The 72089-nt window shown below is 32.5% G+C and overlaps 4 protein-coding genes and 1 long non-coding RNA gene across 6 annotated transcripts; 2 read left to right on the top strand and 3 right to left on the bottom strand.

The window, feature by feature from the left end:
• Positions 1-13346: 13346 nt before the first annotated feature.
• Positions 13347-16487, bottom strand: LOC7467921 (eukaryotic translation initiation factor 3 subunit K). The gene is made up of 8 exons (XM_002324687.4): positions 16190-16487; positions 16055-16111; positions 15904-15954; positions 15757-15819; positions 15437-15487; positions 15285-15351; positions 14207-14289; positions 13347-13757 (listed from the first exon to the last, which is right to left on the bottom strand). Exons 1-8 carry the CDS (start codon positions 16328-16330, stop codon positions 13554-13556), a joined length of 717 nt encoding a protein of 238 aa, XP_002324723.2. The 5' UTR covers positions 16331-16487; the 3' UTR covers positions 13347-13553.
• A 15145-nt stretch (positions 16488-31632) lies between these two features.
• Positions 31633-33779, bottom strand: LOC112325050 (uncharacterized). The gene is made up of 4 exons (XM_052449083.1): positions 33259-33779; positions 32907-33007; positions 32439-32843; positions 31633-31775 (listed from the first exon to the last, which is right to left on the bottom strand). The coding sequence occupies exons 1-4, from the start codon at positions 33777-33779 to the stop codon at positions 31633-31635; spliced, it is 1170 nt and encodes a 389-aa protein (XP_052305043.1).
• A 4310-nt stretch (positions 33780-38089) lies between these two features.
• Positions 38090-44187, top strand: LOC7490531 (sucrose synthase). The gene is made up of 14 exons (XM_002324100.4): positions 38090-38296; positions 40190-40292; positions 40406-40532; positions 40623-40774; positions 40901-41093; positions 41343-41678; positions 41767-41862; positions 41961-42134; positions 42225-42341; positions 42452-42618; positions 42704-42928; positions 43040-43603; positions 43689-43827; positions 43932-44187. The coding sequence occupies exons 2-14, from the start codon at positions 40195-40197 to the stop codon at positions 43959-43961; spliced, it is 2418 nt and encodes an 805-aa protein (XP_002324136.3). The 5' UTR covers positions 38090-38296; positions 40190-40194; the 3' UTR covers positions 43962-44187.
• Positions 44188-53021: 8834 nt separating this feature from the next.
• Positions 53022-56079, bottom strand: LOC7467922 (uncharacterized). Of its 2 annotated transcripts, none has more exons than XM_002324688.3 (3): positions 55669-56079; positions 53437-53992; positions 53022-53326 (listed from the first exon to the last, which is right to left on the bottom strand). In XM_002324688.3, the coding sequence occupies exons 2-3, from the start codon at positions 53897-53899 to the stop codon at positions 53286-53288; spliced, it is 504 nt and encodes a 167-aa protein (XP_002324724.1). In that variant the 5' UTR covers positions 53900-53992; positions 55669-56079; the 3' UTR covers positions 53022-53285. The 2 variants fall into 2 exon arrangements, with proteins under 2 accessions (XP_002324724.1, XP_024445792.1); XM_024590024.2 differs by having other exon boundaries at positions 53022-53314; positions 55669-56073.
• A 161-nt stretch (positions 56080-56240) lies between these two features.
• Positions 56241-64897, top strand: LOC127904697 (uncharacterized). The gene is made up of 2 exons (XR_008058007.1): positions 56241-56486; positions 64180-64897. It is a non-coding gene; the product is annotated as an uncharacterized LOC127904697 (long non-coding RNA).
• The last annotated feature ends 7192 nt before the right edge of the window (positions 64898-72089 follow it).

The following is a 72089-nucleotide window of genomic DNA, read 5'->3' as shown; positions in this document are numbered from 1 at the left end:
AAATCTATTTTATTATATCATGCAAAACTAAGAAGACAAATAATCATATCAATAGGCTGACCATACTTCAAGCGAAAGGAATGGTCATCTTGATAGATGACGCCTAGAAAACAAAAGGAAGAAGAAATAATCTTCTTACCATTTTGACCAATTGAACCTATTGTTTTCACTGCTCAAAAAGGTTCCTTTGTGTTCATAGACGTGTTAATAAAAAAAAATGTTAGGTTTTTCTTAATTTTCAGTTAAGAAAAAACTGAGCGCTACTTTTATGAACTATCTTCTCAATAAGTGCAATGATTTTAATAATCTTTTAAATTTAGTGTGAGAGAATATTTAATTTTAGCCAAAGTGTATTTTTTTATTATTATTAATATGGGTGTTCGGGTCAGCTTGTGCGTATCTCGACTAATCTCACGGGCTCAGAAGTTAACAACCATGTAAGCCTCCAGTAACCATCATATTAGCAATTATAGAGCTTGAATTTGAGATCACATGGGGAGAATTTTAAACTCTTTTCTCAATTAATTAAAGTAAAATTACACATGAAATCGATAACTTCAATTAGTTTATTAAAATAATCACTAATAAATCTATTTTATTATATTATGCAAAACTATTTTATCATATCAATAAGTTGACCATACTTCAAACGAAAGGAATGGTCATCTTGATTGATGACGCCTATAAAACAAAATAAATAAATAAATAAAAAGAGGGAGGAAATAATCATCTTAACATTGTTTTCACTGCTTAAAAAGGTTCCTTTGTGTTCATAGACATGTAAATCATTTTTTAAATCTTATTTAAATTCATAATAACCCGTCGATGTGAGACTTGAGGTCACATTCTTTCTCTTTAAATACGACACATCATTATCACAATCAAGGAGCGAGCCTTGGACGACGAAAGATTCTAAAGATGGTTTCGATGGGTTCAAGAGGCGGTTCTCACTCCTTTCCGGCGAGGGTCCATTTTGAAATCGTAATAAAATTGAATATAAAAGTTGTTTGGGCTTGTGCATTCATTCTGTGCAAGAATCAATAATAAAAGAAATAAAAAATTCGATCCAATGGATCATCCTAAATATTTAACTTTATGAAATCTAACCCTAGAATCTCTCTAATCAAACCTCATAAATCAATATTCTAATCAAAATTACATGGATCGATCGAATCTTACTATTCCATAACACAATAATATCATATGGATAATCTTACTATATCATAACACAACAATCTGACAATTATTTCAATAGTAATTGCCGGCAAAACTCGAAAAAAAAATAAAAGGGTCATCTCTCACTATGGTGAACAACTGCTAAACTAAGGAAATGAATGGTCTCATGATAGGGTCACCACCAAAAAAAGAAAGAAAAAAGAAATAGCCATTACCACTCGGGAAATGCCAACAAAAATCAACCAAAGAAATGGCCATCTCCACATGTAAACTACTTGCGAAACTAATGTCATCTCAACTCTGCAAAGTTGAATTAAGATGAAGAATATATGATCATCTAAATAGTATGATTGCCTGTAAGACCGTCAGCTTCATAGGGTGATTGATTATCTATGATACTGAAGGAAAGGAGTCGTTATCTCGACAAAGAGACTATATGTAGAGTATTTTAAAAAGAAAATTATCATCTTGACAGGGCAATCTCTTATAGGATATTCTGAAAATTAAATAAGTTTATTAAGTTATTAACATATGCCCTTAGTTGTAACAATCATACATAAATTAGAAGCTTGATGAAAGCTTCTTTGGCTCCATTTAAATTTCTTGAGATTTTGAAAGATACATCTACTACTAGAATTTCGCATTTTATCGACGGAATAATATGTCGGTATTTAGATATTGATTCTGCACATAAGATTATTGTTTGTCGAAAAACTTATCGTCGGTGATTTCTATTATGTCAGTCATTCCATTGGTAATATTATCAATAATGAAATTACAGTTGTTGGCATCGTTCTGTCCGTAATACCATCGGTGAGCATGTCATAACACCGATGGAAAATATTATTTTTAATTTCATCGTTGAGTACATGTTGTCAATGGTATTTACTATAATTTTTTTCCAACTATTTGGAATTCTCCGAGGGATTTATTTCATTGGTGATTTTGTCTATCATATTGAGTGGCATTCCATGTAACGTTTTTTCAACTCTCTGGAACTTTTCGACAGAATTAGTTAATCGGTAAGTCCATCAATAATCTGTTTAAATTTCTTTAAAAAAATATAATAAACAAAGTAGAAAAAATTAAAATAAAATAAAAAACCAAATATTTATTAGAGATCTTAAAATCCATCATTTTAAATACAATTCAACTAAAAAAGAGGGGTTGAAAGAGGAGGAGGTGGTGGGTCTTTATCTAGATTGGAGGGGGCAATGACAATATTTATTAGAGATTTTTAAATCCATCATTTTAAATACAATTCGACTAAAAGAGGTGGGTTGAAAGAGGAGGAGGCAGCGGGTCTTTATCGAGATCGAAGGGTGCAATGAGGTGGACCACATATACCACCCATGTATGATTTCAGTTCCATGTACAATTGCTAGAGTTCGGTTGTCACAACACTAAGTCATTTTGTCTCAACATCAAGATGGGTCGTCTGAAACTTATTGGTTAAAAATCGCCTAGAACCAATTGCGAGCATCCAACGATTGAAACACTATGAGTTATCTGCAAATCCTCGGTTGTAGTGTTTGAGATACTGTAAACTCGATTTCTATTAGGTCCGCCAGATGATCTTGCCTCTAACCACAAATCTGAATTGAGTTTTAGATGAGTCAATGGATCGTCCCCATATCTCTTCTACAACCGAGTGTTTTATGTTTCCTGGAAAAAAAAAAGAAAAAAAACAAGTCAACAAATTTAAAAAAAAATAATAACTTAAGAAAAAAATTGTTAAAATCCAACTTACCACAAACTTCTGAGCTTAGTTATCCACAAGTTTCACACATGAGTTTCTACAAAAAAAAAAAAAACTTCATCAGCCTTGGTTCGCGTTCAAGAGTTGTAGCCTGCAAAAGAAAACTGCTATTAGTTAAATATTTTCATATAAAACAACAATATAAAAAAATAGATATAATAAAAAAAGAGTCTTACCATCCGCTTCGCATGTAAAATGAATAGAATGGATCCGCTGGTGTGCGTGGTAATTAAACCGTGAATGTCCATGTTTTGGTTATCCGCACCGAAATGCAACCGCTACACAAAACACTTGGACATCACGTACTAGATGTAATTTGCCTATATAGCCTCCAAGACATGCAATGGTCTGAAATCTCTCCAAACTGCCAAGTCTCTCTAGCAGGAAAGACACTTTAGCTTATTTTTTTGCTTTTTTTTTCATTTCATACAAAAAAAATCACGTAACTTATATGGTAGAAATGAATTATCAGTCAAGATAATTAAAAATAAAATTTTAGTATTTAATAAAAAAATTTAAAAATTAAATTCAATCTTACGTAATTGCATTATGATTCTCTCAAACCCTCCTAGCAACAGCGTTGTCAACCCTATCCTTGCAAAAACTTTCCTTGCACATCAAATTTGTAAAAGAATTAGTTCGTTAAAATTAATAAACTAACTGAATTAACATAATAATAATAAAAAACATTTAAGTACATACTAACCTTGAACTTTCCGAACCTTGCATCAATCATAGGTTTTCATTCAAGGTTTTTGGGAACCTAACTCCATTGAAACAATGACACTTTCATCAATGATTTCATCATCGATGTTATCGTACAGGCACCCTCGACATTTGTAAACCTAAAATTCAATTTGTTAATTGAAATTAATTTTTCAAAAATTATTAATTGTTCTTTATTTGTTAATCGTGTAGGAAAGGAAAATAAACTTACATTGAGTGGCCGGGCTTCCATTGGGCAATGTACTTCCTAATGTATACATCTCACTCTGAACAGACCCCCTCGATAAAGCGCATCGCACTCGATGAGCCTACATCGAGAGAGGCTATTTGTGCCTTAGAAGCCTACTCATGGTCAGCACCTAACGACTCATAGTCATTAGAATAGTTGTTATAAGAACTAGTAATGCTCTTATCCGTATGATGCATAAATAACTTTTTCCTTGGCATCTACACAAATTAAAGGATTAAAAAAAAAGTAATAACATTCCTATACGATAGACTACCTACAATTTAACAACCTGCAAATACGCCTCAATAATATATAGTCACAAATCAGTTGATTTTATTTAAAACAAGTCCTTGTTCTAATCGATTTCTAAATAAAAAATAAAAAAGAGCCGCATAAAAATATAAGGAATCAACCAAGGTATTCTTTTTTCTAACAATTTGGCTAATTTCTAAAATTTCCTAAAATTATATAACCTAACAATTTAGCCAATTTTTAACAAAATTTAAAAAAAAATCATATCTCCATCACAAAAATTATATTTGTATATTAATATTTTCCACACACATGTTGCATTACAAGCAACCTACGATAATTTATATTGAATTCCATTACAATTTTAAAATAAAATTAATTTTATATGAGTAATTTTAAATTACTTTTAAAATTAACATGTTTTCTACCAACAAGTTATTTGAATAATTAATTAATTTCACAACAATATAACATTTTAACCAAAAATAAATTACACAACTAACTTAAATACAATTTACAAAATAACATATCTAATTAAAAATTTACATTAATGAAACAAAATTAACCTAAATTACTCACTATAACAAATAATATATATATATATATAACCTCAAATAAAATTTTACATAATTTAAAATCAATTTATCTTTTACCCAAAAATGCGTTTCCCTCCCGTAATGACAATTTATTTTTCATAAAAACACAATGACAACTTTTTTAAAAAAATAAAAGGAAGAAGAAGGAGTTTGACCTAGAACTTTTCTCCTTGCTAGTGTGGAGAACCTTGATGGAGTGAGAGAGGAAGAGATTGAGAGTGAAAAAATAATAATTAATTAACCCATAAACCTTGGCAAACAAAAAAAAAAGAAGAAGAAAATTTACCTGGTATGGAGTGTTCTCGTGTGAGGATGGAGTGAGAAAAGAACAGAATGAGAGGGAATAAGGAGAGGATGAGAATTCTGACAGAGAGAGAAGAAACGGAGAGGTTATAGAGAGAGTTTGAGAGGAAGAGAGAAGATGGGTTGGTGTTCTAAAGTAAGGGATTCTGGTTTTTTAATTGGAGCTTTCAATGGATTTATCGATAAACATTAAAAAAATATTATTTTTTAATTTCCATCGATAATTCTATTTGTAATTAAGAATTAAACTTTCAATTTAACTTGAAATTTTCCTAACCACCCCCCCCCCAAAAAAAAAAAAAACAAAAAAACAAATTCACCGCTTCATTTTCAGTCCGTCAGTGGTTCGTTCAGTAATTGTCAGTGGCATAGGGGTGTAATTTTTTTTCTTACTCTCTGGAACTTTCTAACATAGTTAATCCATCGGTGATTCCATCTGTAATGGTTAATGGCATGGGGTGTAATTTTTTTCCAACTCTCTAGAACTTTTCGATGGAGTTAATTCTTCAGTAATTCCATTTGTAATGAAAATCATTGATGATTCCATCGATACAAAACAATGTATTCCATATCTAGCCATTCTACAAATGCAATAAAATCACAACATAGTAACACCATTTATGTTTATAATAATAAAATCACAAAAATAAATATTTTATTATTATGTAATAATAAATTCACGCTATTGTAAAGGAACAACCAAGAAATATTACATTAAAGTCTGTTTATAAGGCATTGATGTCTTACAAATTTATCCGATTTGCTTTCCTTTTCTTCAATTTTGTCATCGTCATGTCCATCATAATCTTTTACATTGAGTTGTTGCTCGTCGATATCATCATATTCATCAATTTTGTAAATCCACTAATTGTCAATAAATCATTCAACTCATCAACATCAACATCAATAAAAGTATTTTCAGCAAATTTGAATTTTCTTTGAAGTAGGTAGATGAAGCAACTCAGTATGGATTAACTAAATCATCAAGTTGAAAAATATCATCTCTCGCATTGACTTCATCATTATCATCCTGAACAACTTGAACATGATCCCTAGGTTTGGTTTTAATTACAAACAATCAATCAACCCTAGAATGATGCTTTCTAAAAGAAGGAGTGTTTATGTAATAAACTTGTTGGCATTGCTTGGTGAAAACAAAAACAACATCGATATTATGAAGTCTAGCATTTGTATTAATTTTAACCAAACCATGATGGAGATCTACTATGATTCTTTTATCGGTGGTATCAAACCAATAACATTTGAATAAAAAGACTATTTTGCTTGTTATGATATTGCAATTTAATCACCTCTTCTAACTTTTCATAATAATCAACTTCAAACTCATTTGAAATCGATCCCTTAACGCAAACTCCATGGTTATATGTCTTTCTACCCTGATCATACTCTTCAGTATGAAAGATTTGTCCATTGATAAAATACTCATTATAGCATTTCACTTTTCTTTCAGGACCCAAACATAGTAAATTCAAAATACCAATAGCAGTCCCTCTCAATTGATAAATGTGATACAAAATTACAATTGTTAATATTTAAATAGAAAGGTATAATGAAATTAAGTTTTATGATATAAGAATAATTAAGCATCAATATCAATAAATTGTTCATCTTGTAATTAAAAAATATGAGATTCAATCAAGTGTGAGTTTTGAAATAGTAAAAATTGACGATGTTGCCTACAAGGAATTATTCAATATATCATTTTATGAGAGTATAAGAGAAAAATTATTAAAAAATAATGACATGTTAATTATTGTACTTACTGAATAAAAAGTCTAAATAGCACATAATTGTGTGCATATTTAAATTTGATTTCTGTCAAGTATCTTCTTCTCACTGTATTTTTTGGTATAAGTCATCCAAAATGGGAAAATATTGATAAATTTACACTCGAAGACATTTCCCCACTGTTATCATGTCTTGAAACGCATTTGATTCTTGTTCTCAAGTGAAGCTCGAAGTAGTACGAGATAAATATTGAGATCTCTTCAATAATATAAGCCTCGTATATCGAAGCCTCAACATGCACCTTGATTTTTACTTCTCTTTTAAAGTTAAACAAGTATCTGCATGGAATTAAATGAATGTTTTAAATTTTTTAAAAAAAACAATATAAATTTATTTAGGATGCATGTGTAATCCCTAACCTCTTGAATGGATACATCCATCTATATTGGACAGGACCTCCAACTTTTTTCTCAATGATAAATGTATGGGTAGATGCTATATTGAATTGAAGAAAGATGGAGGGAATATCATCTCAAGTTTGCAGATTGTCTGGATGATATTCATTTCAAGCCTCTTCATGTGTTGGGTATGCAATTTGTTGGAGCATATATATCTCTAAAAAAGATGACTGGTCTTCGTGAGTGCATCTCATATCCCTTTTAGCAATAAATCTCAATAAGCAAGTGAAATGAGTGCTTGCATAAACACTTGGCAGTCATGACTCTTTATTCTATACAATCTGCAATCCTCTAAATTCATCAATCTAGATATATTTGAAGCATGTCCATCAGGAAAACATAAACTCTTAAGTCATTGGTAAACAAAGTAATTATGCATTCTTGTCAAAGGCAAAGCGGGCTTAATTTGGACATTGCGACCTGTGACCCATCATAAATCAACTTCATATTCTTACGGTAACAAAACAAAGGTATATCCATTATAGCCTTCATATTGTCATTTGTCTTCCCTTTCATGTTCATAATCGTGTTAAAAATATTTTCAAAGATGTTCTTTTTAATATGCATGACATTAAAATTATGGCAAAAGAGATAATCTTCCAATAAAGAAGCTCCCAAAAAATACTTTACTTTACTTAATTATGGGTCACTCCAAAGCTAAGAAACTTCTGTCTATCGGATTGAAAACCAAATACAATGTCATTGTATTGCGACACCATGCCATACAATTCTTCACTCGACGGTACTAGCAGTGCAACATCCCTTTCAACTTTACCAACAAAGAAGTTATTTTTGTTCTTTTTATACTTGTGATTGGTTGGAAAGAATAGCCAGTAGCAATAAAAAAAAAAAGCTTTTAACACTATTTGTTAAGGTGAAGGCTTTGTTTTTTTTCCAAACAGTATGGACATGCTAACTTTCCATGCATGCTCCAACCAGAAACCATTCCATACGCAGAAAAATCATTGATAGTCCACATCAAAGCTGCTTTCATCTAAGAATTTTGTTTCCTCGAGATATCATAAGTCAAAGTCATGGATGACCATAACTGCTTCAAATCGTCAATCAATGGTCGAAGACAAACATCTATATTCTAACATAGACTATTAGGATCGATTATAACCACAGATAAAAATATGAACACCGGCCTCATACACATCCCTGGTGGTAAGTTGTAAATTGTGAGTATCATCTCCCAACAAGAATAAAGAGCAGCAAATGGCCCGAATGGATTGAATCTGACTATACATAAACCAAGACACGTGTTCCTTAATTCCACTAAAAACTGAGAATTCACACTATTAAAATGTTTCCAGGCTTCACACTTGGAAGGGTGCGTCGTCACTCTATCCACAATATCATGTAAATAATGTCATGTCATGTACTCAGCGATCTTTGGTGACATAAATAACATTTGCAGTCTAGGTGTGGTTGGAAAGGAAAGTATTTAAGTTTTCTATGTGCGACAAAAGTCCTTCCCCTACTAGTTCTAAGTTTATAATGAGCATGGCCACAAGTTTTGCACTCGGTTAAATCTGTATTTTCAAGGTAGCACAATATGCAAAAGTTTGGACACATGTTAATTTTTTGTTTTCTTAGGCCAAGAGGTTTTATCATAGATTTAGCAGCATAAAAGTTCTAGCCTATTCCTTTCAGGTAAAATGTTTCTCACTCATTCGACAATTCTATCGTAACCGACCTCACTTAGCCTATGCTCTGACTTAATGGTGAACACATGTCTAATGACCAATAATTTACTGTGATTTATGCACCCATCCCATAATGGTTCGTCAAAGTCTTTCAAAAGATCAAAAAATCTGGTCACGTCTGCATTTGGTTTTTCATCTATGATTGAACATTCACTTACATAACCCTGATTCATTCACATCACATCAATAACAATATTCCTATAAGAACCACTATTGTCATCTACAACTCCATGCACATTGTTAGAACTAGAAGTTGACCCAACCATACTTTTTATCATGGTTTCGTAAGGAACATATGGTTCTCCATGTGTAAACCAACACAAGTATTTTTCCTAGAATTGTTTTTGTAAAAGATGCATCATTATAACATTGGATCGAGAAACTTTTTTATTTTTGCACCTCTTACACAAACATCTAATACTGCCTTCACTAATATTTCTTGAATTAGATAGTGCGTAATTAATAAAACCCTCAACTCCATCACAATAATCCATCATGCGTAACCCTTCGGGTGAAACTCGATACATCAAGAACCCATATAGAATATTGATAACAACATGTATTAATTATGTGATCTAAATAAACTAGCTAATATTGGTTTAACTCAAACTTCTTCAATCTATTTTAATAATACTCTTAAATCATTATCAATTTTCTACAAAAAATTAAATTCCTCCACATTTACCAATATTTTCAACTCAACAATAATTTATAAAATATGAAACATACTAATTAAAAAAGCCATTATTTATTTCATTAAAAAACATCTAAGTCATAAAGTCAAAATCAATTTCATCAAATTACAAACAAATACAACTTCTTAAATCTCAAACAAACTCTAACATGTACAAATCATGCATTTATATAGCAAATTTCTATGGGACAAAGTTATAAAACAAGTAAACACACAAAAAAATTACATATACTAAATCAAAATGCCATAAAAATTAGCATTTTCAAATTGAGTTCGAACAAAAAATGGATAGTTTTGCTTACTTTATGTGGGGAATCCTCAAAAAAATTAAACTAGAATAAGGATGCTGACATAATGAGTGTTGGGGTTACTGGATTTGTGGTGATAAGAGTTTGATTTGTGATAAAATGAGGGGTTTTGTTGTTATTTGCAGGGGAAATGAAGGGAGAAGAAGAAATGGGGAAGGGGAAGAGGGGAGTTCGCCCACCAAGTCATAACTTAAATATTACTGATAGATATTAGCAACAGGTTTATGTCATCGGCAATATCTTTTGTAAGCATGACACATCAATTTTATTTTATTTTTCATTTCTTCTTTTCCCACATTTTTCAATACAAATAACTTTTATCAAGGTAATCTTTCGAGTTTTATCCACGCGCTTTGCAAATTTAGACAATCAAAGAAGAACTTGAGATATAAATAACTTGGTATCGTGATTACTATTTTTTTGGAAGAGAACTGAATTTATTAAAGGAAAACTACCACTTTTATTATAGCATTTCAAATACACTTTTGTGTTGGTGTGAAAAGTGATCCAAGTCTTGGATTATAATAAATAAAGAAATAAAAAGGGTTTAAAACGGAACCGTGAGAGATATTATTTTTATTTGAAAATAAAAACAATAGCCGAAAATGACATTTTCTTACCTCAAAATCAATTTGCAGGAGTAGGAAATAAATTCTAGTCGTATTTAAGAATTATTTGATTTGGAAATCCCAAGGTTAATTGATGTGTTGCTCATCATTATTTAATAAATAAGAGACCATCGGATCCATTTCGAGTTTTTTTTTTCTTCTCACAATATTATTAATCTAGGCAAGAGCATCCTTTCACATCTTGGAGGAGCTTTATAATAAATAAATAAGAGACCATCGGATCCGAGCATTGCATTGAATGGGTACACAGACCACTAAAATAAGTAGTTTCTTTCTCCCAAGGGACAGTCTCTCAATTTCTTTTTGGCTGGTCTCTAGTTGAGTCGATCTCACTAAAAGTCACAGTTCTTAAATGTTAAAGGTGCTGATTCAAATCATTTGAACACGATCATGTAATAATTCAATGTTCGTCAACTGTCAACTAAACGCTTCACAATTTATTAAAATTAACTATTCATAATTTATAATTAAACACAATAAAAATTCACATAACATTTAATTAAATTTAAACTAAATTAATATTTTTTTATAAACCAAATACATCTAAAAATTACCCTAGCTCGTGGACGGGTCTACAAAACCTCAACTTGTTCAACTCGATGATAGACTTATAGCGCTTGTAGAGGGGGATGGGAATCGACAAGCACTATAAAATGATCCATCGGAGATGTTGACTGGGTCATTTACATGATCAAGGGCCAAGAGATAGTTTTGGGTTTGATTTTTCTTAATATATAGTTTTCTACTTATAAGTATAATTTTTATCCTATTGTTGAACTTGCCTATAATATGACCAAAAAATTCAATAGATTTTGTTTTATATAGGGTTAGAATTTTATAATAATAAGAGTGTGGAAAGGTCTTATGATAAAAAATTAGAAGTTATTATATGAGAATTGTATTATTTTTTTAATTAATTTAAAATTTTTTTTTTATTTATAAATTTTATATAATACAGCTTTCTTAATTTGCACGGATTCCTTGTGTGGAATGGACATATAGGCAGCAGCTTGAGGAATTATTTAGCAAGTGGTTTCTTTTTCTTGCAAGTCAAAGTTTCAATATTGATTAAGGATTCCAAGTCATCAGCTTTTCCATGTGTTTCTCGAGGAAATAAAATCCGCAATTCAAGGGGACCAAGTCAGCACATCACAAATCTATGCAAGGGAGGTTTGTTTCAGCAACTTGTTTTGGGTCATGTGTGGCAGCAGTGTTATTTATTATAGATTTGTATTTTTATTATTTATTTTATAAACTTTGGGTTATTTTATTTGAGTTTTAATGTCAGTTCATTGGTCCATTAGAGTTAAGTTTATTTTGATAATATAAAAAAAATTTGTAAGGATTATTATTTAAATTGAATTATTATTGATTTTGCCGCAACTTTTGAGTGCTTGTGTGAGGATTAGTCATATCTATTTGTTCTTTACTGAACAGTATTGAACTTATTAAAGATCACTTCGTTTTTCTAATGTTTTTTTGTTATACTTCTAGTTTACAATTCCTTATAATTGTTGGGTCGGAGTTTTCATTCCAATAACTTCGGTGTCTTGATTTAGGTAATCATTGTTTTAAGTTTTTAATATCTTTAAATATGATTTTTAAGTGTATTATTTGGCTACAACACATCCTATCTCATCAAGTCCTTCACGAGTAATGGTATGCTACTATTTGAGCCTCTCATAATAAATAATGCACATAATGAATGCATTAATTTGCACTTTTCATTGAGACTATTGTCATGGAGGAGGGGGAGAGGGTGGTGGTGTCGCATCTACTAGTTTGTGGATTTGCGGTGGGGTAGATAGAGAAGGGTGGGTTAATCAAGTTCAACCATTGAACCATTGTGCGCCATGTACACACGCCGAACCATTAGGAAGAGAAGGTTAAATTACTTTTGATTTTTAAATTATATTTTATATTTATTAAAATATCAAATTATTTCTTAATTAACTTGATTATAACTAAAAAACTATTATTAAAATATATATAAAAAAAAAAACATTGGACGCTAGTTTTTTTTTTTTTAAGAGTAATTTAATCATTGCATTATACTTAAAAAATGTTAAAAAATTGATCTACTCTCTGTCAATTCAACAATGACAACTAATGGGTCCTTAAAAAAAAACTAATTATATTGAAGTTCATTGATTTTATTAAAGATGACAAAAGCATTATTATACTATTAAAATTCATAATGTTTTTTCATGTGTTTATAGTTAACATTTAGCTCTTTTATGTTTTTGTTAATAATTAGTCTTTTTTTAAAATTAAAAAAAAATAAAAGAACAGTAACTTTAAAGTTATAGTTATGCAGCATAGGTGGAGTGTCATTGTATATTTTTCAAGTAGATGGAGTAGATGGATTTAGATAATATTGATAAAAGTTGTTTTTTAAAATATTTAAAATATATATATATATATATATATTAAGATAATATTTTTTATATTTTTTAAAATTTATTTTTAATATCAGTATATCAAAATAATTCAAAAATTTAAAAAAAAAACATGTTCAAGTCAGTTCAACCTAAACGGAATTTAAGTATCAAACAGATGTCGTTAGTAACCCTATCATAAAAATCTTGTGTAAACCAACCATGATTTTGAAAAGGCTATTCCTAACTAGCCTAATTGTCATCCCTGGCACACTCACTAGGGTGGGATTCAATCATTTTTTTACCTCATCATTGTCTTTAGACATTACAGGGATTCCAGAGTTTGAGTTACGCACTTGCTGTGTTGTTATCAACAGAAATTGGGTTCAAAATTGCAATGTATTGTTGGCATCGAAACCAAAGTTCAAAGGGAACTAGATCCCAGATACAAAAACAAACAAGCAATAAGGTTACAGTAGCACCAAAATCAAAAGCATCTAAGCATATTTACTGGGAACTAGAAGCAGCACCACGACTCAGAATCCCAGAGCTTTCGCCGAGGAACAAATTGAAAAATCCCAAGCCCCTCAACCAAGAATGGGGAAGATGCGGGTAACATGCTCTAAAGGAATGCTATCTGCAGTGTTCTTCTTTAGCTCAGGATGGTTAAATTCATTACTGGGTAGGACAATGAGCTGTACCTGCCCATGACCCTTCTCTAATGTCCAACCACAATTGGACACCTGTTGTTCCAGGAACTTGTCCAAGGATAGACCTTCAATGTTGATAGCCTGCCACATGCATGCCCAGTTAAGTAAGATTTTGGCATGGACGATATAACTAAAGTTGATATAGACAGATATACTTGAAACGTGTACGAATCTTTCTCATCACATCAAATGAAATGGATGCAGAAGATAAACGCAAAGTATATGGGAAAAAAAACCTTTCAGCTAAGCATCGAACGTTATACTTCATGTTTAAAAGAACTAATGACAAGCATGCTATTTTCAAAATCAAACACCATTTTACCTACAATCTACTATGTCTTTCTTGTCAGTACAGCAAAACTGTTACTAATTTAATGCAGGTCTGCGACATGTTTTCAGCTTTTCTAAATGATACAAGATTTCCACCACTGATTTCAATGTATCAAACAAACCACAGAACAGACAAAAATAAAGCAAAGTTCAACATATATATTACACAAGAATTTTCAATGCATGAAATGGAAGAATACCTCAGCCAGGATAGACCTAGGAACCTTTTGATAAGTCAAAGAAAGTAGGTGAATTGCATAGGTTTGGATTGCTTGCTCAAAACCTGCATTCAGACCACTTATAAACCAAAGGACACGCTATACAAACAAACAAAAGAAAGTACACGAAGGCATCACCAATAAAAGTGGGAACAATAAAATCACTAACTTGATAGCATAAGCAAGGGAAGTCAAACTCTCTTTATTTGTAGGGCAGAATGAAGAGCATGATTGTACGCTAATCAAAACTACCACAGCCTATAATTACCAACACAAGCAAATCCATGCATAAGCTCGCTTACATGACATATTTAACTCTAGCAATTTAGACCTCTTATATGCCAAAATACACAAACATACAAAAGAGATATAGAAGAAGGCATCACCGGCAACAGCAGGAGCCATATGATCACCGACTTGGTAACAAAAGCAAGGGAAAACAAACTCCCTTGACATGTGAAGAAGAAATGAGATGGGGAGAGAGATCACATGTGAAGAAGAAACAAAACGAAGAAAATAAATGAAGAAGAAACAAACAAAAAGATGTACTTGATTCTTTGGAAAAGAATGGCTTGCCAAATGTGCCTCCAGCTCTATTTTGATGATCCTTTTTAAATTTTAAAGCTCTATTTTGATGATCCTTTTTTATTTTTAAACCCTACTCTTTACTTTTACAAACTCTATGTCTGTACCCTTAAATTATTTTTGGTGGTGAATGGAAAGAATATGGACAAATAGGTCAAAACACATCAATTAAAAAAAAGGAAAAGAACATATATTTTGACCAGCACTCGCTTTAGCGCCTAGTGCTTGCACTCTAGGCAAGCGCCTAGTTAAATCATCTCGCTCGGAAAAATAAAAGGTGATGGGGTCTCGCGAGCGCAAAAGGCGCCTCTTGACAACACTGCATGTACTCTTGTTATTTGTAAAGATGATCTAAGACCTCTAAAATGTTAGTCCTTGAACGTTAATTACATGTCTATCTAGACAATTAGGCAACAGAGACAACAAAAGGGTATAGCTAAGGATAAGAAAGCAACCATCAGAAACTAACTCTTACCTGGGACGGCTTCAACTATGTGGCGATTCTTTGCAGCTTCATCCCAGAATTGACGGAACCTTCCTGTCTGCAAATGAAGACGTAGATGATTTATTATCCATTATTTCACACAAATGTACATGTCCAAGTCCAGTAACAGAGCAGAGATGTACCTCCAAATAATGTGAGAGAACAATCAGTGTCTTGAACTGTTCCTCCATTTGCTGAAAAGTATATAAAATGAATAAAGAATTAAATAGATAACCAGCATACCATCTATGTTTTTAAAGGACCACTTCAACTCAACTCAGGAAAAAAAAAGTTAAAAAACCAGACATTTGGATTTCATTTATTACATCACAGTTCCCAGAGAACAAACTGAATCCCGCGATAAAGCCTCCCCTTATCGTACTTATCGGACTTTGAATAATGTCAAAATGCATGATTTCACACAGTTTTACAGGAGCATGGGGCAAAAAAGGAGAGAACATACCACTCGTTCTGGAATCAAAAAGAGACAAAGGCCAAAATCAGGAGCTGGCATTGCCATGAGTGCCTGTTCCAAAAAGGAGTTAGCAAGCATTACAATCTAATAAAGCATTTAAAATCATTTAAGCTTAAGGGCTTTAACCGTCTAGACCTTAATGAGAATACGAGCCACAATCTGGGTGCTCATTCTCTCTGGCTCGAACTGCAATTGAGTAAAAAATAACAAAAGTAACAACAACAAAGCACAAACATTAATATTATCAAATCAAATTTAAGTAAGACAAGACTTAGTAAACAAATACCTGATAGAGGCGAAGAAGGCAAAGATTTGCATCCAGACTGTATGTTAGCGAAGAAACCTGTCAAATATTTTTTCTCCTTAAAAACAGTGAAAAACGAAGAAAAGAGAAACAAAATAGAGAGAGAGAGAGAGAGACCTGTTCGTTAACGTAGTTTTCGAGATCGGGGAGGATGTCAGGATTGTAGGGATTGACGGCAACCAGCTGCTCCACTGTGTATGAGACTACTTCTTCTTGTTGTTGTTGAGGTTTCTGAGGAGCCTCTCTTTCCCTACCCATTCTTTTACCTTTTTTTTAATTTCGAATTTAATTTTTTATGACTTATTATCTATCACTGATTCAATTTTTAATCTGTGAGATGGTTTTAAGAGAGCGAGAGGGATTGCGAACAGATGATGAAGAAGGTTTTCTTTAGGGTACAGAAAACATTAACAATAAATTTCTTTAAAATACCTCTATGCCCCCCCCTCCCCCTTTTTTTTTTTTTTTTTCCTTTTTTCCTTTTACGAGTCAGAATTATTTATTTATTTATTTATTATTATTATTATTGGATACAGGCGAGTACTTGTTTATTCTTTAGGGTGGGATCAAGCTAGGGCTGAGCATTTTCGATTCGGTCCGGTTTTGGATCAAAATAAACAACCAAATCGAATTTATATTTTTTTAGTTTTTGACCCGAACCGAACCGAAAACCGATTCAAACCGATTAATTTCAATTCGGTTCGGTTCGGTTTTTTTCCCTTCCAAACCGGTTCAAACCGAAATTATGATGCTCAAGCTAATTTCAGATTCAATCCACTCCTTCTCCAGGGAATGTTACAAGGCCTACCAATTGCAAACAAATAGAAAGCATTAAAGCAATTCTCAGCATCATGCATGCACCCAAATCTCATCATATTGAGGTCACCAAAGATTAGATCGAGTCCATGATTACTGGATTCAACCAGAAGCATTTTCAAAAGCAATTACCAAACATCGCCGCAGGGAAAGAATTAATCAGAAGCATGATCTGAGAGATAAACATAAAATTGTCAAGCACCACAAAACCACAATATTTGGGCCAAGAACATGCAGATCCGAGAGATGAGAGACAGAGATAAAGAGCATGGAAGAGAATAAAACAGATTTAACTCAAATCATTTGAGAGATGAGAGACAGAGAACAGGGAGAGGGGGCGGCTGAAGGAGATGGAGCTTAAGCAAAGGAGCATGGAGCAGGAGTTTAACAACTAATGAGTAACAATCGTGGAGCTGAGCATGAAGAAAAATAAAAGAGGAGAGATGAGGGGGAGATATAGAGAGCAAAGGAAGGGGGGAGATGCAGAGATGTAGAGAGCAAAGGAAGGGAGGGGGGAGATGTAGAGACAGAGAGCAAAGGAAGGGAGGGAGGGGGGGGCGGCTGAATGTAGGTTTAGGGTTAGGAAACTTTCTATTTATACTTGTTTTATTTTTAAGTGGTGGCCTGGTTGAACCGGTTCGGTTCGGTTCGGTTCAATCGGTTTTAGACTTTGAAAACCGAATCGAACCAGTTTTTTTGTAATTTTTTAATCGGTTAATTCGGTTTTTTTTCGGTTCGGTTTTTTCGGTTATTTTTTTTCCGGTTTTCTCGGTTTTCTTGGTTTTTTGGTTTTTTTGCTCACCCCTAGATCAAGCTCGGTCCATAATAAATATTAGTTAACTCACTCGCACTTATATATAGATAAAATAATTTTATTTTTTTAGCAAAAAAACAAATAAATATGTAGATTCTTTCAATATGTTTTTGGCTATAAAAATAATTTTAATGAAAAAATAAAAAACTTATATATGCATTTAATTAAATAAATCAAATATTATATATACTAATAAATGTAAGAAAAAAAAAGAGTTAATGATAAGTAAAGTCTAAACTAAAAAAACCAAAAGATAGATATAGATCAAGATATTTGATCTCGCAATACGGGGTATGTACCTAGTTGTGTATAATAATTTTGCTTCTTTGAAAAAAAATTATTTAATCAAACAATTATTCATTCCAAAAAAACGATGTTCACCTAATAAAAAATTATTTTCTTTTTCAAAATATCAAAAATGAGCATCTCATACTTATATTTAATTAATTAATTTAATCTAATTAAAAAATAAAATATCTTTAAAAACTAAATTTTAAAAAGAACAACAAATAAAAAGACCTGATATAACCGGAGTTATTTTCAAAATCAATGAAAAATCATATAGAAGAAAATTTTTAAAAACTAACAGAGTTCAATCTCCAAAAAAATAAATTTTGAAGGATGAAATAAATAAAAAATGAGCTTAGAAAAAAAATAAACTTGGGTTAATCTCTCAAACCCACAACCCATGCAATTCTAGACCCTAACTCAATTAAAAAGCTAAATTCTCAACCAATTTAATGTCGAAAGATGAAGCCAAAAAAATATCAATTTAAAAAATTTACCAAAGTTAAAAAAATAACAATAAAAAAATAAAGATCAAATTTAATAGGAAAAGAAATTGAAGAAGGATGAAATCGTTAAACAAAATCCAATCATAAAAAATAATTCAAACGAAACAAATATCAATAAAAAAAATAAGGACGAAATCTGACATAAAAAATTAAAGAATGATGAAATTAAAAACTCAATTTCATAAACTACTTCAAATAAAACAAATAGCAATCAAAAAAATAAAGACAAAATCTGAAGGAAAAATAAATTGAAGGGTTGTTTCGAAATTTTACAGGGTTAGAGCAAAAATCAAGGTGTAGAGAGAAAAAAAGAAAAGGTTATCAGTACCAAATCGGAGCTCCTTCCACCACACGTAACACCAGAATCGAGAGATCGCTGAGACGATTCGAACGTCGTCCTGAAAACTATCGTTTGGTCGTCTAACACCTTTCCACGCGTAGCTCGAATGGTGCGGGAGCAACCCACGCGGTGACGAGTGTAGTTGCGTCAACAATTTTTTTAATAATATTGTATTTTTCAAATTACTAAATTGCTCCTCCATCGACCTGATTATATCGAAAAAAAATCATAGTGAAATCACCAAAACACCCCTGACAACTAGTGAATGTGGTTTTACTTTTTAAGAGTAATTTAGTTATTTTACTATGCATAAAAATACAAAAAATCTCATGGGCATCAATTTTAGAAAATTTGATTCAAAGGGTAATGTAGTCATTTTACTATGAATAAAAAATAAAAAAAGGGATCAATATACCCCCTATCAATATAGTAATGATCAATAAACCCTTGTAAAAAAAATCCATAGTACCTCCGATAGCTAGTAATTTAGTTATTTTTCTTGTTTTGAGAAGAGCAAATGGACTTTTACTATCAATTGCTACAATGATTTTTCCAAAGTTTTTAGATTTTCATATAATTGTTTAGGATTTCAAAATCAAATCTAGTTCACATTTTTTTTTCTAAATAAAATAAAATCAAGCTTGAGTTTTATATTTATCTTCAAATTATTTCAAGTTTAATTCACTATTTTTTTAATCAACTCTATCTTCTTCATTAGTACACAAAATGAAATAAAAATAATAGTTTTAAGATAAATTTTAATTGAAAATTAACAATTTTTATTTCAATGTTATATATTAGGGTGTGTTTGTTTTCCGGAAAGTGGTTTCCGGGAAACCACTTTCCAAACTTTCCCGTGTTTATTTGCCATTAGAAAAGTTGGTCAATGAAAAATACTTTTCTATTAAAGAAAAATTTGGCTTGATTTTCAGGAAAATGTTTTCCTTTTATTTTGGACGGAAAACACTTTCCAGAAATTGTGAAAATTTTAAAAATATCATATTATTTGCTGATTATATCCAATTCGGTCCTCAAACTTTGATTGCTGTATGTTTTGTTTGAATTTTGTTTTTCAATTTAATCCCTTAAAATTTGATTTAATTTGATTTTTATATTAACTTTGGTTCTTATTTTTATTATTGTTATTTACTTTTCTCTTATTATTTTTTTTATTAAAATTTTTTATCTATCAAATTTGGTCCTCGGTCTTTTGATTGTTACTTATTTAATTTAAAATAATTTATGAAATTATAATTATTATTATTTTAGTTTCATCATCTTTTATTTTTTTTTATCTGTTATATTTGATTATTATTTATTTTATTTGAGATAATTTATGAACTTAGATTTTTTTCAATTCCATTCTCATTCAACTTCTTAATTTGTAAGATTTGTTCCTTATTATTTTAATAAACTTGAAAAAAAAACATTAATAAGCTATTTTCCAGCTCATTTTCTATAACATAACCAAACACTGGAAAGTGTTTTGCAACTTATTTTCCATAACACTACCAAACATCGAAAAATAATTTACTTTCCCGGAATTCACTTTCCAAGAAAACCACTTCCCAAAAAGAAACTACTTTCTTGCAAACAAATGGGGCCTTAGTCTCTTACTTCAATTTATATATATTTTATAATTATTTTGTATCCATGAAATAACATAATATTATTTTATAATAAGGTTTTTTTTAGAATAAACATACAAAAATATATTTTATATTCACAAACATTTCAAGTAAACTATTTAAGTTTGTTTATAATAATATTTAAGTTTGATTATAAAAATAATCAAACTTTAAATCTAAGTTTAAATGACTTTTTTTTATTATAGTTTAACTCAAGCATAGTGATTTATCTTACCATCTATTTTTCCGATAAGACTCCAAAATTAAATTATTTTAACTCGAGTCTTATATAAGGAGTTAACACTCTAATAAATATGTACATGAGAAGATACCACACTTCCTTATTTCTTTTCTTTTTTTTTTCATAAATAGGACCCTATAACCAATAATAGATGGTTAAGAACCTGTTTATTTTTTTTATTTTAAAAGTATTTTTTTTTAAAATGAAATTCTTTAATTTTCGTTCTTTGTTTCAAATTAATTTTTTTGATGTATTGATATCAAAAATATTTTAAAAAAATAAAAAAACATTATTTTAATGCATTTACAAGCAAAAAACACTTTGAAAAGTAACCGCTACCATACTCTCAAACACCTCCTAAATAGTCACAAAATTAGCGTTAGTAGTTAGCGGGGTAAAGGGATTACTACAACGAACTAAAATGGACATCAATATATAAATAAGGGGTTACTCTTGCCTTCTTTAGTACTTGGACATTTTCTAATCTCTAATACTCTAGAGAAAGGAGTTGAACTTACGACCTCTTGCAATTGTAAGGAACTCACCACCACTAGACTAGAGGCTTATTGGTCCTCGTTTCCTTATTTCAGGTATCCAGCTTTGGTATTCGATGTCATAATGGATTTTCAAAATTAAACTCATCTAAATGCACTAGGCTGATGTAAGGGTGCCCCCGTAAAATAGCTACATTAGAGAGATTTTGGTCTTGAGTAACATGTAAACTAGTTCAAAGACACCCCTTATTGAAAAACAAAGTTAGTAAGAGAAAATGTACAAATATGAAAAAAAAAACGACATTAAATTTCATGTTCAAATGAACGGTTTCACTTGGTTAAGTGCAAAACGACATTGTTTGGCTACTTTTGAGTAAAAAACAATGTTATTTTGTTAGAAAAAAATAAAATATTTTTTAAATGTTTATCCTAACTTACAAAACGATCCTTGATATTTTTTATAGGTTTCCACTTTTAAATGTAAAACAACATCGTTTTGATTCACCCATGAAGAATCTTGAATGTTCATTTAATGTAATCTCATTTATATGTTATAACCTATATTTGTTAGTGTATATTCTTTGGATTCAATCGGTTGGTTACACATGACACTGACTTTATTTATGTAAGAAATATATTTATTAATAATAAATATATTCTTTATCTTTGATATTCATTTATGTTTGATTAATGAGTTTAGAGTAAATATAAAGTTCTTGGAATAAAAATTCTTTGAAAAGGAAATTATAGAGTGATTATAATTATGAGATTCTTATTGTATCAAAGCATTATTCCTAAATGTTCCTAGTCGATGCTCTATTAAGATTTGACATTAATTAGAGTCATTGAGACTGTTACATATTATGTTATTTATGAAAGAAAGTAGTTGTTTTCATAAGTTAAGGTATGAGGGATACATGGAACTAATATGTGGGTTAGGGGTGAGCAAAAAAACCGATAAACCGATTAAACCAAGAAAACCGGAAAAAAAATAACCGAAGAAACCGAACCGAAAAAAAAAACCGAATTAACCGATTAAAAAATCACAAAAAAATTCCGGTTCGGTTCGGTTCGGTTTCGGTTTCTAAAGTCTGAAACCGATTGAACCGAACCGAACCGGTTCAATCAACCAGCATTTAAAAAAAAAACCACTATAAATACAAACATTTCCTAACCCTAGCCGCCCCCCCCTTCTCTCCCTCTCACTTCACCCCCCCGCATCTCACGTTACCCTCCCCCCCCACCCTCTCCCTTCTCTGTCTCTCACTTTACCCTCTCACTTCTCTGCCCCTCACGTTACCCTCCCCCCCCCCCCCACCCTCTCCCTTCTCTGCATCTTTCTCACTTTACCCTCTGCCTTTGATTTTCCTCCCCTCCCTTATAGATTTGGTTCCTTTGGGTTTTAATTTTCTTGTTGAGTCTGTGCCACAAATGGAATTGGAATAGTAGATCCATTCCTCCCTTCTCTGCATCTTTCTCACTTTACCCTCTGCCTTTGATTTTCCTCCCCTCCCTTATGGATTTGGTTCCTTTGGGTTTTAATTTTCTTGTTGAGTCTGTGCCACAAATGGAATTGGAATAGTAGATCCATTCCTTTTCTTTTGTTTTTCATATCCGTGGATTTCTACAAGCCCCTGCCATTTGATTAATTACAATGAAATGGATGAACTTTCCCTCGAACAATCAACGCTATGTGCAGTTGAACGTTGTTGCGGTCAAGGTTGTAGGAGAAGCAGAGAGGACCATTGGGTTTGAACCGGTTTGGAAGGGAAAAAAACTGAACCGAACCGAACCGAAATTAATCGGTTTGAACTGGTTTTCGGTTCGGTTCGGTTCAAAAAATTAAAAAAAAATAAATTCGGTTTGGTTGTTTATTTTGGTTTAAAACCGGACCGAACCGGAAATGCTCAGCCCTAATGTGGGTACTTATCAAATGACATATACACTGACCCGCATGAAGATTTTTTATATAGAGATCACTTATGTCTATGGAAAGACTCACGTGTCAATTTATAAGTGATCATTAGACTTGAGATCATCAAGTTATCTTATATAGAGAATGTTATGTTTTTATCCTCATTACTTGTTGTCTTAATCAATGGTAACAAATAGGCAAATATTGGGTATTGCATGAACTATATGAAGATATTTGAATGATCAAGAAAGGATTCATCACCCTAGGTGAATTGGAAAAAATGTTTAACATATTCTCAAATAGTGTTGATTATGAAATCCTTACACAAGATAGAACGAGATTTAAAGAGAGTTTCAAACCTTATTCAAAAAATCAATGATTATAGTGTTGAAAACAAACATGTTTGATATAGCATATACACTCAATGCTATAATGTCTAAATTAAAATTTCTTTATAAAGAGATAATAATTACATTAAGAAACTTGTCACTTAAACGTTAAGTTAAACCACTTATGATTTTTCTAATATTTAGAAGATCATAATATATTTCTTGATGGTGCCCTTGTTCTTCAAATATAAATTAATTAATTGATGAATTGATAATAAATTAAATTATTTAATTCATTTAATCATATTTTATTTAGGGCATGACTTATATTTGGCCTAACATATTTGCGAACTTAATGGGTCATACATATAAGAATTATTGGTTATAAATTAAATTAGAATAATTAATCAAGAATGATTGATTGTAAATAAGTTTTAGAAACTGAAAATTAGAATGTAATTAATATAGAGGATTACAATTCTAAACTTAGCAAAATCAAGAAAAGACTTGGTTGCATAAATTTCTAAAACTATCATAAAATAATATATGTAATATTATTCAGGAGACAAAGTGATATTTTGATATTTATAAGGTTATTAAGTTTTCTCTATAAATAGAATGTTATGCCTTATATTTTCTACACAAAAAATATTGTACACATTTCATCTATACAAATAGGCAGAGTAGAGAAAAGAAAGAGCTAGCATATAAGAAATGGTGACTCCTCTCTCCTAAAAAGAGCTTTATATGTCAGAATAAGTTATATTTTCTACACACTAGTGATTTGTGTGGATTATTATTTTCATAAACCAATTTTGTATGTCAGAATAAGTTATAAATAATCATAAAAATAAAGAAATAACTATATAAAAAGCAAAAAATAACATGCAATTAGGAATAAAATTATACAAATAATTGAAATTTTACAAGCCTAAAACTAAGTGCAGGAAGAAAAAAAATCAAGTATAATTTTAGGTGTAATTGGAGACTTAATTGAAAAGTAATTAAGGAAAAAGGTTTAGCTTGTCTTTAATTAAAATATTTGAAGAACCAATTACTAAATTGGAAAATATAGTCAAATTAAAAGGATTAATTAATTTAATTAAGGATGAAATTAAAAATAAAATCCAAGATTAAAACCCTAATTAATTGAAAATCCAAAAAGCAAGGGACTGCAATGAAAAAGGCAATAAGATTTTAGGACTCAATTGAATTCTTAGCGTTTCCAAAAACCCAGCCAATTCAATCCCAAGATTACATAAATTTAATCCCAAAAATCCAACAATCAACCCCTAGTCAATTCTCAGCAAATCCATCCCTAATTTTCTACAATCAAGATAAAAATCCAGTCTAATTTCCATCATCAAATTCCATAATTGTAACCTTTCTTTTCCATTTAAAAAAGGTCAACATCATACACAGGGGGTAGGAATTCTCACTCTAAAACCCACCCCAACAATTCCATAGTATTCTCTCCACAATTGTTATTACTAGATATTGTTAACACAAAGAATAGTTGTAGCCACTAGAGGGAACTGCCAACAACACTTCTCAGTCGAAAATCTAGCCTTGAACCACCACATACTAGCATCACAAACCATACTGAGGTGAGCCTTTTGCACAATATACATAGAATATGGGCAAATAAAGGGTCCGGTTGTATACTACTTAGAAGAAGGTATCATTGGACAATATACCATGTTGGGAGCACCTTACCAAAATGGTGTTGCTGAAAGATAAAATTATGCCCTTATGGATATGGTTAGGAGTATGTTAGGAAGCAATGAACTACTCTTATTTTTGTGGAGTGAAACCTTAAAGACATCAATGAATATCTTAAATAAATTTTCATCAAAGGTTGTTTCTAAAACACCATTTGAATTATGGAAATGATGGAAACCCAATTTAAGATATTTACATATTTAGGGTTGTTCTGTTAAGGTTAAAGTATATCATTCACAATTAAAGAAATTGGATCCTAGAATTGTAAGCAAATATTTTATCAACTATGCAGAAAATTCTAAAGGTTATAAGTTTTATTATCGCTCAAATACTCTTAGAATTGTTAGGGTAAGAAATATTAAGTTTATAGAAAATAATGATACTAGGGGGAGTTATATTTCTTGAAAGATACAATGCGAGAAAACACGAGATCAAGACAATACTCTCGTAAATAAAGATACCTTGGTTATTCCCAAAGTATATGAAACCTTTGGTATTTTGGAGGAACAACTAATTCAAGAACTACCATCTTAAAAGGAACAAGTCATCATTGAACCAAAGTTCAACACCCATAAGTTATGGGTGAAAATTAAGATGTTAGAAGATCATCAAGAGAAAGAAAACAATCATTTCAGATGACTATCTAGTATACCTAGTTGAATTTGACTTTGATATTGGACTAGAATATGATCTCATTATGTTTTCACAAGTTATGAGTAGGGAAAACTCTAAGGTTTGCTACAATATATTGAAAGAAGAGATGGACTCTAAAGCTAAAAACCAAGTATAATAAATAATTGAGTTACCAAAATGAGTTAGAGCTATAGGCTGTAAATGGATCTATAAGACCAAATAGGACTCAAATGGTAACATTAAGAGATATAAAGCTAGATTGGTAGCCAATGGTTTCACACAAATAGAAAGCATTGACTACCATGATACATATTTCCTAGTATAAAAAAAGGATTCATTTAAAATCATAATGACTCCAGTAGCTTATTTTGATCTAGAGCTATACCAAATGGATGTGAAAACAACTGTTCTTAATGGAGTTCTAGATGAAAAGGTATATATGGAGAAACCTGAAGGATTTTGTTATGACAAAGGTAAGAAATTAGTTTACAAGTTAAAGAAGTCATTTTATAGACTAAAACAGGCCTCCCAAAGTTGGTATTTAAAATTTTATAATGTTGTTACCTCTTATGGTTTTATTGAAAACATTATGGATAACTTGTATATACTTTAAGTTCAATGGGAGTAGGTGCATTTTCTTAGTCTTATATGTGGATGACATCCTATTTGCAACCAATGATGAAATTTTGCTAAAAAATACTAAAGAATTTCTTTCAAAAAACTTTGAAATAAAGGATATAGGAGAAGCTAGTTATGTTATTGACATAAATATTCACAGAGACAGGTTTAAAATGACATTATATATGTCTCATAAAATCTATATTGAAAGAGTTCTAAAGAAATTCAAGTTAAGTGAGTGTAAAGCTAATGCAACATTCATAGTGAAGGATGATAAATTTAATCTAAGTCAATATCTGAAAAATACTTAGAAAACAAGAAATGAAAAACATTACTTTATGTATTTTCGGTTGGCAATTTGATACCTAATTAGGTATGTACTAAGCATGACATAAGATTTGCAATAAAAATGCTCGGTAGATATTAAAATAATCTAGGAATTACTTATTACAAAGCCTACAAGAAAGTTACAAGAGATGTCTACAAGGAACTAAGAATTACATGTTATGTTATAGACATGTCGACAATTTAAAAGTGGTTGGATATCCAAATTCAAATCTTATACAAATAAGTTAATGTAATCGAATTATTAAATAATTGATTGTATATAATATTAATAATAATAATTAAATAACTAGTATTTAATCATCCCGTTGTTTAAGATATAGCTAGTTTTCTATAATTCAATAACCAAGTAATAATATTGGAGTTTATTGTGCCACTAACTAAACAATTTTATTCCGTGAGAATCTAATTTTGTATTCAACTCAAAGAAAAGGTTTCCCAGGTATTATGCTCGGTAACAGTAAGAATATTTTCAGATATTTTAATATACTAATATTAAAAATAAATTTTATAATATATATATATATATATATATATATATATATTATTTTAACATATTTCTAAAAAAAACATTTTAAAAATAATATCTACTATATTTTTAAACATGAGTACAACCCGGCTATAGTAGATGAGTCAGCCCTATTTGTTTTTTTGTTTCAAAAACGTTTTTTAAAATATTGAATTTTTTTTTTAAATTAATATGTTTTGATGTTTTCAGATCATTTTAATACACTGATATTAAAAATAATTTTTAAAAAAATAAAAAAATATTATTTTGATATATTTCTAAATAAAAAATACTTTAAAAAACAATCATATTATAGATACGAATCCATATATAAAATTTAAAATGTAAAAAAAAAGAAAACAATAATAAGATGAACAATCGAACTCCCAACAAAAAGCGAGAAGGTAAATAAGTGGAGATTTGAGGACGCTTGGAGTACAAGAGAAGTCATATGAGGAACAACAAACAAATTGTTGTCCCATCATCATTATTTATAAGGTTGTGCCCCCCACCCCCCACCCCCCATAATAAATAAATAAATAAATAAATTACTTTTGTTTTAGATGATAATTTCAGGTCAACGACGGAACGATTTCTCAACGGCCCATTTCTCTTCAAACCCGTATGTCTTTTGCCTGCTGAAAAACCATCAAATACTATATACTATGCTAATACTGCCTTTTGTATCAATTAATTTATTCCTCCTTCATTCTTTCTCTATGCTTGTGGTTGCTCCCATGAGTCATTAAAAGATGTCATACATTATATAATATTAAAAGATGTCATACATTATATAATATGCTCATCTCTCGAAAATCTTATTTTATCCCAACACTACAGAATCTGATTAAAAAAAACATTGTTAATTAAAATTAATATTGCCTATATTGTTAATTTAATATTGATGAGCAAGCCTACCCACAATATAAATTTATTGTTAGTTAATAATATTAGTATTACTAAATAACTGTTCGGTGAAGAATTCAGATTTTAACGTCATATATTTTAACGTCATAATATCTACTGTCCAGCTTAATTTACGCTATCAAGTATATTTCTAAATACATTGTTCTACATTGGATTAAAATTTCAGGTTAATCGGAGTTCGGTGAGGTCTTGCCATACAAGTTAACAGATGCAATATGATTTTTGTTATTTGTTGTTTTTTTACTTGTAAACTTTCTATTTGAAGATAATTCTTTTCCTTATAATGCAATTATATTCGGCATGTTAATGGTTGGACTATTTAATGGCATATTTTTTTTGGATGAATTATTTCTTTATATTAATCTGAATTGTTTTAAGGTTTTATTTGATGTTTTATTTTATTATTTGAATATTTACAGTTTAGGGTTTGTGTTTTAGTTTGGGTTTGCTTTGATCTAAAATCAATATTTTATGACTGTTTTAAATATTAAACTTGTGTTAACTGATTATTAGTTTGGGCTCATAAACTTACATTTTCCGTGATCCGATATTATTTTATGGTTTTTTTTTTTATACTTCTCATTTAGAAGTTGTTAATCATGGATGAAGTTTGTTTCAATAGCTTTGGTGTTTGGATTTACCTACTCCATGTTTCATATTTTTATTAAACTTGATTCTTTCGTGGGTTAACTCAGAGTGAAACTATTTAGTACATGCAATTAATGGCACAACTCTTTAAATTATTAAAAGTTCCCTGAGAGTTTGGCTTGCAGCAGGAGGGTACGTGCTTTCATAGAGTGGAAATACTCAAATACGTTCCCAATTGTTCTTTATGGAGAAGAAATTCCTATGAACCTGCATATTGAAGAAACAGACCAACTCACCACCCGCAGATCCATTGGACCTTGTGCTGCACTTACTTTAACCCATTCCAGTTTTCAGAAGAGGTGGGCGTCAGCAATATCGCCACTAAATATCTGCTAGCTAGCTAGCTAGAGTTGAAGAGACGATCGAGGGCGGCGGGGAGAGTTGGTGATGTGACATCGATATATCTCCGGCACATGCACGCAGTCAAGAAACTCCGTGTTGCGGGTGCACGGAAGTAGTTTGCGTCTCTGTCTCCCTCGAAAGGTTTGCAATAACTTGAGGTTTACTTGTACTCTGCTGGAGGTGGACATCAATCATCCATGGAAATTACCTTAAATAAAATCCCAATTCTACAGCGAGTGGGAGCTCAATCATGCCTTGACTTTACGTTAAATGGGTTGTTAGGCGGACCAAACTACGAGCCTTCAAATTCAAAGGCAAACAACAACCTATAATTAGGAATAGAGGGGGGGGTCCTACTCTTTTCTGCCAAACCTTTTTGTTTGGAAAATGATGTCTCCTCTCCTCTCCATGTGAAATTTGTTCGCCCACTGGCTACGAGATTGGTGGAATAAGTTTACGACCCAGTTACAGGGACATCTGCCTTATTGGATACGAGAGGGGCCTCTTTGCTTGTTTTGAAACTTGGGTGGCCAACATAGAGTATTTGCTAGGGGAGCGGTCCGGACTTTGGACCGCCGTATTTAATTCACACGTGCTGCATGGTAGGCAGGCATGTGTCCCAAATGCATTGAACATTCTCATTCAAACAAAATGACTTGCTAGTATAATTTCTCCTTTTCTTGTTATTGTTTTTCTTACAAATAAATATAACTTTTTGGTTCTATGTTCTTTGTTTAATAAATATCAAAAGCAGTAATAACAAATACATATATAAAAAAATAGACGATTTAAAATAAGAATAAAAAAGGTATTTCTCCTATCAAAACCCCTTTATCTCATCAATGTGTTTTACCAAAAAGTTTATTTTTAGACAATAGTTTATCACAATAATAAAAGTAAATCTTAATTGTAAAAAAAATAATATTATAATAATTTTTATGTGAATATATTAAAAAATATAAGAATAACACATCGAGCTGACGAGTCAACTTGGAGACCCCTTAATATTGTCTCTTATCTAACTCGAGTTTCAAATTAAGTTGGGCGTGAGCTGACCCGGTATTGCCCGATCGATTTGGTGGTCAAAACATGATTTGGTCAAAACCCAATTTGACTTTTAAAAAACGTTTTCAAGGCGTTGTCATTTTAACCTAATATATAAATATTGAGATGACGATGTTCTGGATAGATTCGAATCAACCCATCAAACTCATGATCCGGGTCATGAATACAATTGGGATGAATAATATTTTTTTATCTGATCCGGATCAACCTGTAAAACCCCGGATAATATTATTGATACAATGAATTTATCATTTTGTTATGTAATATAATGCGTCTACAGTTTATCGAAAGCTCTTTTGTGTAGTATAATCTTAATTATGAATTTTCTCTTTAATTATGAACTTATTTCGATTATAATTTCGTTAATGGTCCTTATTTGTAAATCTTTGAATTGCGTAATGTACTCTAGTTATAATTTTTAGAATAATTCTTTAGATTGCATCCATGTAAATGTGGGATATTGAATTGTTTAGACATGTGTGAATTTAATTATTGAGAAGTTGTGATGTAATGAGAGGAAGATATCCTGGATGATAGGACGAGTAAGAGATTTGTTAATTGAGGATTGTGAAAGAAGAGTCGATAACTTGGTACCTAAAAATATAGAGGAAACTCTGCCGAATTTTTATTGATTACAGAAAAAAAAAATCCCTAACCTTAATTAAATTATTATGTCCTTGCTCTTTGTTTTAAATACATATGTTGGGGTTGTTACACAACCTGTCAAACTCATGATCCCTATAATTTTTTTAAAAATGCATTCTGGCACCAAACTTTATTTCTTTCATTTTGTAGTTTTTGTTTTTGGTGGAGAAGAGAGAGGGGGTTGCCAGATTCCGACTTAGAGAAAGAAAGCTATAATTGACGATGATGTTTTGCCATCAAAACAATTTGTTTTTATGTCAAATGGTTCCATATGATGAGAGGGGATAATATTAAGTTTTTGTTTACCTTGAAAATGACTAGAAAAATATATTTGAGCTCGAGAATATTTTTAGTTTTAGGTTAATTTTGGGTTTTTGGGTGGTTTTTTGAGCCTTTGGAGGCCATATAATGGTTTAACAAGGCTCTTAGGATCATAGTTTTGAAACTCGACTCGGTCATCGACCCGGTCTAGTGATCGGGTCACGGGTCAGATGGGTTGACCCGGGTCAACAAAAAAAACACCTATATAAAACCCCTAACTAGATACAAATTTACAATGCAACACTTACATAAACCAAATTTAAATTTTAAACCAACAACATAAATTTAATTCAATATCCAAAACACAAACCAAATATAAATTCTAAAATATTTAAAACAAAACATCCAACAATATAAATTCTAAAATATTTAAAACAAAACATCCAACAATATAAATTCTAAATCAACAACACATTCACTTTTGTTGAATGAACACATTAAGTTCTTCTGTTTCCATAGAAGCAAAATTTGGATCAAATGTCGATGGAATTGAGCCACTCTCGTCAACACCTAATAAATCATCAGCATGCTCCTTTGAAACTTCATCGTCACAATCATCTTCAATCTCATTAACATTTATGACATCTACATTTCAAACACAATTAACAAATAAATATTATGTGTTAAACAATATTTTATTTTAAATAATATTTTTCACTAAATAATCAATAATTAATTACCATCATCTAAAGTATCTTGTATGGTCATAATTGATAGAGCTTAGTGAAAACTCTCTGCTTCTTCAGTTGTCAAAATTGACGGGTCATCTTCCACTACCCAATTTTCAATGTCACAAATTTGTCTCAACATTAATTGGATCATAATTTCATCCTTTCCAATAATTCCTATTTATTAAAAGTGAAAGTTAACACAATATAAGTATTAATAATGCTACTAAATAAGATAAAATAATATTTAAGGAATTAGAGAAAAGAAAAATACTTTTGTTTCAATCTTAGATTGCAGTGAACGTAAACAAAGTCATTAAGCCTTTGGTCCTCCAATCTATTTCTCTTCTTGGAGTGAATATGTTCAAACATACTCCAATTTCTCTCGCATCCCGAAGAACTACAAGTTTGACTTAACACTCGTATAGCTAACTGTTGTGGATTTGGAGCACTGGTTCTATATGTCATCCACCATTCATCTATATAAAAAATAATAATAAGTAAGAGTGTAAGAATATGTCAAATAATATTTTTAAATATAAAAATTATATACCTGGAGGCATAAGGGTGCGATTATTTATTGCGGACGCTCGACCAAAGTCATGTTCAGCATTCCTAAACAACTTTATCTCACTTGTAATCTTATTTTGCAATGGTAAATTTCCATGTGCATACTTCTCAAAAACATCTAGAAGTCCAGAAATGGTGCTCATATGTTTATCCATTATATTTGCATCATATTGAAATCGAGAATTCAACCAAAATGCCGCTGCATAAAGATTTCTATATAGTTGTCCATCCCACCGATTATTGATAATGTCTATGAAAGGTTTCACTCTAGCCTTTCTCTTTTGAAATCTCCTCATCATTTCTTCTTTTGCATGATGAATAACATCATACAAATATCCCATCGAAGGTCTATCATCACCATCACCATCAACCATTCGTAGAACTCGAACTAAAGGTTCACTCATTCACACAATTATTGTACATTCTTCCCAAAACAGAGAGTTTATCACACTCTCAACAAACTTTTTTTCTTTGCTATCTTTAGCATAATCAGATGAGACCCATTCCCTAAATGTCACCATAGCTCTCAACTCATCTTTATGAGCTAAAATGCTTTGCAATGCAATGAAATGAAATTTGTAGCAAAATGAGTAGGAGCTGGACGAAGTATTTCTTTTCCTCCAGTAAACTTTCTCATCAAATACAATGGATAACAATGATTATAAATGTATTTTGTGATACCAGAAGCATGCTCAACAATATAACAAACTGATTGCAATTTACCAATGTCCTGGAGTATGAGGTTGATGCAATGAGCAACACAAGGAGACCAAAATATTAAAGAAAATTCTTCCATCAATAACCTGCCAGCAGCAATATAATTTGCAGCATTATCATTCACCATATGCACAATGTTTTCTACCCCAATATACAAAACAACCTCTCTAAACAATTGATACAACAATCTAGCAGTCTTTGAGACATCTGATACATCCACAGTTTTCAAAAAAATTGTTCCTTTAGGACAACATACTAAGAAGTTAATTAAAGTCCTTCTCTTCTGATCTGTCCGTCCATCAGTCATTAATGTGCAACCAGTCTTCTTCCAAATCTCTCGATAACTCTCAACATAAATCTTCACTTCATCAATCGTTTTTACCAAGTAATAACCACGAATAGCATGCAAGTTTGGTCTTTTATAACTAGAACTCATGACTGTTACAACATCTATGACATGCTGATAATACACAGAGTTAACAGCATTAAATGGCACACATGTATCAATCATCCACTTCGCTAAAGCAAGATCACACCGTTCAACTGCTTCTTTCCTTTGCCAACAATTCTGAAGAGACTTTTGAGCACCAGGAGTTGTTCTAGGCATGAAATATGTCTCTAATGTTGCAAATTTCTTCTGCTTTCCATAACTTGTAGTCGATTGTTTTACAGTGTTGGTGCTTTGAATCTTTTTCTTTTTTGCAACTTCGGTGGTAACATATGTTTTTTAGTATTGACATCCTCATCATCCTCATCATCATCATCACCACCACCATCATCATCTTCTAATTGCTTAATCATCATCTTTTCATGCTCCCTTTGTTGTGCATTAAATGGATTGAAATCTACTTGCATTTCTCTAACTCTTTTTTATTTTATTTCAGCATTTCCTTCAAGATTCAAAAGCATTTGATGCAGAACATCAGGAAGACATTTGCGACATTGTTCAACTTCTCCTTTAGCTCCAGCTAAATGTTGCTTAAATCAATTAATGTCACCACCCGCAAATACTTTAGCACAATATAAACATACTAATTTAGTTTTTTTACATCCAACACTAAGTTCAGGAGCTTCTCTACAATGACCCCATGCCAAATCTGTTTTTCCTCTACTACCACTTGACATAGAAATTGAAGGTTGAGATGATTGGACCGTTGAAGAATCACTACTTGGAGTACTACCATCATGTGAAGACATTTTAAGGACCTGACATAATTTATAAGAGGGAATATAATTTCAAGCCAAATTATATACTTTTATTATATAATGAATAAATGACTTTAGAATTTTTTTTTTAGATTCTTTTCTTTTCTTGAGAAAATTTTGTTTCCTAATGGAACCTTGCAAGGATACTAGACAGAGGGAAAGTATTTGCGGAAAAAATCAAACACTGGATGGCCTAATATGATCCTGATGAGCCTGAAGGTTAAATTAAGCCTGAAAGTTAAATTATTAGTCAACTAATATGATCCTGATTCCTAATTCCTGAAGGTTAAATTAATAGTCAACTAAAATCAACTAAAATGCCAGTAAATGATCTTGATTCCTGAAGGTTGAATAAAAATCTACGTTTCACAGTAACTAAGCAAAAGCAAAATTAACTAATTTGCAGAAGCAAAAGCAAAAGCAGAACAAACGAACAGGGAAATAAAATTCAATCACTCTAGCAAAAGCAAAATTAACTAATTTGCAGAAGCAGAAGCAAAAGCAGAACGAACGAATAGTGAAACAAAATTCACAGTAAAATAGAATAGCAAGTCAAGAGCTTTCTCATCACATTTTTTCTGCAACAGTAAAATAAAAGAATGCACCGACGTCTGAGCAATATTCACAGCAAAGTTCAGGTCTTTGACCATTTGAAGTCGCATAAAATAAAAGAACAGAGAAAGTGAGATACATGGCTGTGGAGCTGCAAGCCTGCAAGTTCAAAACAAATGGGTCAACAGAGGAAAGAATCGATGCCACTGTTATAGTAAAGAGCTGCAAGCCTTCAAGTTTAAAACAAATAGCGATTAAAGATGTTTCAATTTGAAACAAAGGATATGCCACTGTTATAAAAAAGAGAGAGCGAAAGAAGAAAGAAACAAGTAACAACAGCTCATTTAACCTTATTCTCAGATTTGAAACATTGATCAAGGATTTAAGAGTCTTCTGCTCCTCTGCTCTTCTTCGCGACTGAAATGAGTTTGAAGATTTCTTGAATTAGATTTGAAATTAATTAGGTCTTCTGCACTGCGTTCGTTCTTCTGCTCTTCTTGTTTTGGCCTTTTAACTATAAAAGGCCAAAACGACGTCGTTTCGGTCATGAAAATATATATAAAAAATAAGGCCGGGTCTCAGCCGTGTTTGCCCGAGCCGGCCGGGTCCCGAGCCGACCAGTCGGGTCGACCGGGTCTCACCGGGCCAATTCCCAGCCTGTTTTTTTGCTTAAACCCGGCCACAGACCCGGGTCGACCCACCGGGCCGGGTTTCAAAACTATGCCTAGGATGTTTCTTAGGTGTTTTAGGTTAAAAATTGGTTCGAAATGGTTGTTTGGATGACAAAATCATGAACCCTGTTTTTTCAGCCATACCAATAGCTGAATTCTGGAAGTTCTAAATAACGCATCGTCTATTTTTTTTTTGACAATAAGAGTCCGCCTCATTGAATTAAGAAAAAAAAAATAAAAGTCTACGTGCGGGGCTTGATATTGATTGGGCCAGACGCTTGGCCTGACTTACCAAGCCTAGCAACACTTGACCTCATTTTTTTTTTTTAAAATTTTTTTTTTAATTAATACCTTTTTTATATTTTAAAAATAATTTTTTGATTTATGTTTTAGTTATTGTTTTTTGGATTTTTTAGCCTTTTTTAAATGACAATTATCTTTTAATTATATTGGGTGTGTTTAATTTTTTTTAAGGTTAATATGATTCATCTGTATTTTATTTTAATATTTTTTATAGATTAAATATTTTTTTTATAATACTTTTACTATGTGCAACTTTGCCCAATATGTTTTCCTTTTATTTTATTCAATAAGTTTTATATGTTTGTCGAATTCTATTTCAAATTAATTTTAATAAATAAATTCATTAAAAACAACTAAGTAAATGACCTGTGTTGCGATATTAAATATCTTGATCTATATTTTTCTCTTAGTTTTTACAATTATGTTTTTTATTTATCATTAATGATTTTTTTTCATTTATTTACACAATGATTTGTAAATTATTTAATTAGATAGGTGCATGAGTTTTTCAATTTATAATTATGCTTTTTTTTTCTCCGTAAAACAACACGTTGAAAAATTCTACATGTTCAATTTTTTATCACGTATTAATGTTTTCAATTTGATCATTATTCTTTTGTGATTTTTTATTTTCAATTTCACCCTTTAATCCAAGTTGATAGTGCATTTTTATTTTCATTTTGGTTATTTTCTTTCTTAAATTTTTATTTTTTATTAATGCATTTTTATATGTATTTTTTAAAATTATTTTTAAACTTATGCTTTAATTAATGCCTCTTGTTTGTTATTTTATTTTTTAATTTATTCTATAAATTTTATGTGTGCATCAAATTTTATTACAATTTAATTTTAATAAAAAAATTATTGATCTGTTTTTTTTACTTTTAAATAAAGATTTTTTCCCATGTGATCATTTTTTTTATATATATTTTTATTTGCTATGATTTTTTTTAATATAACTTAAATAATGCTAGCTTAGTTGATCTAGATTATAATCAAATTATTGATTTTTTTTTAAAAATACTTGCATGTATAAATATTTTATTAAAAAATAATATGGATATGCCGCGTCGTGCAGAGACAAGTCTAATAAATTGTAAACATGTGTTGTGTAGAAAAGGAAGAAATCTAGATACCATACCATGGGTCCAAAAGCAGAAATGTGGCAGCCAATGGATTTTCTGAAATTTGAAGCAGCTGTGCTCTGTCTGTCACCTGGATGGTCCTCTACTAGTACGAATTTCTCTAAAAAGAAATGTGAAAAACGAAAATAAATGAACAAATTGGATATGCTTTCTAATAAATTAAGCAATTCTTGTCGGTGCATGATGCCACCTCAGTCATGTCCTATCCAACGGCGATGCAAACTTCGCTGTCCCGCACTTTTTCATAGGACGAGGTGAAGTTTAGCTATATATCTTTTTTTTTTAATTTAAATTGTTAATTCTTTATATTTTTATATTCTTTTAATTTTATATTTTTATATTATTTTGATATATTACATCAAGAATAAATTTTAAAAAAATAATTTTTAAAATTTACTTAACCACGCAATACATAAAAAATAATAGAACCCACCAACCTAAGAATACTTGTCAATGCATAGAAGTACACCTGCTAGTTCTTAAAACCAACAAAAGGAAGCAAAGTAGATCTCTGAGTCAAAAACCAGAGGAAACCATAGAAACACATAATAATAATAATAATAATAATAATAATAAAATTAATTTAACTTGGTGTAATAATAAAATTAATTTAATTACAAAGAGTGTAACTCAACTAGTCATGTTCTAAATTTATTCTCTAGAGATTACTAGTTTGAGTTTTACAAATTTTAAGGCCACTGAAGATTTATATAGTCATTAATTTCAGAATATATAAGATTAGTTGAGTTACGTATAAATTGATTAAAAAATCATATTAATAAAAATAAAAAAATTAATTTAAAGGTTTAAGAAATCAAATTAAGAGAAAAGAGTGGTGTTTTATTTTTCATCGTGCCCTCTCTCAACAGACAAGTAGAATGATGAGAGAGAGAGGGTAAAGAAATGGATTTATGAGAACATTGACCACAGGGAAAGAGAGAAGCGGTTTTGTGAAAGGAACAATGAAACCACAGGAAGGTAAAGCGGTAATGATATATTTCACGAATACTAAAACTAGAACAACAAGTTTTTTAATCAAATTAAACCACGAGTGCAAGGCCGTCTTCTCTGTGTATAAAAGGGTCCTTCTTCTTTCTCATTTCCCATTCTCATCTGCAAACTTCTCCTTTGCAATCTTTCTTTCTTGCGTTCTGTGTGTTCGTTGTGATTTGTGTTCATTCTTCTTGTCTATTAGCTTGTCCCCCCGTCCGACTGCTTTCTGTATTTATTCTGGCATTAAGCTTAAGGTAAAGATCCCTCAACTATCCCAAGCAATTTATTCTGTTTTTATGTGATCTTGAGGGATCTTCCTCTTGGATGCGCTTTTTATTTTTTCTTCCTCCTTCTTCCTGCTCCTTCTTACCTTGTATCTGATCCCCCAGACGAAAATGTTTTTTGTTTTTTTAATTAGCTCAACAAATCAAAAACATTCAGCGCGAAAGAAATCTGATACAGTTTTAATCTGTTGTATTTTAAAAATCATTACAGTTCATGCATGCTGATACTTTACCATGTCATGAAATTAAATCCCAGCATCCTTTTCCATAGCCAAAGAAGGATCAGCAGCATGCTGATAGTTTACCATGTCATGAAATTAAATCCCAGCATCCTTTTCGCTTGCTTATACAAGGTCTTCGCTTGCTTATCAAGGCCACTGAAACATCATCATCGTCATAACTATGATAGAACCCGCCTACTGCCGGCATTGAAAACATCATCACTAGTGTCTCTACATTAAAAAACACCCACTGTCTAATTTCCTATTTTTTTACTCTTAAAATGTCTTTCGGCTTGAGCTCCTCGGGCTCCACGGATGGCAACTGCTGTATTATATATATATATATATATATTTCCCTGTTGGCTACATAGACCTGTTAATACCGTATAAATAGATAATATTAATATATAGAATTCATGTATCTTTCCGAGATTAAGCGATGCCGTATAAATAATATTAATATCTTTGAATCAGTATGTATATTAATTAAAATTAATTTTTTTCAAAGTAATTTTAAGAGCGCATTTTCAACATCCATTTAGTTTTTTTTTAATAATAAATCTCTCTTTGCATTAATCCTAACGTTTGAACTTAGTAAATTAAAAAAAGGAAAATACCTTTTTCACCAATATAGAATCAATGAACAGCACTAGTTTGCTTGAAATAAAAATAAAAATAAAATCTAATAAGACATTTCGAAATCATCCTTATCCGCAAATCACTACATTAGTATAGTATCTTGAAAGATAAGCAAGGATCATGCAAGTTTATAATAATTAAACTTAAAACGTACTATGACGTGTGCATCATTCATTCATTCTGCATGAAACTCTCCACAAGTCTAGCCTTTGCATCATTCATTCTACTTCATTTTATTTTTTCCTCTAATGGTTTCGATTGATTTTTCTTTCTTAGAGTCTGGTCTTTTAGTTCAACTTTACATGTTTTAGGCTCGTATTTTGAGAGAAAAAAAAGAAAAAAGTATGCAGATCATGATTCTGCAAAATACTGAACTAGTGTTCTGATGAATTAACATGTAGCATGTATAATGCTGGAAGAACTAAAGAGCAGTTGGGCTGCCATGACCAAAAGAAACTTCGACTGATTATAAATGTCAAAACTTGGGCCCATTCTTTGGTTTCTGTCTGTTGTTTTATGCCATGGCAAAACTCTGCTTATTTTTCAACGTCCAACGTCAAATGGGAGAGGTTTAAATTCTATTGTTATGTCTAAACCACGTGGTTGTTATCTATATCTGACCGAACATTCAAGCTTTTGGTATTCCACAAGAAGGGTTTTCTCTCTTCTTTCTTTTCATAATTGTAATGTGTTTAATTTGTTTCTTGCCCAATAATCTTCTCTGCTTCAAACTAACTTTAATTGTTCGATCTCTTGCGTTATTTTAGACATGTGCAATCACCTTTCACTGTTGAAAAAATGGTTGGTGAGGTGAGGTGGTAGGTTTTGAAGTCTTCTAGAATAATGTGGTTTCTCTGTTGCTCTTGACTTCTTCTTGTAGATCATTTCTGGCTGGCTAAGCTATCCATACCCCCCCGCCCCTACAAATAATATTGAGTTGTTGCTGGTCTTAATTCCTATTATCTGTTATTACTCCCACTGATTGCTTTCTGTTTCTCTTAAGGAGCTATGGCTGAACGTGCTCTTACTCGTGTCCATAGCATTCGTGAACGTGTAGATGAGACTCTCAAGGCTCATCGCAATGAAATTGTTGCGTTACTCACAAGGTAACCACTGCTTTCTTTCTTTCTTTTTGTTTATGATTTACGGAGCGCTGTGTGTGTGCCTATTTAGGGTGTGTAGATTTATGACTGAAAATCTTGGACCTTTTGAGTTATAGGATCGAAAGTAAGGGAAAAGGAATTCTCCAACACCACCAGATTGTTGCTGAGTTTGAAGCAATTCCTGAAGACACCAGGAAAACATTGGCAGGCGGTGCTTTTGCTGAAGTTCTCAGATCCACACAGGTGACCTTGATCTCACTTGCATTCTTATCTTTCTCATGCTCTGCAGAATTTTCTCCTGACTGTTTTTTTGGTTGATTCTGTTGGTTTTAGGAAGCAATTGTTGTGCCTCCATGGATTGCTCTTGCTCTGCGCCCGAGGCCTGGTGTCTGGGAGTACATTAGACTGAATGTCCAAGCACTTGTTGTTGAGGAGTTGCGTGTTGCTGAGTATCTTCATTTCAAGGAGGAGCTTGTTGATGGAGGGTAAGTCAGAGTATTGATTTGATGCTATTATTTTAATTTACTTCTCCCAATTTCAATGTTCTGTACGTGCCTTTTGCTTTTCAAGAGCTGTATATCTTGACAATGTTGGTTGATCTAATAATGCAGCTGCAACGGCAACTTCGTGCTTGAATTGGACTTCGAACCATTCAATGCATCTTTCCCTCGCCCAACTCTTTCAAAGTATATTGGTAATGGTGTTGAGTTCCTCAATCGCCACCTTTCGGCTAAGTTGTTCCATGACAAGGAAAGCCTGCATCCCCTGCTTGCATTTCTCAAAGTGCACTGTCACAAGGGGAAGGTATGCTTGATACAATATCTGATTTCCAGCATTTAGAATAACTCCTAGGATAACCAACACAAATGAAAACTCAAGTCTATGATCCCATTTTGCTTTTATCGAACTATAGGATATAAGCAGCTGATGTTTTTATTAGAATCTTGTAATTTCTTACAATCATTATTTTAGAATCTTAAGTTTAACCAAGGACTGCATATTGCAGAACTAGATCCTGTAAAACCTGATGGCATATTGTATATTCTTGTGCAGAATATGATGCTGAATGACAGAATTCGTAACCTAGACTCTCTGCAATATGTTCTGAGAAAGGCTGAGGAGTTTCTGTCTACTCTGAAACCTGATACTCCATATTCTCAATTTGAACACAAGTTCCAGGAGATTGGCTTGGAGAGAGGATGGGGTGATACTGCTGAGCGTGTTCTTGAGATGATTCGACTTCTTTTGGATCTTCTTGAGGCACCAGATCCCTGCACTCTCGAAACATTCCTAGGCAGAATTCCTATGGTCTTCAATGTTGTGATTATGTCCCCTCATGGATACTTTGCCCAAGACAATGTTTTGGGGTATCCTGATACTGGAGGCCAGGTTATTCACAATCCTACTTTTCTCTCTTTCTTCGTGCCCACTCTGTTGAAACCTTGCCTGATCTGGCTAGCATTTTGCTTTATACTAGGTTGTTTACATTTTGGATCAAGTCCGTGCCTTGGAGAATGAAATGCTTCAGCGTATCAAGAAGCAAGGACTTGATATTATCCCCCGAATTCTCATTGTAAGTTCAAGCCTTAAGGAGTATTTTACCAGTTTTTTCTTCTTTTATAATTATATTACATTCCTTGGTGCTTAATATGTTCTTTCTCATGTTTACAGATTACTCGACTACTCCCTGATGCAGTAGGAACCACTTGTGGTCAACGTTTGGAGAGAGTGTATGGATCTGAGCATTGTGATATTCTTCGAGTTCCCTTCAGAGATGGAAAGGGTATGGTCCGCAAATGGATCTCTCGCTTTGAAGTGTGGCCATACCTAGAAACTTTCACCGAGGTCTATTTCCTTATTGTTTTCCCAAAATAATCCTTATTTTCAAAGTCCTACATTTAATTTCATGTGCTGAGATAATATCTTGTTTTTCAGGACGTTGCTGCTGAAATTGCTAAGGAGTTGCAGGGCAAGCCTGATCTTATCATTGGAAATTACAGTGATGGAAACATCGTTGCCTCCTTGTTAGCACACAAATTAGGTGTTACAGAGGTTTGACCTGACCTTTTCTTGTCTTTGCACCATCCTTTTCTTGTCTTTGCACCATCCTTTTCTTTCACCCTGTTGCACAAGCAAACTAACAATTCTCCATGTTGTTGCAGTGCACCATTGCGCATGCTCTAGAAAAAACAAAGTATCCAGACTCAGATATATACTGGAAGAAGTTTGATGAAAAGTACCACTTCTCATGCCAGTTTACAGCTGATCTTTTTGCAATGAACCATACAGATTTCATTATCACCAGCACATTCCAAGAGATTGCTGGAAGGTGATATTATGTCTCCCCTGATTATTATTCTTGTAGTAGAATGCTTCTTCTATTGCATCTAACATGTAATGTTCCACCATTTCAGCAAGGATACTGTTGGACAGTATGAAAGCCACACTGCTTTCACTCTCCCTGGCCTCTATAGAGTTGTTCATGGTATTGATGTCTTTGATCCCAAATTCAACATTGTATCCCCTGGCGCTGATGAGAGCATATACTTCCCCTACACTGACGAGAAACGTAGGTTGACTTCTTTCCATCCAGAAATTGACGAGCTTCTTTACAGCCCTGTTGAGAATGAAGAGCACTTGTGAGTTTCTATCTCTTTTACTTCCACATAAATTTCTTACGTTGTTTTTGGATAAATTCCTGGATAAAGAAAAGATGTATGTTGCTCATAACGTATTTTGCTATTCAACAGATGTGTGCTAAAAGACCGAAACAAACCAATTCTATTTACCATGGCAAGGCTGGACAGAGTTAAGAATTTATCTGGTCTTGTAGAGTGGTATGGAAAGAACACCAAGCTACGTGAATTAGTTAATCTTGTTGTAGTTGGTGGAGATAGAAGAAAGGAGTCTAAAGATCTAGAAGAGCAAGCTGAGATGAAGAAAATGTACAGTCATATAGAGAAATACAACTTGAATGGCCAGTTCAGATGGATTTCTTCCCAGATGAACCGTGTGAGGAATGGAGAGCTTTACCGTTACATTTGTGATACCAAGGGAGCTTTCGTGCAGCCTGCTTTGTATGAGGCTTTTGGATTGACAGTTGTTGAGGCCATGACTTGTGGTTTGCCAACTTTTGCTACCTGCAATGGTGGTCCTGCTGAGATCATTGTGAATGGAAAATCCGGATTCCACATCGATCCTTATCATGGTGAGAAGGCTGCTGAGCTCCTTGTTGACTTCTTTGAGAAGTGCAAGGTCGATCCCGCTCACTGGGACAAAATCTCCCACGGAGGTCTGCAACGAATCCAAGAGAAGTAAGCTCACTGTCTTCTCTCAATAAACTTTGTCCTTCCAAGTTGTTACAACGACTAAACTGTCTTTCATTATTTGCTTTAACAGGTATACCTGGCAAATTTACTCTCAAAGGCTCCTGACGCTCACAGGAGTTTATGGATTCTGGAAGCACGTTTCGAACCTTGATCGTCTTGAGAGCCGTCGGTATATGGAAATGTTCTATGCACTCAAATACCGTAAATTAGTAAGCATTCTTCTCCAATCTACAGGGTGTTAAAGCATTTATGATTTACCATCCACCACTCTCGCAAAAGTTTATTTGATGAATATTCTTTCATAACATTTCAGGCTGAGTCTGTTCCTCTGACTAAGGAGTAAATGTAACTGAAGAAATGGAGGAAACACGGGTTGGTTTCAGTTGGGAGACAGAACCAGAATAATGTTCATTTCACAATTGTGATGTGATAAGAAGGGCTTTGATTTCATTTTTATTTATTGCTTTCCAATGTATCTTTTTTCCTTTTCTTTTCATTCTGCGGCATTGTTTGCACTTCGGCTGTTGAGCCCATTGAATTTCAGTAAAGATTGTGTTTCTTTGGGTTTATCCATCATCTGCTTTCTATCCATTCTTGCAATGGAATTCATGGGAATTGATCCAACATCAACTTCTGTATATCTCCTCTATTCCTATGATTGGCAAATGATGAGTGTTCTGCCTCATTATCGAGATAAAATCAAGTGGTTTGCCTAACTTTGTACTGGTCTTCCACAGATTTTACAATAGCTCAAAGGGAGCTGAAACTTTTCTTAACGAGTTGTCCATGGTGCAATTTGGAGACAGCCAACTTTTTTTTAAAAAAAAATTGTTTGCACGGATGGGAAAGACGTAGATAATATCCTTAAAACTCATCGAATTTAATGACCAAAATAAGAACCCTGATAAAATTGAACTACTTCTTCCCGCGTGCATAATAAACCCATTAACAGACCTTCTGTAACTATGTATCTTCTGTTATCATCAAGCTCTCCTCTTCTAAATGCTTTACCAAGACTGGATTTTTGGCCCCTTTCTAACATATAAATCTGAAAAGATTCAACACGAGAAGGGAAAAAAAAAGGAATTCATGGCAAAGATAGGAGTAAATCCATTGAGAATTGACGATTATTATGAGCAAATTGATGGCAGATGTGTAAAAGTAAATTATTTATTAATAACAGAGATACGTGTAATCATTAGTTATCAATCAAATCAAAAGGACCATTGATGCCAGACAGTGCTGGTATCAGTTTTCATGGGTGAGAAAAAAAAATCGGCTTTAGGTTTTGTTACAATTTTTTTTATTGGATTATTTTAATTTTGTGATCTAGGATTGGGGTTCGTAAGTTAATTTAAATTTGCTCGTTCTTTAATGTCCAAAATATATGTCTATGGTTATTTATTTAGGTCGACTCATATCAAATTTTTTATATTTAATTGAATAAAAATTAAATAATATTTTATTTTTTATTTTTGAATAAAAGCTTTTTCTTATATTATTATGATTGCGTTATATATATAACTTGAGTTATTGATTTTTAAAAAAACTATGTTTACAATAACTAAATATTTTACAGGAAATATCATCATACTCGTAGTATAGTATAGTGCGGGTTCCATCTAATATTTACTAATTTTAAATTCTATAACAAAATAAATCCTAGCGTATGCTCTGTTTTTCATTCTTTTTTGGCACATTATTCAAACCTTTAACTTGCGTCTCACTCTTCAAAACACTATTTGATTTATGATAAGATTAAAAAGAATGATTTTTTAGTTCGAAAAACCAAATTCAAAGATATGATCGTCTTATTGTTTTGAGGTAGAACCTTGATAGAAAAGTAATTTGCCGTGAATGATTTGAAAATCAGCAACAATGAATCTGAAGAAAATAGATGAATGATGGGTCTGGTTGTGTTGTCTTTCTTTTTATGTTTATGTTGGATTATAGTGATTTAAGATAAATAAGATGGAGGATAGACTAGAATGATACTTTGATAAGTCGATCTGGACGCCACAAAGATCAATCTAGGATTTCGACACCACACTCTTTGTGATTGAAGAGTGATAAGTCAGGTAGGGTTCTTCACAAAATTAATTTGGAAGAACAACTCTTAATTCTGTGAATTAAGTTTCAAATCTTGGCCAAAAGTGTCTTATTACATATTCTTATACTATATTTATAATTGGAACATCCCTCTAAAGTTAGGAAAAATTCAACATGACAGAAGTCAAGCCCAAAAAACAGACTTTGACTAACTAACCTAGACAAATTAACTAGCACATGTTTTTTGACCTTTCTGAAACATAAACAGACCAAATTTAAAATAGCTATAACTTCTTGCACAAAAGTCCAATGCAATCATGGTTGGACAATCTAGAAAGATCACGTTCTGAACTTGAAATCCACCTAGATTAGTCTTGTTTTCACATGCAATGGATGACTTCAAATTCGGGTTCAAATTCATTTACTGTTCTGACTGTAAACATTATCAATTCCTTCACTTATTTGCATTATCAACCCCAATTCAAGTAGCCTAGCATCAAAAGAACCATTAAGGGCTTTTTCCATCTCTAAGTTCCAATTGTAGGCAAATAAGCACCCTTGAACCAATTTCAAACTGATTACTAATTTTTAACTCCGATGCAGCTTCAATCATTCCAATTTGACTCGTCAAGGCCCTTTGTAGTTGTTTCGCTCTCGCTCTTGTCATTGGACCATCTGAATCCTCTTGCATATTAGATTTAACTTTACGAGATGGATTATAATTCTCATGATGCATATCATATGCCCCGGGTTGAAAATGATTTGTCCTCAAATCAGAATCTTCATCATCATCCAAGTATGAAGTCAAGTATTTCACATTAAAAGTAGCTGATACGTTGTAATCACCAGGAAGATCTACCTTATACGTATTGTCATTCACTTCCCTATAATCCGAAATGGACCATCAGCTCTTGGCATCAACTTGGACTTACGTTTGCTTGGGAATCTGCCCTTGCTAATATGAATCCAAACAAGATCTCCAGGTTCAAACCTAACCATTTTCCGCCCCTTGTTAGCTTGTTTAGCATACTTTGTCGTTTTCTCCTCAATATGTAATCGAACCTGCTCATGTAGTTTCTTCATCAATTCTGCCTTTCTAATTCCATCCATAGATGTCCTCTCATCAATTGGAATATGAACAAGATCAATAGGAACACAAGGATTAAAGCCATACACAACCTCAAATGGTGAAAATTTTGTAGGCCCATGCACACTACGATTATATGCAAACTCCACAATAGGCAAACAAGTATCCCAACTCTTTAAATTCTTATGTATAACAGCTCGTAACAAAGAAGATAAAGTTCGGTTTACTACCTCAGTTTGTCCATCAGTTTGTGGATGACATGCCATACTGAAAAGTAACTTCATTCCAAGCTTCCTCCAAAGAGTCTTCCAAAAGTGGCTTAAGAACTTTGTATCACGATTAGAGACAATGCTTTTAGGAACTCCATGCAAACGAACAATCTCTTAAAAGAACAAATCAGCAACATGTACTGCATCGTCAGTTTTGTTGCAAGGAATGAAATGAGACATTTTGGAGAATCGATCAATCACGACCATTATTGAATCCTTTCCACGCTGTGTTCTTGGTAACCCAAGTACAAAGTCCATGCTAACATCCATCCATGGTTACTCTGGAATAGGCAACATCATATACAGCCCATATGCATTCTCTTTACCCTTAGCTTTCTTGCAAATAGCACATCTATCAATCACCTTGTGCACATCCCGTAACATGCCAGGCAAAAAAAAAAATGTTCTTTCAGCAGCTCATAAGTCTTCTTCTCCCCAAAATGACCACTAAGACCACCACCATGAGCCTCTCGCACAAGCAACTCCCGTAATGAACCTAAAGGAATACACATTCTGCCCATTTTGAACAAATAACCTTCATGCATAAAGAACCCATCATAAGCTCCTTTTGCACATTCGGCAACCACATTAGCAAAGTATGAATCATTAGCATACTATTCCTTCACTTGTTCAAAACCCATCAGCCTTGCATTCAATATAGAGATCAGTGCAAACCTCCTAGAAAGAGCATCAACAACCACATTAACTTGCCCTTTCTTGTACTTTATGACATAAGGAAATGACTCCATAAACTCCACCCATTTAGCATGTCTTCGATTCAGCTTGCTTTGCCCCTTAAGATACTTCAAGGATTCATGATCAATATGTATAACAAATTCTTTAGGCAACAAGTAGTGCTGCCATACCTCTAGAGCCCGAATCAAAGCATATAACTCCTTGTCGTAAATAGAGTAGTTCAAATATGCTCCATTTAACTTTTCACTAAAGAATGCAATCAACCTCTTTTCTTGCAGCAAGACAGCCCCAATTCCAACTCCGGAAGCATCACACTCTATTTCGAATGTTTTAGTAAAGTCTGGAAGTGCTAAAACTAGAGCAGTACATAACTTTTCCTTAATTAGCTCAAAAGCTTTCTGCGCATCTTCACTCCATCTAAAGTCGTTCCCTTTTTTCAAGCATTCTGTCATAGGAGCAACAATAGAGTTGAAGTCTTTCACAAATCGCCTGTAAAAAGAAGCTAAACCATGGAAACTCCTCACATCAGCGATACTAGCAGGTTTTGGCCAGTCCCGAATTGCCTCAATTTTCTCCTCATCAACCTTAACTCCCCTGCTAGAGATAATATATCCAAGAAACACGACACTTTCTTTACAGAAGTAACACTTTGTGAGTTTCCCATACAACTTAGAATCTCGCAAATTTCAAACACAACTCTAAGATGCTTCATATGATCATCAAAGGTCTTGCTATACACCAGGATATCGTCAAAATATACTACAACAAACATCCCAATATACTTCCTCAAAACATGATTCATAAGCCTTATAAATGTACTAGGCGCATTAGATAACCCAAACGGTATTACCATCCATTCATATAACCCCTGTTTAGTTTTAAATGTTGTTTTCCATTCATCTCTTTCTTTCATTCTAATTTGGTGATTACCACTCATCAAATCGACTTTAGAAAACAATGCAACACCATGTAACTTATCAAGCAAATCATCAAGTCTGGGTATAGAAAATCGATACTTAACTGTTATTTTGTTGATAGCGCGGCTGTCCATACACATCCTCATGGTACCATCTTTCTTCAGTACAAGCAAAGTAGGTACGAAACATGGACTAAGTGATTCTCGCACATAGCCCTTCTCTAAGAGCTCACCAACCTGCCTTTGAATCTCTTTTGCTTCCTCTAGATTACATCTGTATGCTGGTCTGTTAGGAAGTGAAGCTCCCGGCATCAAATCAATTTGATGCTCAATTCCACGAATAGGTGGTAACCCTTTAGGTATTGGAAACACATCTTTAAATTCTTCAAGCAATTCCTTAATCTGTATTGGTAAGTCCAATCCTTCTACTTGTAGTAATTGCTTTGCCCATATCATGAAAACAGCCCTCGCCAAAGCTAATGCTTGTTTGATGTCTCCTTTTTTGGCTAACAACAGCCCCTTACGTGATTTCACCTCCTTTTGTTGGCTTCGTATTTGATCCTCTCTAACCTGTTGAGAACTCAATGGTAACAAGTTCACCTTCTTTCCATTCAACATAAAAGAATAAGTGTTCTTTCGTCCATTGTAGGTCACATCCTTATCAAACTGCCATGGACGACCCAACAACAAATGGCTAGCTGACATCGGCGCAACGTCACACAAAACCTCGTCATGATAGGTTTTAATGGAAAGAGGTACACGGACTTGCTTTGTCACCCGAATCTCCCCATTCTCATTCAGCCATCGCAAACTATATGGCCTGGGATGTGGAAGGGTAGTTAAACCCAATTTCTCCACCAAGGTAGTTGACGCAACATTAGTGCAACTTCCATTATCAATGATCATCCCACACACCTTATCTCGAATCTGACATCGAGTATGAAAGATGTTCTCGCGTTGCTCATCACTAACGTCAATTTGTGCATTCAGAACCCGTTGCACAACTAACAAATCTCCCTTCACTGGTTCGAAATCCTCTTATCGTTCAGCCACTTGTACCTCATCTTCATCTTCAGTTTCAACCTCATCTCCACTAATCAGATCTCTATGATCCCCATGCAAAATCATCACCCTTTTATTTGGACATTCTGAAGTAATGTGCGCATGTCCTAATCACTTGAAGCACTTGATGTCCCGAGACCTCCTAGGATGTTGAGGTTCTGTCACCTTCTCCTTTCCCTTCAAAGAATCAGAACTGGTATTCCCCTTACTAAACTCCACCTTCTCATCTCGTGTAGGTGTTCTCCATATTCGTGTAGGTGTAGAAACAACCCTTGTCGTGCTTGACGTAGTTACACCAGTTCGGACACCTCCTCGTTTCTGCTGCCTCTCTACTCGAGTTGCAAGATTTATAACTTCCTCAAGGAAGATGTACGGCTGTAATTCAACAACATTAGTTATATCCTTCCTCAACCCTCCAAGAAATCTAGCTATTGTTTGCTCTTGGGGTTCCATCAATTCACATCGAATCAACAGCAACTCAAACTCTTTCACATACTCTTCCATGCTCAAAGATCCTTATCGCAAAGTCTGAAGTCTGATGTATAGCTCCTGTTTATAGTAATCAGGAATAAATCTCTTCTTCATCACTCTTTTCATAGTTGCCCACGTTGTAATCTCCTCTTCTCCATCCCTTCTCCTCTGAATCTTTAAGTTTTCCCACCATAAAAGAGCATAATCCGTAAACTCAAGTGCTGCCACTTTGCACTTCCTTTCTTCAGAATATTCATAACATTCAAACACCTTTTCAACCTTCTGAATCCACTCCAAGTATTCCTCGGGTGAACTACTTCCTCTAAACGGTGGAATCTTAAGTTTGAGACCATTAGGAGGATTATAATTCTGCCTTCTTGGTCTGCCCTTATCGTCGGCCTCATCATCCCCATTTGGATCTTCGTCAGCTTCTATAATATCATTTCGTGGCACCCTAAGTGCTTACCTCTGTTGGGGTTGCAAATTATTTCTTTGCATCATTTGCATAAGGGTATTCAACTGTTCACGAATTCCAGTCATTTCATCCCGAATCTCAGCATGAGATCGTTGTAAGCCCATAACCTGTGCCTGTTCCAAACTTAACCCTCTTGGCAAATCTTCTTTATCTCCAGCCATAATTAAGTTTATCAACCTTAATTCCAGCAAGCCTTTCTTCTGTTTTTGGCTCTTACCTTATATCGCAACTGATGCTTTGATACCAGATGATGTGCCGTGAATGATTCGAAAATCGACAACAATGAATCTGACGAAAATGGATGAAGGATGGGTCTGGTTGTGTTGTCTTTCTTTTGATGTTTAGGTTGGATTATAGTGATTTAAGGTAAATAAGATGGAGGATAGACTAGAATGATACTTTGATAAGTCGATCTGGATGCCACAAAGATCAATCTAGGATTTCGACGCCACACTCTTTGTGATTGAAGAGTGATAAGTCAGGTAGGGTTCTTCACAAAATTAATTTGGAAGAACAACTCTTAATTCTGTGAATTAAGTTTCAAATCTTGGCTAAAAATGCCTTATTACATATTCTGATACTATATTTATAATTGGAACATCCCTCTAAAGTTAGGAAAAATTCAACATGACAGAAGTCAAGCCCAAAAAACAGACTTTGACTAACTAACCTAGATAAATTAACTAGCACACGTTTTTTGACCTTTCTGAAACATAAACAGACCAAATTTAAAACAGCTATAACTTCTTGCACAAAAGTCCAATGCAATCATGGTTGGACAATCTAGAAAGATCACGTTCTGAACTTGAAATCCACCTAGATTAGTCTTGTTTTCACATGCAATGGATGACTTCAAATTCGGGTTCAAATTCATTTACTGTTCTGACCGTAAACAACATCAATTCATTCACTTATTTGCATTATCAACCCCAATTCAAGTAGCCCAGCATCAAAAGAACCATTAAGGGCTCTTCCCATCTCTGAGTTCCAATTGTAGGTAAATAAGCACCTTTGAACCAATTTCAAACTGATTACTAATTTTTAACTCCGACGTAGCTTCAATCATTCCAATTTGACTCGTCAAGGCCCTTTGTAGTTGTTTCGCTCTCGCTCTTGTCATTGGACCATCTGAATCCTCTTGCATATTAGATTTAACTTTACGAGATGTATTATAATTCTCATGATGCACATCAGAAAGGCTTTTAATGGATATCTTGAAAATTATTATTGCGTGCGTGCACAACATTAAGAACGATAAGAAAAAAAGTTTCGGACACAATCATAAAGTTATGATTATGAAATTCAGGAGTCACCGCCTAGTGTTATGGTTGTAAAACCTATGGTTCTCGAGATTCCAGATAAGAGATTAATTGTACAAGGGAAATATACCCCACTCCTAGTACACTCTACCTAAATTAAGTTGCATTGTTGTTTTATTGTTTTTCTAAGTCAAGTTTCTATTCGTTGGTCTTGTCTAAGATCTAAGACAGATCTCCCTATGTGAGGAAATCTTTATCTTATTGGATTAAATCCTAACCATTCTAAGAGCCATACTTATTTATTTATTTTATAAAATTGAGCACCAATCTCATGATGAGACGTTTATTTGAAACTACAATAACCCTATAGAAATAAATGAAAATCAACTATAAAGACTAATTTCCAATTAATCCAAATTATCTTGCCAAACATGTGATCTGGGTCATGAACTCAACTAAGTTTAATAACTTTTTTTAAAAAAAATTCTTTTATTTAATTATATGATAATAAAAAATAAACATGATTAAGCATTAATCACTTATCATGATGATTACTTGAGATTGCGATAACTTCATAAAAAACCAAAAATAATTATGAAGATCAATTTAAAACTTATCAAGTATTGAAGTATGAAATTAAAGAAAAATAAAAAAGCCAAGGAAGAAAAAATGAAAGTGAAAAAAAAGGAAAAAAGAAAGAAAAGAGAAAGGTACTTCACTGTTCATACAGTGCAGAATACTACAGTAACATATCAGAGGCAATTGTTTCGTACACATAAAATCTTGAGTCTGCACAGAAATGGCATCCAGAGCAATTAATTATATATCTACAGATTTAGTTCTTCAATATACAAGAGTAAATTAACTGAAACTTCAACATCTTAAACACTGTATATTTGGAAAGCATATGGTAAATGGGATGCGAATCATGCGATGAACTTTTTATAGGCTTAATGACACAGATTGTTAACTGAATGGCAAGACGCATTGGGATCTTGGCCCAAGTTTTATAATTCTTTCGGTAACTATTTGCAGAACACAAGTCTAATAAAGGCAAGCTGACGACAAATTCTAATGAATGTTGGCAACTTCATAAGATATATATATAACAAATACTAGTTGTGGAATTTTGCTTAACATATAAGTCTGTCTTATATTAGACATAAAACGTAAGATCACATCCCAAAACACAGAACAGAACGGTAAAATCTAAATACCCCCGCCTGAAAACACATCTGCGAATCTAACTAAAATTTCCTATTATTTATTTATTTATTTTTTGTCAATAAAAAGGGACAAAAGAAGAGTTATACGTGCCTACAAGGACAACCTGCTTTAGACCCCGAATCAGTCCTAAAATCTGGACCAAAGAGACCAGTGCGATTACTCTTCAACAGTAAAAGCATCTTCAGCTGCAAAATCACCTAAGAAACTTCAGTGATAGAGGTGACAATACTAAAGACAAGCAATTCATGGATCACACTGTGATAGTGGATGCATTTTTATCTTCAACAAATAAATAAATAACCCTTACCAGGGCCTTCATCTTCATGGTCATTTGGACGGTTCTCCATGCACTGTAGGAGAAACTTAAAGGTCTCAATTTCACAAGGGATAGTAAGCGCACCAGTATGATCAAACCCAAACTCCTCTTCAACCTTTACCAGCAAAACCTTGAACAGGGAGTGGCTAAGGTAGCTAGTTGGGATGATAAACCTCCGAAGCTCTGGTCCAACATAAACCGCCAGATACCCTTTGGGTACATCAGCTGGCGGTTCTGGACTGTGGCAACTCTCCTCATCAGAATCACAACACGTAACACTGTTCAGCCTCTTATTTATTGCTGGTGGAATGCCACAGGGGGATTGATCCGAGGGAGGGCTGGGTAGGCTGGTTTCTTTTGAGCCGACCGTTAAAGATTGCCACTTTTGGAGAATTTCCTTTAGCCTAACAATCTGGCGAATTCCAGTCAACTTGCTGCCACTATAGTCATCCATTTCTAAATGTTTACCACAACAGTGAAAAATATCCCAGAATTGAATTCAGAGTGTTTGATTCCAGACATACAAGTCACATCATATGATCTTCCACTGCATTTCCATGCAATAGGCATGCAAATGTTAATAAGAAGTCATAAAAAAAGTTAAATAATTCAATTATCATGCAACCTCTCACGAACAAAGAATTATCCGCATCAAATGCTAAAATTTGTAATTAACTAGGCAATCAAAGTTTATGATCAGGTCAATTTCTAGTTTAGAAAGTGCTATCCATGTTATAATATCAACAAGTTTCAGAACTACAACTAACAGATTAGCTCACAATCAAATGTTTGTCATCTGTTAGGCACAATACATTCTCAAGAGCCAAACTGGAGTGTAGAAGAGCCCCAAAGCTCTTATACGGGAAACCAAAAATGAAATAATCAAGACACAACTTCCCATCATACCTCCAAATTTACAAGGCAGAGCATTCATACCTCCCTCAGTTGATCCAATTTCTTTGTATCACTCTCACAGAATATGAACTCAGAATAAACAACATACAAATCTGCCATGCATAAAAGTGCTTTGATTGAAAAGCAACAACACCGAATTAAACTATCAACTTCTTAGTTTAATGCAATAGATTACAGAGCCTACAGGGGTGATTGGAAACGCAAAAAACTGGTTTTTATTAAGAAAAGCTACTTAAAACAAGAAATGTTCTTCAACAAGTTAACAGTACAAGATCTGTTAGATTCTTTATTCTGAAAAGGTCCAGAGAATATTTTAGAGCAGGCCAAACCAATATTACCAAGGATTTCAACCGCTCCTTTGAACAAAACAGAAGGAGAGAGAGCCCTGACTATAGCATGATAAGAGAAACATACATACTGATCTGTTCATGTCACTAAACAGGACTCATTTAAGTACTCTGATGTCTATCCTTCAGAAAGAAACAAGTAGTGGCATTTAAAATCAAAATGAAGCTTATTTTATCAACTAGAATTATATTTCTTGTATTATATTTAGATCTAGAAATTCAATTAATTGACTCTTCGTGACATTCTCCAGCTGAGAATCATACAGGCAATCTAGTTTTGTCTAGAACATGAAGAAAATCATCCAATAGATCTAAAAGGTTGACATTTTACCCTATCAAAGGTAGAAATTGAAAATAATAATTTCAGAAATCGAAACCCCATACAAAGGCATAATAATCTCAACAATGGGACCCATCTATGCTGCTGGTGGTATGGATATCAAATTTTCAATTCTCTACATAAATTGCTGGGCATTCATAACAATGTTCACTATGGCATGTATTCATTCTAGCTGGCATTCATAAAATGTTCACTGGGCATTCATAAAAATGTTCACTATGGCATGTATTCATTCTAGCTGGCAATCGTTGACTACTAATTGGGAAAGTTTTCAAGATTGAATTTAATAAATAAAACATAACAAAACACAATTTTCTTTTACATCATTAAACATATAAATTCTGAATCTTTTCCCAACAACAGTTGTCACAACTATCAGCATAAGATCCCTAAGTACAAAAAAAAATGTCTCTTTCAGATAAAGAATTCAACTTTCACATCATATGATATCCCTCGTCAGCTTGAGCCCCGTGAAGTAATTTATACAGACAAATAAAAAAATATCCCTCAAAATTCAAGACATAAGACAAACAAGGCACCATTAATATTAATAAATCAAGTTTTGGATCCAAAAACCAAGGTTTTGTAAACCCATTAGTTTGCATGCATGTATATACGTACCTGTACAAGAAATCAAATGCTGCGAACAGGGAGGAGAAACGCCATAATTGGAGGTTTCCGGAGCTGGGAAAGAAAACTGAAAGCGAAAGAGAGAGAGAGAGAGATTTCCAAAAGAAAAATAAAAAGAAGGGAAGAAAAAGGAATGGAAAATTTTGTTCTCTTTATCTATCTACGGTACTATTATTCTATATTTATTTATCTATAAAATCCCAAAGCAAGCGAATATTTGAGAATCAGTGTTTTAAATTTCTTTTAATACTTGTTAATAATGCAAGAATGGAAAGTTGTCTTGGCTGCACCGCCGCTTTCGCTTCGGTCTTTTTTTCGATTCTATAAAATAAAAGGGAAGCAAAACTGCGAAACAAATCAGTGTTTTGTTTTGTAGTAGAATCCAATGCAAGGAAAGTGGAGAGGAGGAAATGTAAGGAAAGGAATAGGATTGGATACAGATTGCGTAGTTGTAGGAGGTTTTTTTTTTTTCCTGTGTTTTTTAGCATAGTAAAAAAATAGATAAAGTAATACAATAGAAAATATTTGGAGATATTTTATAATTTTATGAGCCACAATTGCTATTTGTGATTTTTATTTTGCAGATGGTATATGTTACATACAAGTTGCACAACCATCCACCTCTCTCCTTTATTTGTCATCAACGACCTTTCTCTCTCACTCTCTTCACCACAAAACACACCCAAAACACCATGGGATCACCCATCTCTCTCTAGCTCGAGATCCCCCCTCCTCACCGTGACTCTACCAATTTCCGGCTAAAACATCCACCACCAATCACCATCACCATCCACATTCTGCATTTAGAGGTATATTGAACGTTTTTCCTCTATCAATTCGATGTAATTTATGCTAATGTGTGTTAATTTGATTTCATACAACGTTAGGATTTTGAATTACGGATTTTTAAAAAAATTTAGGGTTTTTTGTAATTAGGTTAATTAGATATAATTTGAGTTGATAATTAGTTTTTTTAAAAAATAATCAATGATTTTGGGTTGTTGTTGATTGTGAATTAACAAAAATTATTTTGTTAGAATTAATGTTGATTTAGGTTAAATTATGGATTATACCAAATTAAGTATAAAATAAGATAAATGCCTATGAAATACATGAATTTGATTGATAATTTTTTTATGGTAGCGAAATTTGATGAATGTAGGTGTTCACCGATTAATTTGATGAATTTAGATTTTAGCCAATTATGTTACCATTATGGTTTTGTTAATAAATCATGCACTTTGATTAACCTCAAGATATTAATAAATTAGAATTATGTTTTGTTGTGTTTTTTGATAGAATGTGTGGTAATTTATGAGTATTATACTTCCATGGTGGTATCATTGTTAATACCAACAATGATATCACTTATAATGGAGGAAACCACGAGTTCCTAACTGCTACATTAGACACATCCTTTAACGAGTTATCTAGAATATTATGTGATCGACTTGGCTAGAATATATTTGAAATAAAAGTTGAAATTACTTGGAGGATGTTGTAAACCGGGATCAGTCAAGCTTTGTTATGTCAGTTTACCAATTTTTAGTGATGGAAGTGTGGATTCAATGTTTTGGTTTGCGAGGATCAATGAGATTAATATGCTGGAGCTTTACTTAAATAGTATTTAGGTTAAATTATGGATTATACCAAATTAAGTATAAAATAAGATAATTGCCTATGAAATGCATGAATTTGATTGATAATTTTTTTATGGTAGCGAAATTTGATGAAAGTAGGTGTTCACCGATTAATTTGATGAATTTAGGTTTTAGCCAATTATGTTACCACTATGGTTTTGTTAATAAATCATGCACTTTGATTAACCTCAAGATATTAATAAATTAGAATTATGTTTTGTTGTGTTTTTTGATAGAATGTGTGGTAATTTATGAGTATTATACTTCCATGGTGGTATCATTGTTAATACCAACAATGATATCACTTATAATGGAGGAAACCACGAGTTCCTAACTGCTACATTAGACACATCCTTTAACGAGTTATCTAGAATATTATGTGATCGACTTGGCTAGAATATATTTGAAATAAAAGTTGAAATTACTTGGAGGATGTTGTAAACCGGGATCAGTCAAGCTTTGTTATGTCAGTTTACCAATTTTTAGTGATGGAAGTGTGGATTCAATGTTTTGGTTTGCGAGGATCAATGAGATTAATATGCTGGAGCTTTACTTAAATAGTATTTAGGTTAAATTATGGATTATACCAAATTAAGTATAAAATAAGATAATTGCCTATGAAATGCATGAATTTGATTGATAATTTTTTTATGGTAGCGAAATTTGATGAATGTAGGTGTTCACCGATTAATTTGATGAATTTAGGTTTTAGCCAATTATGTTACCACTATGGTTTTGTTAATAAATCATGCACTTTGATTAACCTCAAGATATTAATAAATTAGAATTATGTTTTGTTGTGTTTTTTGATAGAATGTGTGGTAATTTATGAGTATTATACTTCCATGGTGGTATCATTGTTAATACCAACAATGATATCACTTATAATGGAGGAAACCACGAGTTCCTAACTGCTACATTAGACACATCCTTTAACGAGTTATCTAGAATATTATGTGATCGACTTGGCTAGAATATATTTGAAATAAAAGTTGAAATTACTTGGAGGATGTTGTAAACCGGGATCAGTCAAGCTTTGTTATGTCAGTTTACCAATTTTTAGTGATGGAAGTGTGGATTCAATGTTTTGGTTTGCGAGGATCAATGAGATTAATATGCTGGAGCTTTACTTAAATAGTATTTAGGTTAAATTATGGATTATACCAAATTAAGTATAAAATAAGATAATTGCCTATGAAATGCATGAATTTGATTGATAATTTTTTTATGGTAGCGAAATTTGATGAAAGTAGGTGTTCACCGATTAATTTGATGAATTTAGGTTTTAGCCAATTATGTTACCACTATGGTTTTGTTAATAAATCATGCACTTTGATTAACCTCAAGATATTAATAAATTAGAATTATGTTTTGTTGTGTTTTTTGATAGAATGTGTGGTAATTTATGAGTATTATACTTCCATGGTGGTATCATTGTTAATACCAACAATGATATCACTTATAATGGAGGAAACCACGAGTTCCTAACTGCTACATTAGACACATCCTTTAACGAGTTATCTAGAATATTATGTGATCGACTTGGCTAGAATATATTTGAAATAAAAGTTGAAATTACTTGGAGGATGTTGTAAACCGGGATCAGTCAAGCTTTGTTATGTCAGTTTACCAATTTTTAGTGATGGAAGTGTGGATTCAATGTTTTGGTTTGCGAGGATCAATGAGATTAATATGCTGGAGCTTTACTTAAATAGTATTTAGGTTAAATTATGGATTATACCAAATTAAGTATAAAATAAGATAATTGCCTATGAAATGCATGAATTTGATTGATAATTTTTTTATGGTAGCGAAATTTGATGAATGTAGGTGTTCACCGATTAATTTGATGAATTTAGGTTTTAGCCAATTATGTTACCACTATGGTTTTGTTAATAAATCATGCACTTTGATTAACCTCAAGATATTAATAAATTAGAATTATGTTTTGTTGTGTTTTTTGATAGAATGTGTGGTAATTTATGAGTATTATACTTCCATGGTGGTATCATTGTTAATACCAACAATGATATCACTTATAATGGAGGAAACCACGAGTTCCTAACTGCTACATTAGACACATCCTTTAACGAGTTATCTAGAATATTATGTGATCGACTTGGCTAGAATATATTTGAAATAAAAGTTGAAATTACTTGGAGGATGTTGTAAACCGGGATCAGTCAAGCTTTGTTATGTCAGTTTACCAATTTTTAGTGATGGAAGTGTGGATTCAATGTTTTGGTTTGCGAGGATCAATGAGATTAATATGCTGGAGCTTTACTTAAATAGTATTTAGGTTAAATTATGGATTATACCAAATTAAGTATAAAATAAGATAATTGCCTATGAAATGCATGAATTTGATTGATAATTTTTTTATGGTAGCGAAATTTGATGAATGTAGGTGTTCACCGATTAATTTGATGAATTTAGGTTTTAGCCAATTATGTTACCACTATGGTTTTGTTAATAAATCATGCACTTTGATTAACCTCAAGATATTAATAAATTAGAATTATGTTTTGTTGTGTTTTTTGATAGAATGTGTGGTAATTTATGAGTATTATACTTCCATGGTGGTATCATTGTTAATACCAACAATGATATCACTTATAATGGAGGAAACCACGAGTTCCTAACTGCTACATTAGACACATCCTTTAACGAGTTATCTAGAATATTATGTGATCGACTTGGATAGAATATATTTGAAATAAAAGTTGAAATTACTTGGAGGATGTTGTAAACCGGGATCAGTCAAGCTTTGTTATGTCAGTTTACCAATTTTTAGTGATGGAAGTGTGGATTCAATGTTTTGGTTTGCGAGGATCAATGAGATTAATATGCTGGAGCTTTACTTAAATAGTATTTAGGTTAAATTATGGATTATACCAAATTAAGTATAAAATAAGATAATTGCCTATGAAATGCATGAATTTGATTGATAATTTTTTTATGGTAGCGAAATTTGATGAATGTAGGTGTTCACCGATTAATTTGATGAATTTAGGTTTTAGCCAATTATGTTACCATTATGGTTTTGTTAATAAATCATGCACTTTGATTAACCTCAAGATATTAATAAATTAGAATTATGTTTTGTTGTGTTTTTTGATAGAATGTGTGGTAATTTATGAGTATTATACTTCCATGGTGGTATCATTGTTAATACCAACAATGATATCACTTATAATGGAGGAAACCACGAGTTCCTAACTGCTACATTAGACACATCCTTTAACGAGTTATCTAGAATATTATGTGATCGACTTGGCTAGAATATATTTGAAATAAAAGTTGAAATTACTTGGAGGATGTTGTAAACCGGGATCAGTCAAGTTTTGTTATGTCAGTTTACCAATTTTTAGTGATGGAAGTGTGGATTCAATGTTTTGGTTTGCGAGGATCAATGAGATTAATATGCTGGAGCTTTACTTAAATAGTAGACCTAGATGAGGAAACTCTTCTAGTATGAAGTTGACCCAGGTTCCAAGTATCTCTTAGAGAACCACATAAGCATCGCAAGTAGCTGGTCCATCTAGGTTAGGTGGTAATGCAAGTAGACAAATATCAGTACATGAAATTGTTAATATGGAATCTCTGTTGAGTATGACATATGCTCCATATTGCTATGAAGAATTCGTACCAAGTGACGACGAATATGATTATCACATTGATAGAGTCGAGGTCGAGGAGGAAGATGAAGAAGATGGGGATGCTAAGTTAGTTGAGCATGTTAATCAATACATGACTCCTTCTGCTCTTAAATTTAAGGTTGTGAGTGTGGATGACCATTATGAATGCAATGACTGAGCTAATAGTCGTAGGCATTCAAGCTTAATAGTTAATGAATTAGAGGTTGGAAAACATTTAGAGACAAGTTTGAATGTATTACTACAGTAAAGCGATGACCAAGGTTGTCAAAAACATTTTTTTTGACACGACATAAAAAATACAATATAAACTCGGATTGTAAACTCGAATTGTAAAATCATAAAATTGTAAGTAATTTTTTTAAACTAATTATATATTGATAATCTAGCCAATAAATTAATTTACATTAAATTATGATAAAATAAGTCAACAATATTATAATCAATGAGTGATCTAAATAAAATGAGAGAGATAGATAGTATGAATCAATAAATTAATGACATGGAGAAATAAAAAGTCTCAGAACAAAATTTCTCAATACAGGGGAATCACTGAAAGGTAGGAAGCACACATAAATCTAGTGACAACCTGGTTGTTCCCATCACAATAAGCCTTGATAGACCCCTTTTGGGTTGCAAGCTAATGAGTTTAAATTAGTAATTAACTAACATAAATTCAATAATGAAATAAACCCCTAAGCAATGTCTAATGCGCTAGAAAAAATTCAAATTAAAAATAATTATTTAAAAATAAATAAATAGAATAATAATAAAATCTTTATGTTAAAATTCCTCTATGTAGCCTGAATCTTCAATTTTTGCATATTCTTGGCAGATTTGAGTCCTGATTTCAAATATGTCGTTCTCTTCTGATTTCAAATACATCATTCTCTCTCGTTTGGATGAATTATTGGGCTTACGATATATATTTGGAAAGTTCCAGTCTAGTTTCTATCCCAACTTTAATCGAAGCAAAATTCTACTGGTAGCTCTAGATAAGTCCCAAATAGTACACGAAGGTCTTGTTTGACATATTTGATAATATTAGTGTACTAACTTTGACCCTTTGAAGTATTATGTTTCTTATCTTTATTTGACCTGAAACTTTACCACAATATATTTTCATGTATCTAATATTTCCCTGTAAAATTTCAGTTTTATCCAATATATGGTTTGAAAGATATGTTCAATCTCGCAAAACTAGTCAGCAGACATTTTAAGGCCAAATTTGGATCTGACTTGGTTCATATCACAAATTTAGTAAACTCGTAAAATCAGATCGAGTTTACCGATTTTGCACGAGTTAAGTTAGATTTTACTGGTTTCGAGTTTTAGTCTGATTTAGCACGTTAGATACATGTCAACTCGTAAAATCATAAGATTTTAAAAGTTAACTCGTGATTTTAACAACTTTGGCAATGACATATAAAGAATTCATTGTAGTACAAGGTCCATCATTCAACTAAAGTTGTAATGTGTCCAAGAACCAGTTTATAGATAGTATTTGTGTGGGGGAAATCACCAAATGTCTAATTCATGGGAGATTTCAAAGTTGAAAGGGCCACACACATGTCAGAACCTTCTTGTTTTGCAACTCCATCATCAGATTAACCCATATCTCATTGCTAAGGTGATGTTGACAATTATAAAGAAGGATTTAAGTACGAAAGTTGCAATGATTCAAGGTACTATAAAGATGGATTATGAGCATGAAGTCTTTTATTAGAAGGCATGGATGACTAAATAGAAAATATTAGACAGGTTATTTAGAAACATAAAGAGTGATTTCAAAACCTACCTAGAATGCTATTGACCATTAAAGATTCAAATCTAGGAACAATTATAATTTGGGATTATAAAATAGTTGATGGAAATAAGGCAATATTTGAGAGAGCATTTTGGTCATTTGGTGCTTCAATTAATGGGTTTAATACTGTCATCCTCTAATTAGTATTAACAACACTCATATTTATGGTAAGGACAAGGTATAGTTGTTGGTTTCAGTTGCTTATGATATAAATAATAGAGTTTATCTGTTGTGTTTTGCTATTGTCAAAGAAGAGACAAACAATAATTGGATTTGGTTTTTAGATTTGCTTTGTCGATATGTGATTGGTAGTCATACCAGGTTGTGTATTAGATAAACTTGTAGCAATTAAGAATTTCATGGCATGGATTTTCCCGAGCTATTGGATATCGTCGATATTGTTCATGATGCTTTGTGAGTAACTTTAACACTAAGTTAAAAAATATTACATTGAAAAATATGTTGCATAAGATATGCACAAATCCTTCTAAACAAGAGTTTGACATTTTATATGAGGATTTGGTGGAAACTGATGATGCGATCAGAGCATAGCTAGAAGTTGAACCTAAACAAAAATAGGTATTGCTATATGATTCTAGTGGTTGTCGTTATGGAAATATGACCATGAATTTGTCAGAGGTTTTTAATAATATTTTAAAAATTATATGTGGCTTGCTTGTATCGGCTATAGTGCAAATAATTTTTTTTAGGTGTAATAAATATTTTGGGAGCACAAAGAAAAGTTGAAGATTTTTTTAGTAGCGATTTATTGTGGCCTCTAAAGGTCTTAGCTAGATTACTTGTTGATGCGACAACTTCTAGATCACACGTGATATATCTAATTGATCTTGGTACCGATATATTTAGTCGGAGACACATTCAACAGTTGATGTTACAAGAGACTTGCTGGGAATAATTAACATCATTGAAGAAACTTATAATTGTGGCAAATGACAACTATATCATCGACCATGTTCACATCTAATTGTATGTTGCTCTTTACAAATGTGGATTATGTGCAATTTGTTGATGATTTCAACTCCAATTTGTCGTATGAAAATGCATATAGTCCTCATTTTCAACCATTTCCTAATACGCAATTGTGGTATGCATATACTGGTCTAAATATATATGGATGTCTAACTAGATGACATGCAAATAAGGGTCAAAGAAAATTGACTCGTCTAATATAATAAAATGGACGCTAGAGAGGGACACTTATTGAATATATGTGGCATGTCCGGTTAAAGGGGATATAACAGAAAAACTTGTGAAACTAGATAACATATGTTATTTTTTTTTATGTTTGCTCTAAATTATGTAAAATTCAATTATTGTTTCTAATTTAGTTACATGGATGTTCAATTGTATTACAAAGGCTAATAATATGTTGATACAGGACCTCGAGGAAGGTATGGTTCGAACTAGAGAAGGTTCTACAATTTCTAAGAGTGCTAACAGACACGACCACCTGGTTGTTGAGGCAGATCCTGATGATAGGTCATTTCTATATATGCAGGATCAACATTGCTATGATGATATTTAGAGAGGAGATGTTAGATCTTTAGATTACTAGCATTTTTAAATAACTATTTTAATTAAGCATTATAAATTATTAAATTTGAACAACTTTAATTGTTTAAATAACTTAATTACTTGATTTTCAGGGCGATGATCTTGTAACACCTCGATAGCATACATTGATGAAGGTGCATGAGTGTGTCCGCCAATTAGTTATCGATGTTGGTTCTTTTAAAGATTATTTAGCTACATGACATGCATCTTGACTACACATTGATTATGGCTTTAGTTGAGCAATGGAGGTGCGGGACACACTCCAAGATAGAGATGACACACTCATGCACCTATGATAGGACATGAAGGGTCGATTTATAGAGATACTTTATGTGATCGTCTATTAGGATGAGTGCCTCAACTAATACTTATAGTGATGATTGTATAAAATTAACATGGTTAAACATACATTTTAAGACCCCCTCAACAAATACAAAAAAAGGACTAGTTGATTATGTATGCTCGAGCATACATATTATATATCTTTGGAGGTCTTAATTTCATGAGTACTACTGGTAATGCAGTACCATTATTCTTTCTTACACTACTTATTTTTGGGTCATTTCTAATTACAGCCAGGGGGCAGTGCTTGCATATCTATACTGGTAACTATGTAAAGCATGTCAAGAGAAGATAAATTGTCGAGTGTCTATTATTTCTTCATGTATAATTATTTTAAATTCTTTGATTGTTAGAATTAATGACATTTTAAATACTAACTTAAAATTGTTAATGTTGATTAATATAACTCTAGTCATGAGAGCATATTTATATCGAATGTCTAGAGAGTTGGGGTAACAATATGTTTGACAATATCACTTAGAGAGGCGATTATACATTTGTTCTAGGTAATAATAAAATAAAATTAATTCCAATCAAAATGCAATTTATATAAATTGAATGGAAAAAATGAATTAACTTTGTAGCATTTTAAATTGTCAAATAGTGTCGGGCTAGACATTTCATGGTAAATCCCGCTCATGTCCACGAGTTCTACCAGGATAACTTGGACACACAATAGTCACATCATGTATATGTTACAAATGTAATGTATTTTTTGTTATTTCAAAATAAATTATTTAGTTTCAATTTGTTATCTAATATAAGTCTTTCACATGTTTTGATAGGTTATATGGATGTCATATACAGAGGAACTGATACTTTCAGCTTCAATTATATGCCATGAGGGATCTTACCTTTAGTTAACATATGTTTTATTGCACTGCTTCAACATTGTTAAGATGTATTGCCCAAATCGGGTAATGCGACAATTTGAACTATCTTAACATATACTAGATTATATTGATACCAGTGATGAGCTGCATAGTATTAGTCATCAAGATAAGCGCGAGGGGAATTGGTTGGTGATTCATTCATCATACCTAGATCTTTGGGATGCTAGGAGAGAACATGTTTTTGAAGAGTGACATCTGATGATTGACGTAGATACCTATATGAGATGGTATTTGTCCATTATACATCATTTCATTACACTTACCCGGTCACAATTCCTGATGTGTCCATGTAATCTAATGCATTAAGCACCCTGATATATGAGATAAATTGTTTAGGATGCAATATTGTTTATGATGCAACATTTATTAAATATTGTTCATGTTATCATGAATAATGACTACTAATTAGTCTTGAATGTATGTATATAGATTTATTACGTAGTACAAGAGGCTCAGAAATAGCAATGACTATTCGTGAAGGTATCAATGAAATGAGACAAAATATGGCTAACACTACGCTCAATTTATATCGTGGTGGACTTCAAGAGGCTAGGGAGGCTAAGCGTCTTGAAGTGGTATTAGTGAAAGATGAAATTACTTATCATGGGAGTGTTGGGGATGTTTATCCATCCATGAGCATCCTAGGCCCATCAACAAGTTTCCTAGGTCCATCCACAAGCGTCTTAGTCCATCCATGAGTTAGGATGATTTTAGTCCTCCTCACACGTACATGGATATTACATTCTTGTCTTTGACTTGAACGAGTTAGGGCGATACTCCAGACCTGTCCATGAGTGCTCTGGGCTCTTCCATGTGATGAGGTGATTACTAGATATAGTTACATGTTATTATATGTTATGAGAATTATGAATAGATGTATAGTTAGTTTAATTTTAATAAAATTTTATATTATGTTAATCGCCGGTCTAATTGTGTTACTCATGATTGAAGATGTTATGTGTTACTTATGTGAATTGTGTTTTGATGTTGAAAAATTGGTTATTTGAATTGTTCAAATTGTGAATTTTTGGGGCAAGGAGTTAATGGCAGAAGAAACTGTTTAAGGATGAGTCTCTTAGTTGGGTCGCAGATAACATTTGCGGCTGGAGTGCTGTTGTTGGCATTTGCAACTCTTGAGTTGTAGATAAAAAAAATGCAATTATCAAGTCGCAGATCTTGCATATGCTATATACAACTCCATCAAATATGCTAGATTCCTAAATATTTTTTCACCTATATTTTTTTACCAAAATGTTTTTTACTCGTAGTTGTAATGATGGTGACTTTCACATAGTTGCTTTGCTCCAAATTCAAATGCAGTTCTTGTTTTCATGTTGGGTCCACGAGATCAATTGATGTTTAGTAGGCCACGCCACCTAATATCTCAGTTTTCTTAGGTCTTTTCTTTTTAATTTGAATAATAAAATAAACAAACGAGCAAAGGGATATGAGAAAACAAAACTCCTCTTTCATTTATTAATTTGGGATTTTTTAAATAAATGCTTTACATAAACAAATGTGCGCAAGTAATATTATGTAATGTATTAGAGAATGCTATCTTACAATACTGTCCAATTGATTGATGTCTTCTTTCTTTTTTGTTTTTGTTAAAGATAGAAATTCCATTAATAATATTAAGAAGAGTGATTAGCTGCTTGCAAATTAAAATGCAGTCAATCACTAGAAGGAAAAATAAATAAATAAATAAAACAACAAATGTGGTGTTTGTTTGCATATTCTTTTAGATTATACTAATATATTGGCCCGCGCTCTGCAGCGGGTCAATAACAATTTTTTTAAATGTAAAAAAATATTAAGAGTGTGAAGAATATTTTAATAGTGTTATTAAACATAACCAAATGGGTTAGTTTTTAAATCTCCACTCAACTCTTTGCCAGACTCAAATGTTGTGGGTCTTGCAACCATGTTAGACCCAAGCGACTTGGGTCTGACAACCATGTTAGCACAAGAGCCTTCGGTTTGGCAATCATGCTAGACTCACATTACTTAGGTCTGGCACCCAAGTAAGATGGGCCTGGTATGTTTGCCACACCCAAGTAAACGTGGGTCCGGTGCAACTTTTTGAATTTAAAAATAATAAAACAATATCAAAAATACCAAAATGTCCTTCATGCTTATAGAAAATTACACAAAAAATAGTGTGAAAGAACAAAAATACCCTTATATGCAAAGCTTAATTTTTGTCTTTTCTTAGGCTAAATATGTATTTTAACTATTTAATAGTTTGTGAAAGGTCAAAAAACCCTTGGGCAACAGGTCTTAATTTTATTAACCTTAGGGGTAGAATAGTATTTTTACTATGCAAATAATCATGAAAAGACTACTATACCCCTCGCTCAAACGTTTAATGATCAATCAGCTTATGAAAAATACTAAAATATCCCCACAACTAGGTCTTTAATTTTTTCAAAAAAAGGCAAAATGATAATTTAACTTTATGTGAAAAAACAACATTAGCCTCATCCCAAGCCTTCAGAGCTTGGAAAATTCACTGTGCAAGTCTACAGTGGATTATGTTTTGGTCTATAGTACACTTGCACAGGGTTGCCAAACTCAAACGCTTTGTTGCCAGACCCACGTTGACAAGCATGTCAGACCCACGTTACTTGGGTCTGATGTGTTTGCCAGACCAAAATAAATGTGGGTTCGATGTAGCTTTTTGAATTTAAAAATCATAAAACAAATTAAAAATACCAAAATGTCTTCCATGATTATAGAAAATTACACAAAAAATAATGTGAAAGAACAAAAATACCCGCATATGTAAAGCTTATTTTTTTTTGTCTTTTCCAAGGCTAAACATGAATTTTAACTATTTAACAATTTGTGAAATGTCAAAAAACCCTTGGGCAACATGTCTTAATTTTGTTAACCTTGGGGGTAGAATAGTCTTTTTACTATGCAAATAAACATGAAAAGACTACCATACCCCTACTCAAATGTTTAATGACCAATCAGCTTATGAAAAATACTAAAATACTCCCACAACCAAGGCTTTAATTTTTTCAACTAAATGGCAAAATAATAATTTAACTTTCTGTGAAAAGACAACATTAGCCCCATCCCAAGCCTTCAGAGCTTGGAAAATCTACTATGCAAGTCTATAGTAGACTGCATCTTGGTCCGCAGTACACTTACACATGGTTACCAGACCCAAGCCGCTTGGGTCTAGCAACCATGCCAAACCTAAGGTATATGAGTATGATAAACATGTCTTATTTGACAAACAACAAACAAAGAGGACAATTGTGCACTTTAGTTGTCAGAAGAGAGAAAAGAAAGAAAAAACACAAACAATCAATTACTGGCAGCAATCCAATCATTATTTGTCTACACGCGCCACACCATGTGCTAAAGGGCACGATTGCACATCTAGTTAGATGGCAGATGGCCAAATTTGGCGTGGGCGCCGCCTATTTGCTAGGGTGTGAGGAACACACGCCAACAACTTTTTGATTAAAAAATAACAAATAAAACGTGAAAAATACTAAAACACCCTCATGGTCCTCTTAATTACATAAAATATCCATGTAAAAATACAAAAATACACCTAAAGGCAAGCTTCTTTTTTGTCTTTTCTGAGGTTAAAAGCGTTATTTTATTGTACATGGAAATCAAAAAAATCTGAAAAGACACAGACACCCCCAAACAATCTTCCAATGACCGCTGAGTTAGATGAAAAGACCCAAACACCCTTTAACCGAAGGCTTAAATTTAAGTCACTAAAGGTTAAAATGGTAATTTCACTGTCACAATCCACAGTAATTTGTGTCTAGAGTTATAGTGAAATCCCCCTGCCATTTAGCTTTCTTTTTAACTAGTGTGGTGATCAAAATTTTTACAAACTTAAAACAGTGTTCAGGTTTTAGGAAATCTTTGACATTATTATTAAACTCGCTAATACAGATGCTTTGAATTTTGTTTTTCATCAAGAAATGTTTTTCTATTGAAGTAACTCTTATTTATCTTAGTGAACTCAATAATTTTAACTGAAAATCATTGATTCTCTTAAAAAAACATTTGTGATTGTTAAGCAAGTTAAAAAATATTAAAATAATATGTGCATATTTTATGTGTGATTAAAAGCTAAAAAGAATTATGTATATGATAAAATCATGTTAAAATCTATTTAAAATTTTTAGGAATAAAAAAATAATTTGAATCAAGTTTTTATGAAAGATTCATTACTAAAATTATTATTTTCATATTAGATATATAATAATTGAAAACAAATTATTAGAATTCAAAAATCATTATAATAGTATTCACGAACCATGTCAAAGTCGAAAAGTAAGTGAACTCGTTAAATTTTTTTCTAGTGGCAAAAAAGAAAAAAGAAAAAAAGAAAAAAAAGGAAAGGACTATGCCTACACGCATTTGATTTCTTGTACAGGTACATATATGTGTGTGAGCGTGTGCGTGAATGATTATTGTTGCCTAAGATCGAACTAAGAAACTTTAAGTGTAAGACTAATTGTCATAATTTCTATAATACAACTTCATATGTCATTTTGTTTCATCCACACATATATGTGCGAGTGTATATATATGTTTGTGTACACACACACAATCATAATTTGCTTATTGTTCAAGTGTAAGGTTATATAAGTGATGTTTATCTAAAGATATTGTCAGGTTAATCTTGTTATTGTGGTAACATATGACTAAAACTAGAGTCAATAACACTAACACAGTTACTACTCCAACTACCTCCACTATTGTGATTGCCCCATTGGTTATGTTTATATAGAAACACACAATCATAATTTGATTTTAATTAATTATTATTAAAGTGTATTATTATTATAAAGTTATATAAGTGTGATATTTATCTAAAATATTGTAAAGTTGATCTTGTTATTATGATAACAGATGATTGAAACTAGTGTGAATAATATAAGAATCGTCCTTGTTATCCCGATTAACCCATTAGCCAACATAATTTCTACACTAACTCCACATAAGAAAAAAAATCCAAGAAGTTAATGTTAGCTGAAAGGTCTTTAATCATCCATGACTTATTTAATGATCTAGTTGTTTTCAACATTTAGAAGAACATTGGAAGAGAAAAATTTCCTATTCTTATTTTATTCTTAGTGAGTAACGACCAAAATGAGTTTTACCCTTTAAAAACCACTCTCGGACATCATGTAAGATCTCTCTCACTCTTTAATAATTTTACAATCTTACATATTTGATGCTTGATGCGAACCCTAGTGGAATTTAATAGTATTCGCGACCCCAAGATCAATCTAACCCAAGTTTGTTGAGATTTGAATGCGCTCTTCCTTTTAATAAGACTCGAAGATGCAAGTCTAGATTCACTCTCTTTTCTTAAAGCATTGCTTCCGTCGGTGAATGCTTTCTTACCAACATGCCCTCCAATGGAAGAGTTGCTCCAAGGCAACAAGACTATAAACCAACTCGATAACAACGCCTACACCTGAAGACGAGCAAAGGAAGTATAAATTCACAACAAAGAATGGTCAATTCTTTGAAGAGTTGAAAGTTCAATCAAGAACCAAGATTGAGCAACCAAAAGTCAGCTACAATGCTGAAATATCATCAAAAGTCCGACCTAAAATTATTCCTAAAGAGTATTTAAACTCCAAGCTAAAACCCTGGTTTTCCTAATGGGTCTCATATAAACCCAATTTAAATAATAATCAACCCAAGCTAAAACTAGCCCAAACAAATTAAAAAAAATAAAAATAGACAAGTCTAAAACCCAAACAAATTGTCTCCTCTCAAAATAAATAAAGTTTAATAGCCCAACGAATTAAATAAGATAAGTTCATAAGGCCTAACTTAAAACGGATGGTTCTCTCTTGTCTTAATGAATTAGAAGGTGTGCCATATACCGTTGAAAAGGTATGGAAGTCTAATTTCCAGCCCAACTAGAATCACATCAAAATTCGATCTATAGCTCTAGTTATGACCAAAAAAGTAATGAAAGGTCAAACTGTCCGAATCTAGTTTTCTTCTCCCAATCCTTGTGTGATGGTCTTGGTTCCACCAACAAGCCCCTCTTGAACATGAATCAGATTAATCAAGGCTTGCTCTTTATTATTACAAATAATCTTGAAGTCCACCTTAGCCCATATATCTTGTAGAAGTCCATTGAAAGCTTCTTTGAACTTCTTAGCCCTAAGCCTAGTAACTGGACCAACTGGAACCTCCAATGGATCCTTTGATGGTTGGATCGCATCATCCCCTCGCTCCTCAAAAGGATTCAACCTCGAATCATCACCTATATCAAACGAAGAAAGATCAGAAACATTGAATGTAGCACTAACATCATACTCACCTAGTAGATCCACTTTGTAGGCATTCTCATTAATCATTTCTATGATCTGATAAGGACCATCTCCTCGAGGCATTAACTTTGATCTTCTTTGTTCAGGAAACCTTTCCTTCCTCATATATACCAAAACCTAATCACCTGGTTCAAATCTCACTAATTTTTATCCCCTATTGG

This window comes from Populus trichocarpa, chromosome 18 (genome assembly GCF_000002775.5).
Source record: "Populus trichocarpa isolate Nisqually-1 chromosome 18, P.trichocarpa_v4.1, whole genome shotgun sequence".
Taxonomy (NCBI): domain Eukaryota; kingdom Viridiplantae; phylum Streptophyta; class Magnoliopsida; order Malpighiales; family Salicaceae; genus Populus; species Populus trichocarpa.
The sequence above is the reverse complement of the archived record's forward strand: the minus strand, read 5'-3'. Positions and strand labels throughout refer to the sequence as shown.

Bases quoted from the DNA above. Each gene is read 5' to 3' on its own strand.
- LOC112325050 (XM_052449083.1), bottom strand. From the start codon at position 33,779: ATGCCTAGAACAACTCCTGGTGCTCAAAAGTCTCTTCAGAATTGTTGG. The intron at 33,008-33,258 runs GTTATTGATGGA...TGCATTGCAAAG, and splicing joins AATTATATTGCTGCTGGCAG to CATTTTAGCTCATAAAGATG. The intron at 31,776-32,438 runs GTATATAATTTT...ATGAGATTGAAG, and splicing joins TCGCACCCTTATGCCTCCAG to ATGATTGTGACGATGAAGTT.
- LOC7467922 (XM_002324688.3), bottom strand. From the start codon at position 53,899: ATGGATGACTATAGTGGCAGCAAGTTGACTGGAATTCGCCAGATTGTT. The intron at 53,327-53,436 runs GTAAGGGTTATT...GAAGTTTCTTAG, and splicing joins CCATGAAGATGAAGGCCCTG to GTGATTTTGCAGCTGAAGAT.
- LOC7490531 (XM_002324100.4), top strand. From the start codon at position 40,195: ATGGCTGAACGTGCTCTTACTCGTGTCCATAGCATTCGTGAACGTGTA. The intron at 41,094-41,342 runs GTATGCTTGATA...ATTCTTGTGCAG, and splicing joins TGCACTGTCACAAGGGGAAG to AATATGATGCTGAATGACAG. The intron at 42,135-42,224 runs GTCTATTTCCTT...CTTGTTTTTCAG, and splicing joins ACCTAGAAACTTTCACCGAG to GACGTTGCTGCTGAAATTGC.
- LOC7467921 (XM_002324687.4), bottom strand. From the start codon at position 16,330: ATGGGTAGGGAAAGAGAGGCTCCTCAGAAACCTCAACAACAACAAGAA. The intron at 16,112-16,189 runs GTCTCTCTCTCT...AATATTTGACAG, and splicing joins AAAACTACGTTAACGAACAG to GTTTCTTCGCTAACATACAG. The intron at 14,290-15,284 runs GTAAGAGTTAGT...GTCTGAATGCAG, and splicing joins CATAGTTGAAGCCGTCCCAG to GTTTTGAGCAAGCAATCCAA.